Below are 72,089 nucleotides of genomic sequence, written 5' to 3'. Positions count from 1 at the left end.
TTATCTTTGGAAAACTTCAATTTAGGTAAACCAGAAACTAAATCTTTTGAATAAATGTTGTTAATGGTTTTAAAATTAAGATGGTTTAATCTTTTATGCCATAGCCAGTTTTGATCATTCTTGGCTATCATGCATAAAGGATCAGACGTCTTATTTTTCCAGATCATTTTGTAAAAATTTCCTACCCTACTTCCTGTCAGTAGAGTGTTACCCTACTGATCTTTTACAAGACATGCGTGTTTTTGAAAATCAACAGTATATCCGTTATCACACATTTGACTAATACTAATCAAGTTATAGCAAAGATTTTCTACAAGCAGCACGTTGTTAATAGTAAGGTTATCATGGATAATCTTACCCTTACCCAAGTTTTACCTTTGTTTTATCAACAAAGGTGATCTTAGGACCGGTGCATTTGGTTATGTCAGTCAGTAGATGTCTATCGCCTATCATGTGTCTAAAGTAGCCACTATCCAAATACCACACAGACTCCTCCAAGCAACTGACCTGATTTATCTACAAATATACATATTTACAGCTTTTGTACTTATATTCACTTTGATCCATGGTTAATCAGTCCCTTGGGGATCCATATTTGGGTAATTTTGATGATTCTCTCATTTTGAGTTGTTCACAGTGAGTATGATTTAGGCTCGGCAGACGTCTTCCTGCCAGAAGTTGATCCCTTAACTTTAGAGGATAGTTTTTGATGAAAACTTTTAGACTTTCTGTCAAGTTTTTGTTTACCAGACTTGTTGGCTGCCCTCTTCTTGGGTTTCATCCATCTTGAAGTTGGCTTCACATATTTAATCTCATCCTTAGAAGTTAAGTCTTCACAGTTTCGATCAGTTCCACTTTCAGTTAAATGTCCTTTAATAAAGCTTATAGGCTTAAGCTCACATTTTAATGGGTTCAACTTTTTGTTGGACTTGTCTAGGTTGCCATAATCAAATCCTAAACCAGATTTGCATCCGACAGGCCTTAACTAACTGATTTTGTCTAGGAAATGACCATGTAGTTTAAATATTGGTTTTCAAATGAAGGAGTTTGAATCTTTTTCTTGAGCTTCTCATTCTCAGATGAAAGCTCAACCATTTTATTTTCAAAAGCTTCTGGTTCAGATGAAGAAGAGCTATTAGATTAGTTTTTCAAATTTAATTCATTAAAAGAATTAGCTTCATGTACTCAATGACCATGTCATTGAGTGCAGTAGTTAAGTCATCTTTTGTGAACTCGTTAGAGGAGAAGTCAAATACAACATCATCATTAGCCATGAAGCACGTAATGCCTTCATCCTCACTCTCGCTTGAAGAGCTGTCATCTAAATCACTATCATCCCACTTGCTCTTGCTTTCCTCACTGAGGAGAGCTTTTTGATCATTCTTTTTCTTCTTATCTTGAGACTTCTTCTCATCCCTCTTGGCTTTCTACTTTTTTTTTTGAAGTGTCCTAGTTTATCATAGTTAAAACACTTCAAGTTAGCCTTAGAGTCACTCTTATGATTGTTATTATTTGAAGAGTTTGAGTTAGCGTAAGTCTTCTTCATGAATTTACCAAACTTCTTGACAAAAAGTGTCATGGCATCGCTGCTGATCTACTCAGTAGACTTCATAGCATTCGTGGTAGGTGGCTCATCATCAGTCACTAGCGCCTTAGTTGAGATGGATGTGGATGGATCATCTTCGTTCTTTGAGTTTATTTAAAACTCATAGGCTTTCATATCGGCGAACAGGTCGTGCAATTCCATCTTGTTGAGGTCTTTAGACTCCCTCATCGCCATTGTTTTTATGTCCCATTCTTTGGGCAAGGCTCGCATGACTTTAATGACAACCTCACGGTTGTTACATGTGTTCCCCAGAGTTGAGAGCTCGATGACAATGATGTGTAATCTTTCATCAAATTCAGTCATCGTCTCTACAGGACGAATCTTGATACTATCAAACTTTTATGCAACAACCATAAGTTTGTTTTCTTTGGTTTGTTCGTTGCCCTCATAGAGTTGAGTCAGCTTCTCCCAAATTTCTTTGGCAGACGAGCATGACTTGATTTTGCTGAACATATTCTTGTCCAGCGTCTTGTAAAGAATATCTTTTGCCACATTATCAAGGTTAGACTTCTTCTTATCTTCAATAGTCCACTCAAATCTTGGTTTCTCCTTCATCTTAGGAGCACCATTAGTAGAGGAAGTGGTTGTGCTGACCTTCATAATTTTTCATGGACTATCAGTGATAACATACCACATGTCATCATCAAGAGCAGACAAATGAACCTGCATTTTGATTTTCCAATCGTCATAGTCTTCCTTTGAGAACATTGAGATTTTGCTTAGGATAGACATGTTGAGCAATTTGCTTAGTTTGGGAATTCAAAAAGAAGTTCTTCCATCTTTTTTGTGACTGCAAATTGAATAAATAAGGAGATCAGATCCAAAAAAAGATGGAAGAATTTAACGATCGGGGCAAACAAATGCAACAACGAAAGTCGGCTGGATTCACAAAGACTCTATGGATAGAAGATCCTGAAGTAGTTCTGAGAATTCAATAATATTTTGACTCCAATCCAAGTTCTTAGTTACTTCCACTATATGAATCTTAGCAATAGAATAATTACGTTATAATTCATTGGTTGATTGTATCATTAACCATTTCTTTTCTTTCTTTTTTGTGCGAGGAATTTATCATGAATCCACTTATTTTTGTCTCTTATGTTATTGAGAATAGAAAACCTCGCTCTGATACCACTTGTTAGGATCGGGCACAATAATAGCAGGGGGTTGAGTATTGTTGTACTACTTATAACTTACAATTCGATTTTAATCTTGTTAGAGATGAAAATCTGTTTCTACTCATCACAAATTTTCGCAAGCTCTTGAACGAATTCAAGTGCGGAAATGCTTGCTGGATTTGAAGCGACAAATAAACGAATGTAAGGTGCAAGAATGAAATAACACAATGAGTTGTATGGATTTTCAGATATAAAACTTCTACATCACCCATTCTTCTATTTCCAAAAGATTTTCACTGGAAGGCTTTGATTCGTATAGCAACTACACAAACCCAGTCAGAAGCACAGGACTTAATAGTTGTTGTCTCTAAACTCTTAGCTAACACTCTATTGAATAGAGAACTCTATTCAACTTACAATACTGAAATTTTACTTAGAAAGGACAATAAACAATTGCACAACTTAGATTAGTGAATCATACAGTGATCTTAGAGAATGTAAACACGCAGATCTTAGCAATTCAGAATTCGTGCAATTAATTAGTGAAATGTAGCAACGATCGAATCCTTCTCTTGGATACGTGTCAGTTTTCCATTGGACGTACTCCAAGTGTACGAGATCGTACATGAGAATAAATTTGTTAGATCGTGGCGTATTAGATTGTACTACAAAATATTCGTTGAAACGTGGTGTACTGGAAAGTACAAGACGGGCTAGTGGAATATTTGAGTGCTAGGTAGATAAGCATATTAAGCTGACTTAGCAGACAACAGATAATGAACACAGTTGTTCGTAATGCGGATGAGCTGAGTAGATAGACAGATGCTTCTTTAGACGGCTACTGAAGCAAGGCGTTAGACGCTTCTTCATACTAACACGTTTGTAGAAGCTAGATGTTTGCTCGCACTTCTTCTGACTAACACATCTATAGAAGCTAGACGTTTGTTCGCGCACTTTTTCAGACTCACACGTTTGTATAATCTAAACGTCTTCTCGGGCACTTCTTCAGACTAACATGTCGGTAGAAACTAGACGTCTGCTCGCGCACTTCTTTAGACTAACACGTCTGTAGAAGCTAGACGTCTACTCGCACACTTCTCAGACTAACACGTTTGTAAAAGCTAGACGTCAGCTCGCGCATTTCTTCAGATTAACACGTCTATAGAAGCTAGACGTCTGCTCACGTACTTCTTCAGACTAACACGTTTGTAGAAGCTAGATGTCTGCTCGCGCACTTCTTCAGATTAACACGTCTGTAGAAGCTAGACGTCTGTTCGTGTGTCTTGACCTGTACCAGCGTATAAACAATTTACATAACTTAGTTTTGTTCAGACCACATCATTAAAACTATGTTGTATTTATTTAAACTTATTCACCTAAGTTTATTAAAAACATTTTTTTCTTAATTAATTATTTTTCTTTTAATTAATTTTCCTTTATCTTTATTTAACTTAATCTAACAGAATTAATAGATAAGATACCCTAGGTTGGTGTGTGAAGGCCTTCGCAGTTTTCTTGGCGCTTGATCTTTCTTTCTGATCTAAACTAGGTTATCTTCGGTTCTCAAGGACATGGCTGCAAATCTATGTGACAATGTCGATTTGATCATACGCTCAAAAAAGTATTACCTATAATATACCCTAGGTGTGTGAAGGGCGGTCAGAGCAGCGTAGTGTTGATCTGAACGATAGGTCTCAAGTATTAAAGAAATGAATCAAGTACATTTACAAAACCCTAATTACTAACCTTTTTCAGATAGACTCTAATTAACAACCTATACAAAGAACGTGACTATTAAAGAAATTCCCCAAGTTAAAATTGAACATGAATTTTTGTTCGCTCGGTATAAGATTATTTTTGGAACATGATCCGAATTACCGTGCTTCATTTGGTATATCGTGATTAAGTTAGTTCTTGGATATGATAAAAAAATTCATCAAAAGAGATTTCTGAAAATATAACAAATATATAGTTTCTATCTAATATGATAATAGAATTGACAACCAAAGAGCCCAACAGTGAAAACATGCATATTAAGTAGTACATGTGTGTGATAATCATCACTTCAATGCGAAGACCATACTTTGAGAAGTGGACAAAAATATTGTTACCATAGATGGTCTGGTCATTTAAAGGTAGCAGAAAGTGACTAGATTAATGTGCTTTCATAAATGAGGCTAACATCATTTATTTTCATAACTCTTGCATCTCCTATAGATTCTGATGTTAAGGTCAAAGTCTATAAAAATTGGATTTTTTGCTTATATAAATTGGAAAAATACTTGCACTCTCAGAAAAATTTGGTCAAGAAAACATGATATTTGTTTTCCCTCGCAAAAGAAAACTAATGATTACATTGTGCTTTTACTACTATCCAAATACAGAGAATGATCACATGACAAACATACATTTCAGAATTTTATCATCATTCGAATGAAAAAGCATTTCAAGAGCTGGAAGTACCAAACACTTCTGTAAGGAAGAGGTTAGTAGTTACAATTTAATTTTGAGAATAATTTTTTTGTGCTGTCAATATATTTTACGCAAATATAAATAGCAAACCTGTTAAAAAAGAGGTTGTGGCTTGCCCTTCTAGAAGATATTGAGAGTTTGTAATTCTCATTTAACCAAAATGATACTAGTGAAAGCAATTTCCTGAATTGTGAGGTAGATTCCAGCTGTGAATTGTCATTGTTAGACCTAACGTTAGAAACCATAGAAGGAAGGCTCTACAGTTGCAATCCGTAGAGAAATACAATCTTAACACTCAACCAGAAAACAAAAAACAAATGTCCTAAAAAATGTACTATGAAAGCTATTGTCGCACTATTAAATTGTAGTTAGGAATTTAATTAGATAATCCAATGATGACGAAAGATAAAAGTGTGGAATGAATAGATAAGATACTCTAGGAGGTGTGTGAAGGAAGGTCGTAGCGGCATAGTGTTGAGGCTTTCCTCGCGCTGGATCTTTCTGATGTGAACTAGTTTATCTTCTCGGAAATCTTCTTCTTCATCAACAACCACCTTGCAACGGTTATGGAGAACCTCGGTTCTGGCGCCGGATTTCAAAGACATTGGTGCAAATAAAAAAAATGAATCAATTTCAAAATCACGATCAATTAAAAAGGACTATGTGTAACCCCAATTTGATGAGACGCGTATACGAAATTTAAAAGGACTATGCAGTATCCATCAAAATATCATCTACAAGCCACAATTTTTCGAATTCATTTCTACAAGCCACAATTTTTCGAATTCATTTCTACAAGCCTTCTAGAAGCTTCCTCAGATAAATCCACGTTCGAGTAAGTCTTGCAGGCTTAGAGAGTGTCTGCCAGAGAACTATGTCAGATGCTATTGGCATTGAGTTTACTATTTTGAAAGTTTTGTTGAACTGTTCATCCCTGCCTACAAAATCAACTATGCAGCCGTAATGCTTGATGTTAGGTTCAATTACAGTTATTTTCATTGAATTGAACAAATTCAATCCGAATTCTACAAGATCAAAATGATTACAAGTAGATAGAACCGAGAGATAAGTAATGCTATCTCGAATGAATTCTTGATCCATTAACTCATGCTATCAAAGAGCTCAATTGCTTGAAACCCGTTTCCTTGAATGGAAAAAGCCATGATCATTGTGTTCCATGTAATTGAACATTTTATGGAGGGCATGCTTTTGAAGACGTGATAGGATTTATCGATAGAATCGTATTTTGCAAACATGTCGACAACGAAAATACAAACTTGGGTATTTGAATCCAGCTTTTGTTTCTTGATGTATTCATATATCTTTTCGCCTTCTTTTGCTGCACCTAATTGTGGACAAGTAGAGAGAGCGCTGCAAGAATAGTAATATCATTAGCTTTCATATTCAATAATCTCATTCTCTTAAAGAGATTCAGAGCTTCACAGCATTACATCGAACAACTTCGTGCGGAATCAAGATCCCCTATTTTAGCATATACATCAAGCAAAGTTGTTTGCAATTAGAAATCAAGTTCGAATCTAAACTTTAGAACATGAGAATTTATCTGGGTAGCTTCTACACGAGCTAAGGAACTAACGCATGTTTTAAGCGCGAAGGAACAAGTCAATGCGTTTGTGTTTTGGGGGGCGCGAGACAAATGAGAGATTGCATTTGTGGGCTTTTCGCTATGATCCAATCCGCGGATGATGGCGTTAAAATCGCTGGTGGTTGGTAATGGGATCTTACGGAAGATGACGACGGCGTAATGTAGGCTGTCGGAGGCGGATGTGGCACAAGTGTTGAGGAGACAGGATCGGTAGGTGTAGAGATGGAAGAGACGGGAAATTTGAGGAAATGACCCTAAAGAGGGGTCAACTTATGGACGGTGCGGTGGGATAATTTTTATAGCGCTGGTGACCCCAAACTTTTTTCTGCCGAAAATGCCCTTATTGCATCACGCACCCTCCAGTTGCGTGACGCACCCGAGGGCATTGTGAAAAGTCCACAACGCCCTTACTATATAATTAAAAAAATTCCAGTTTTTCCATTTCTTTTCATTTTTTTCTTTTCTTCTTCTCTTTCTTCACTTCCCTTTCTCCTCCTTCTCTCTAAAAAGGACAACCACCGACGACGATCCCCGACGAAGACGGCGGAATCCCAACGAAGGAGATGTCCGCTGCTACTGGTATTCTTCCTCCTTCCTTTATTTCTCTCTTTCCACGCTTTGTTTGTTAGGGTTTAGTGATTAGGGATTGAGTAGGTGAATTCCACTGTTGCGGCGGAATCCGGGTGCGTCATCTAGTTGCGTAACGCAGTTGCGTCACGTACTTGCGTTACGCATCTGCGTAACGCACCCCAGACCATTTATAGCTATTACTTGCATTTCATTGTTATGGTGTCTCTCGATTGATAGTCTCATTTTTTTCAATTGCAGCTGAAATATTTGCTGACGTATTTGTTGTGTACAATGGAGAGTGAAAAATTGCATCTAATGGTACCAGGTCTTTCTCTGCACAATCATGCAAAACTATGGATATATCCCAATGTACTACATTTGCTGAATTAGTTGATATAATCTATGAGACGATTAACGTGCAAAAGTCTGCATATGATTTAGTGATTAAAGTCATGTATGATCTTTCTGCAAAACTTCCCCCTGTTGTTATTGAGGGAGATAAAGATGTAGGCATGTATTTATCACGGTTGATATCGGGTCGAAGTTCGTCATCTTCGTCACCACTTTGTGTCTCATTAGTATAGAAGTACCCAAGTCAAGATAGTACACTACCAATCATTACTCAAAAAACTATACCCGGCGTTGTTTCTCGAGTTGTTTCTCAACAGATTTTATTTGAAAGTGAAAATGAAGGAGGAGGAGAAGAAGATGAACGGGCTCAACATGAACTGATTAATCATGAACGGGTTATTGACTTTAATTATGAACGGGTTAGGGACTTCCAAGCTACTACTAGGCCTGCATCAGCAATTGCACGCACGCTGCACCGGTCAATACCTACACAAATGGGTACACCATCTAGTGCAAGAGGGTCAATGGGTACACCATCTAGTGCAAGAGGGTCAATGGGTACACCATCTAGTGCAAGAGCGTCAATGGGTACACCATCTAGTGCAAGATCATCAATGGGTACACCATCGACAGACCCGACAGACGTATCACCGACAGACCCTTCATTTGCATTGGCGTTAACTAGTGAAACCATATTGGAAGTCGGTACGTTATTTGATACTAAAAAAGAACTTCAACTGACGCTATATAAATATGCGATGACTTATTATTTTGAATTCAAAGTGAAAAAGTCTCAAAAACATCTTTGGTATGTGAAATGTATGGATGAGACATGCAAGTGGAGTTTACGTGCTGTGAAAGGTAAGTTTTCCGAGATGTTTGAGATTCGGAAATTCAATCGACAACACTCATGCTCAGTTTTGTCGAGGCCGGAGAAAAAAATACAAACACCGGTATGGGTTATTGGGCAGTGCATGAAGGGTAAGTACATGGACCATCACCATAACCACTTGCCTAAGGAAATAATTGAAGACATGTAGTCAGCTTATGGGATGTTTTTGACTTATAATAAGGCTTGAGGGCAAGGGAAACGACTTTAACGGCGGTGCGAGGAACGGTAGAGGATTCCTATGGAAAATTGTACGCAACTAACAGAAAATTCGAATGCAATAAGCCGGGAGGAAAATTATAATAAGACAGAAAATTCGAATGCAACTAACCTCTAGATAGGCTCAGGAGAGAATCGCACGAATATCTTCTTTGAAAATCATGGGTCTCCAAAGTCGGGAGGAAATGGTGAAAACCTGACTAACGTGAGAAAGATCAATAATAAGGATTTTGCAGTCAACACGCCATGTATGTTTTCTACCAATCCCAATAACACTCATGAGATGAATGCAGATGATAATAGAACTGTTAATGCAAAAATGAAGTCTCCTAATTAATTAAAACAACCCAATGCTATATTATTCGCCCATAGTTTTTTCCTTGAGAAAAGGCTAAACTTTTATTTGAATTAAGTAAATTATTAGCAGATTTATTATTTGAAAGATTTGGATATGAAGAGAATAAATTTATAAAATGATACAATTGTTGGCTAGGTTGGATAACCAAGCAATTATTCTTAATACAATACAAGACTATTATTATAAAATGAATTACTCCTTGTAACTTTCTATAATGATATTCAAAAACAATACATAAACAAATACATTAACTGTAATCTTGATCTATCATAAAGCAACAAGTAGGATTAAATTCTTAGAAGAGTTACGAGCAACAAACTTGTCGAATTTAACAAAATTTGCATTGGATTAGGGCACAAATACTGCTCATAATAAGTAACAATTATATATCAGATTCTATCATTATTTAGAATTGTAGCAAAACAGTCAAGTTACCTATCATTTATTTAGCCCAACAATTAGGGATGGCAATGGGCCAGTTCGGGGCGGGGAATGCATTTATCATTCTCGCACCGTTTTTGTATCGAAAATTTTTTTAATACCATTCTCGTTCCATCTTCATTCGGTTTCGGGAAAAAACCGTCCCAAACAGGACAATTCGATTCGGTTTTCACGGACGGTTTCAAATTGTCATCCTACCAACAATAACAAAATTAATGTACATATGTTATCTTCAAAAGCAATAGCAGAATCGATTTTTATAAGTCAAATCTATCAAAGAATTATGTCCAACAGATTTGTGGTACAATCATGATAACAAGAAATGTGAATATTTTGATGGCACCTTTACAGATCCTATGCCTATACTTAAACTGTGACGATGGCGCACAAAATTAGTAGTTATGCCTAAAAAATAAAATTTTATAATATGTCCATAAGAAAACATTTATATATGAACATGATAGAACTTAATCAAATCCACCTATAATTTAATTTAAATAAACCCAAAACCATATATATTTTTTTAATCAAAACTAAAGAATGTCTTAAAGATATCTAAAATACAATTAAAATATTTTAAACATATATAAAAAAAAAAAAAAGAGGTAAAGAGAATAATATCTTAAATCATATAAAAATCATTAAGAAGAACAAATGATATTCTTTCATTATATAAAGTGACTTAATAATATATAATTAACATATTTTTCATATTTGTTGATAATATAAAAATAAGACTAATTATGATACATCCTTGTAAAATAAAATTTTGGCTTAAAGTAACTTAAATTTTTGCTTTGGGTTTGTATTGTCAACTTCTAATCAATTATTATTAATTAATATTAATTTGTAGTATCTCTTATTTGAATCACCACTAACCACAACTTTAATCAATGACTTACTAACCACTCTAGCAAATGAATCCTTCTATATTTTCAAATACTGATTTATCTTAGTATCTCAACTATATATTTAATTATACCTAGTTATTCTGAGTTTGTCACTCTGTCTCGATTTGTAAATCCTCAATTGCATGATTTGTAACTTCTCTATTGCTTCATTTTAGTGTTTCGAGATTTTAATTTTGCAATTATCAAAGTTGTTCAGCTAAAAGGTATATTTTCCTTATGTCCAAATTTAATCATTTGACTTTGCTTAATTGACTTGACTTCATTAACCTCTGCAACTCATTTCTCATTTCTAACACTTCATATTTTAAAATCATTATTAAATTTTGTTAATTAAGATGTATGAGTTGGATTAAAGTAGGATAATAATCTATTGTTTAAACTTATTTTTTCGTGTTCTTGATGGAATTATGAAATCACTTGTACAATTATTCACACATCACCACCATCTTTAAATTCGTTATTTGAATACAGATTAATGTTGTTGGTATTTATATGAATGATGTTCATAACTTGAAAGCAAGAATTGAGATAATAATATGAAACTAAACTAAACAAACCATCAATGGGTGAGACTTCATTCTAAATATTGATTGATTTTTTAAAATGAAGTTTTTATGAAAGATTTTACATTTATTAGTTAGTGTCTTGAAATTTTAAGTAGTTAATCAACCGTAGGTACAACTTCTCCCATAAAGAGTTTGTTGAAAGTTTAAATTAAGCGATCAAGACATTAGCGTTAGTCAAGTCGTATTTAATGTCTAATAGACATATTTATCTATTGGGCACTTCTCTAGTATAAAATAAAATTCGACTAAGGAATTGAAAATAAGATAATCATTACCACACAACAATGGTTCTAATTTCCTTCTCTTAATAAATGCATCACAACAAGATAGATTAACAATTTTTTTATTCTACGCAAATTTCTCAAGCTTAAAAAATCTAAAAATTGACCAACAAAAAGAAGTTAGTTTGTCAACCAAATTATAGGTATAATCAAAATATGATATATAATAGAGTTAAATGGTGAATAGTTCCTGAAGGTTTGGATATTAGACTACTTGGTCCCTGAACCAAAATAATAGAACTCGTTAGTCTCTGTCGTCCAAAACTGTCAGTCAAAAGCCTTTTGACTGTTAAATAATGACAATTTTGCTCTTACCTTTTTTTAAATTAAAAACAAATTAAATTAAATTAAAACCTAACCTAACCTAAATCTAATCTAACCTAAATCCACAATCGCCCAGTCGAGATCGCACAAAGAAAGCTACCTTCTTCAATCAATATCCCCTCCGCCGGAGAGGAGCCTTTCAGTCGCCAATGGTTCGTAGGAGCGTCGGATGTCTAATCTGAGATGAAGAAAACCAACTTCATTACTTTCTTCTTCTTCTTTTTCTTCATCACCACCTACGTTCAAGCTAAGAATGTAACACCAGTAGACCCATCTCTCTCCTTCGAAAATCCTCAACTCCGAAATGCATACATTGCTTTGCAAGCTTTGAAGCTCGCCATTCTCTCAGATCCTCTCAATCTCACAGCCAATTGGGTTGGATCTAACGTCTGTACATACACCGATGTATACTGTGCACCGCCTCCAAACAATCCTTCCATAAGAACAGTCGCCAGAATCGATCTCAACCATGGTGACATTGCTGGTTATTTACCGAACGAGCTTGGATTACTTACAGATCTTGCATTCTTTCATATTAACACCAATCGTTCTCTTGCCTCAGTCGCCCAGTCAAGGTCACCCAGGTCGTCGTCAATCGCTTGCACTGTGGATTCGTCTTCAAATCCCGATTTGGGAGAAGGGGTTCGACTGGCTTCGACGGGAGATCTCTTTAGTTTGTTTGATTTTAAATCCCGATCGCTTGCACTGTGGTTAGGTTAGATTATATTTAAGTTAGGTTTTAATTTAATTTAATTTGTTTTAAATTTAAAAAAAAGGTAGGAGCAAAATGGTCATTATTTAACGGTCAAAAGGTTTTGACTAACAGTTTTGGACGGTAGGGACTAATGGGTTCTATTATTTTGGTTCAGGGACCAAGTAGTCTGATATCCAAACCTTCAGGGACTATTCAGCATTTAACTCTATATAATAACATAAATACAATTACAAAATGTATTTAAATAGTTGTTTGGCTATTGACATTAGATACTTACTAACTATTAAGATTTTCAATGATGCATGACATGAAAAATCACTTATTCCAAGCAAAAGACCACTAAATGCCCAATTTGATTCAACAGTTGCAAGAACCCGAGGATCTATGGCAGGCTAAAAAATATTACAAGATAAACTAACAAACAACCCCAATCCGAACCAGCTCTAAAAAAGAATAGTCAACTAATTTTCTATAATTTATTCTTCATTGACAATCAACATTAACATGGAGTTAAGAACTTGCAAATATACAATGATATTACAACTTAGTGCAACAACTATTAACTCTGAATAAATTAATCCCAAACTTTTCTAAACAGTACTTGTCTAGTTAATCATAAAAACTTAACTTCATTTATAAAATTAAAGTTGAAAATATTCCTATAGAATGTTTGAAATGGACATTTAGAAGACTTACAATGCTACTACTATCTACTACAAGTAAAAGTAAAAATGAAAGGACCCAACAGTAAACAACATGACTAAATCATAAAATTCTCACTAAAGAGATAACAACAAATTTCACTTTGTAATGATGTCCTGCATAATAGAGAGTTATGATAGGGGCCGCGAATCTGGGGACGCGAAAGTCCGCGAATATTGGATATTTGGTTTAATCATGGAATATTCTCTTTCCTTCTGTTATATATTAATTTCTTTCATTATTCTCATTAATTAATTAATTAATTAATTTATCTTTGTCCCTTTTATTAATTATTTTTTTTCTCTCCTACTTTCTTTTCTTTTTACTATTAATTAAAATAATTTATTGTCTCATCTAAAGTATATTGAAAGTTTAAAGTTTAGAGTTTAGAATTTAGGGTTTAAGATTTATGGTTTAAAGTTTGGGTATATAGTTTAAAGTTTAAGTTGGAAGAAAGAAAAAGAAATTAATTAATTAATAAATATTTAATCTGAGATTTTATTTTTAATTATTTTTTAATTAATTAGTGGGAGAGAGAAAATAATTAATTAGTCATGAAAAAAGATAAGTTAATTAGTGAGAAAGAGAAAATAATTAGTGAAAGAGACTGACATAAATTAATAAATTAATATAAATTAATAAATTAATGAGGAAAGTGAGAAAAATTAATTAATTAACAAGAAAATGAGAAAAATTAATTAATAGAGGAAAGAATATTCTGTCATTAAATCGAATATCCAATATTCGCGGACTTTTGCGGCCCCAAATTCGCGTCCCCTATCATCACTCGTGCATAATAATAATAACTCATTCAATCTCCCAGAGAAAACTCATTATTTACAAGTTAGCTAAATCAACGAGTTTTACTTTTTAATGATAAAACTTTTTGACAATTATAATGTCAATCTTGTTCCATCTATACCCAATCCAAACAGACAAAAATAAATGGAATATTATAATTTTTTTATTAGCTATTTGATGAGTCAATTAAAAGAAATAATGAATGCAAAGTTATAATGGAGTTTTAAATTTGTATATAATAATTATATTCCTTCAAAAACAATACATTAGAAAATACAGAAGAAACAAATACATTAATTATACCTCTTGAACTATCGTGCAGCAACAAAGTGTAGGATCCAAATCTTAGAAGAGTTACGAGCAACAACCAAGTCCGATAACTGTTTTTTACTCGTACTTCCAATGCAAGTATTTGATAAAAAAAAAAAAAAACTTGACGAATTTAACATAATTTATATGGGATTGGAGCACAAAATCTGCACGATAAAGTACAATTATATACCAGATTCTATCAAGCAATTAGAATTGTAGCAAAACAGTCAAGATACCTACCATAATACCATTTCTTTAGCCCAAGAAGGGCAAAATTTATGGACAACTGTTATCTTCAAAAGCAATAGCTGAATCGATTTTGATAACGTCAAATCTAACCAAGAATTCTGTTCAACAGATTTGTGGTACAATAATGAAAACAAGAAATGATGAATATTTTGATTACATATTTACAGATCATATGTCAATGATCAACTATTCTGCAACCCTATTAATTCCACTTTGTTAGAATCATACAAAACAGATTACATCAAGAGTTTTACCCTTTGAAAGCTTTTCCCATTTCAAAACAACAGTTAGTCTTCTTCTGCTGTTCAGTAAGTAAACTCGATTTAATCAATAAGGCCAGAAAATTTTCCAAATCTGACATAGACAGCATTACCAGTACAGAGACAATTAGAAAACCTAGAACGACAGCAATATTTAGATACATTAGCAAAAGATGATTTTTGAAAAGAACACGGAAGGTAAAGGTGGAAGTACCCTGTCATCACCAGAAGCACCAATACAGAAGAAACAACTGATTATTGAAGAACCATATTCAAGGATGAACTGAACTACCAACTGATCTCATCAACCCAAGCAATTCTAGACGTTTAGAGTACACTTCCAAGTCCAAAATCCTTTGATTCCTCCACTTCTCTTCCATCTTTGTAGAAGACCCAGAATCCAATTTCATTCCAGTCGGAGGATCTGGATCTGAATGTTGTCGATGATGGAATTCAGGAATTGTTTCATTTTCCTCTATGTTGACAGATCTCGATCGTTTTCTAGACGTAGCCGCCGAACTCTTCTTCTCTGCACTGTTGAAATCAATTCCATTATTAGGGGTATGATTCAGATTCGTCTCTTCTTCAAATCCACCTCCTACGGGATATTGAACGCCATCATCGCCTCTCCAGATCCGGCGAGAGATCTCGAAAGTGGCTTCATCTCTTGAATGTATCTACTAGTTGATTCTTCTTATTGAAATCGATTTGCGGATAAGGAGGATTTAAGCGGGATGGATGCCTACATTATGCATATGTAATTTTAAATTTTAAATTTCAAATTAAAATATAAAAATATAACCGTTTGTTTGTTGGTAGAAGAAATTACAATTAAAATTAAACAAACGGTCAAATTTCATTCTTGTTATATATAAATATATATTCTAGCTTCTTTTCTTTCCCTCCTCTAATCATATCTTTCACCAGTCAAAAGAAAGAAAAAAAAGTTATTCAATGATGAAGAAGAAGGATGTAAAACAGCTGAATTTGAAAATGAATAGCATTATGAAAAAGGGTTTGGAGCTTTCAACCCTATGCGGGGTTGACGTTTGCATAGTCTCTTTTGGGGAAGATGGAAAAGTGGAGACATGGCCAGAGAATTCCAATCAATTGAAGCTAATCCTCAATCGCTACAAAGAAGAAAAATCAAGAATCCAGATCAAGAACAACAACAACATGGCTATGGCTGTTCATGATCATGGAGAATCATCTAAAGCAGCAGCAGCACATGTACAACCTTCTCCAACTAGAATAAGAGGTTTGCTCGATGGATTGTCTACAAAATCGTTACAAACATTCTCCAACCAAATTGAAGCCAGATTGAAACTGATTACCGATAGAATCAACATCTTATCAAAGACTAATAATGATCCATCTCATTCTCATTCTCAATCTATCAAACATTCGGAACACTACTCTGCAATCAATTATGGTGGTGAGGATTGTTTTTCAATACAACAAGAATCTCCCAATTTTGAAGACTTCTCTACGATCAAATCTGGTGATGATTTCTTCCGAGATCTCTTATCAAATGAACAATCTATTCTCCCGTCAAATCAAATGCTAGATTTCGAAAATGATTTTAATTCTGGGTTCATCACAAAACAAGGATTTGTTACTGATTGCGAGCTTCCGGCATTGTGGGATCACAATGAAGTACTAGAATATGATCCACTCCAAAAAAACTGGGACCCATCTACTTCAATGGAAAATGAGGGAGTTCTGAAAAGCAAAACAACGTCGTCAACGAACCGGTCCGGAGAAATGTTTCCGGATTTCAGAGCAACCGACTTTACTACACCAGATGTATATCCTCCCCTCGCCGAGTTCCAAGAAGAGGTCCCGTTTAATTACATGAAAGATTTATTGGATTCGCAATCTTGGTATGATATCATGTCTGCAACGCCGCCGCTACCGCCTCAATTTTTACCGTCTAGATATGATCATGCTCAATAAACGATGATGTGGAAGACATCTTTTATATTGAAATTACTTTGGAGAATCAAATCATGTATAGAAGGTAGGGTAGACGTAGATGGTTTCGATTGGAACTTCATTCATTGTTTTTAATTTGATTATATAAACAATGTATTAACATGTGTTTGTTTGTAATTACTTCCTTATAGAATTATGATTTGATAAATGAATAAAATTGATGTTATCACGAGTCTCTAGTTTGTTTCATAAAAGAAAGAATAAGAAGTTTATTAATTGATTAATCGTCTTAAATAAATAACGTTATCTAAAAGTCGTATTTTTTTTTGTTTACAATCAAATTTATTTACAAATTAAAACAATTAAACTTAGAAAAAAGAATGATCGGTGCAAATACAACTTGATCTTCATAGAATGGAAATGGATTCTGAAAGAATCCTTGACAATATTGAATTAACAAGATGAGAGAATGTTGAATTAAGGTTTACAGAGAGAAAAATGAGAAACGAAAATGAGGATTATCAGTTCCCCTTGCCTTTTAATATTAAAATGTAATAATTACAAAACAATCCTTAAATGATTGTTTTGTTTACATTTAGGAATATGAACAACACAATGTATTAAAATATAACCTAACTTAATAAATAGAACAAACTTAACATACTATTTTACATCCCCTCCTCAAGATGGACATCTTGAAGACTAAGTTTGTTCCTTAATTCTGAAAATGGATGGCAGTCTAATGCTTTTGTAAAAATATCAGCAAGCTGAGACTTGGACGGAATATGCTGCAACGAAATAATTCCAACTTTAAATTTGTCTCGTACAACATGACAATCAATTTCGATGTGTTTCGTTCTTTCATGAAAAACTGGATTTTCGGAGATGTGGATCGCCGCTTGATTGTCACACCAAAGTCTGACTGAAAATGTTGTTTTGACTCCCAAGTCATTTAGAATATAACATATCCATTGGATCTCACATATCGTAGTCGCAAGACTACGATATTCGATCTCTGTAGATGATCGTGAGACTGTTGTTTGTTTCTTGGTTTTCCATGAAATTGTTGCATTACCCAATCTAATATAATATTTTGTGACTGATCGACTTGAATCTAGACAAGAAGCCCAATCTGAATCTGAAAAACTCTCAAGAATCAAATCATTATTAGCAGAGTAGTATATCCCAAGAGAAGGACAACTCTTTAAATATCTTACAATTTTAAGATATGTACACAGGTGCAAATCACCAGAAACAGAAAGAAACAAATATCTTGATCTATCAACATTGAAGCAAGAACAAAATAATTATATACACCATGAAAATCTCAAGTCTTATTAGTTTGTATACATATTGTCTTTGGATAATTCAAAGGTCCTGCAACTCAGTTGGTGATGCCAAAGACTCAATCTTTCATGTTGATAAAGAATTGGTGTAACAATAAATTATATGTATGTAAATCAACGAAAGGGTTCTGATTCAGATTTCAGATGAAGATTTAAGATATATAATATTAGAATTGTAGTGCTCAGAACATAACAGAACAATTAAGCATAATAATGATGTATCCACTATCTAGTTCTACCACCATTGAAGAAGTAAGAAAAGCTTGAACAACTAACTAACTGGCTAACTAAGAAATGCAGAAAATGAAAAGCACCACCCACCATTATTGAAGAACCATGTTCAAGGATGAACGAACCGGTCCGGAGAAATGTTTTCGGATTTCAGAACAAGGACTTTACACCAGCTGTATTTCCTCCCCTCCGTTTAATTTCATGATAGATTTATTGGATTCGCAATCTTGGTATGATATCAGGTTTGTTCGAGTAATAATATAAAAATTGAGAAAAAAAAATAGCATTTCCAAATTAATCAGAGTTCTCGATCCGACAATCCGAACAATTTGAAAATTAGGAATTATTATATAATTGTAGGTTATTTTTGATAATTCGATATTTTAATTTTACAATTATCAAAGTTGTTCAGCTAAAATGTAAATTTTCCATAGTTCATATTTAATCATTTGACTTTGCTTAATTGACTTTATTTCTTTAACCTCTATAACTCATTTCTTATTTCTAACCCTACATATGTTAAAATCATTCTTAATTTTTTTTTGTTTGTGCGTGTTCTTGATGGGATCATGAAATCACTTGTACAATTATTCACACATCACCATCTTCTAATTTGTTATTTGAATACAGATTAATGTTGTTGGTATTCATATGAATGATTGTTAAAGATTACTATTTGAATTTTTAGAGTATTCTTTTTTGATATTACATATATATATATATATATATATATATATATATATATATATATATTTGAATTTATTATTTTACTGTATTTATTTGTACATGATCAAGTATTATTTGGTAAGATAATTTGTACTTGAAAAAATTGTATAATCATTGAATTATTTTATTAAAAATTTTAGTTTTGTAAATTATTTATATAATTTTATATCAAAATCATCATATTTATTTTGTAAATGTTATTTTATATTATTTATTAATTTTGTTTATACAACTCTTAAGAATTAAATAATAGTTCTTTTTTATATAAAAAAAAATTATATATTTAAAAGAGCAATGGTGGGTTAACGAAGATGGGACGAAAACAATAATACAAAAAGAGAGAAATAAAAAAAATTCCAAACATTGCAATTTTTATAAATTTTTTTTTGCACATACCCATGTTCGAGTAAAATTTAAAATGTAAATTCGTGGCCTTGATTTCGTTTAACCTTCATTGTATTTATCCTCGTAAAAAGTCTCCTTAAACATCTCAACAAAAAAAAAAAATCTTTCAAACATTGCCATTTTCTGGGATTTTTCTCCTCCTGAACATGATTATTATTTTTGAAATTTTTTATTTTATTTAAGGCAAGAAATTAGGCCACATTGAATTTGGGGTAACCTACTTTACTTTAGTTCTTTAAAATTAAAAATAAGTATAAAGGAAAAGTTACCCTGAGAAAATGAAAAAATTTAGTTGTTAGTGTAGAAATATTGATAGGAGGACGCCAAAAGCAGGGTTTTCTTGTAGAGAGATGGATTCCAAGCATGCGTCTCTTGCCAGGAGAACGGTAACAGATTTGATTATTTCCGTTTTTTCTTTCCTAAGGCATTCCCGCTATTCGTCTTCGTTTCCTTTCCTTGCAGTTGGAAGAAATCCGTCAAAAGAGAGCTGCGGATCGATTGATCAAGGCCTCCTCTGGATCTGATCTAACCAAAGTCTCTATCCCCAATGGTTTTTCTCTTTCTTTATGTGTCAAATTTCAATTCTTTTTCAGAAATTCATTGCATTGCTTAATCTCGTTGTATCTTCACAGATGCTTCCGATATGAAAAAAACGGACAACGGAAGTCGGCTATCGGAGGTATATTTCTGTTTTATACCTTGTGGAATTGGCTGCCCATCTTACTGTAGCTTCAGAATGAAATTGATTTCAATCATTTTATTCTTAATACTCATTCATATTCATATTCATTTTCGTATGATTATCCAGAGCGACGTCAGTGGGCTTGTATCCCAGCTGAAAGATTTGCAGAAAAGAAACGCTCAATTGGAAGAAGGAAATAAGAACTTGACCAGTAAGGTACCATAATTATCTAATGCACATGCTATAAGATTTATCTTTTTGTCGATATTTTCTAATGCTGTATTTCTTCTTTCTTTATTCAGCTTCTGGCTACAGAAACAGAAAATGAGACATTCAAGCGAAGTATTACTGACCTGGTAAAATACCCCTCAATCTTTTGCACAGAATAATTTTCTAGTTTTTTTTTTCTTGTTACAGTTTGTTGTCTATTGAAATGATTGAAGATGACATGAACCAATATTATAACTAGCCATTGATAGGTTGTGGACGGGAAATTAGATCATGTTTATGCTTACTTTTTGTGTTCTTGATGGAGTGATATCGCTATTCTCTTCAGGAAATGCACAAACAAGATTTGTTTTCTTGTGCCTCCTTTTCATTTCCTGTTCATTTGAAATTTTCCAGGAACAGAAGACTGTACCATCCTTGAGGAAAGCTTTGAAAGATGTTGCAATGGAAAAAGATGCTGCAGTTGTTGCAAGGGTACTTGTTTACTTTTCAGTTTGTTTGTTCTGTGTTTGGTTGGACTCGAACCTCCACGCTCTTTAGCACGAGATTTTTGAGTCTATTGTGTTTACCATTTCACCACCAACTTTAATCCTCTTTCAGTTTTTTTATTACTGAAATTGTTATTGTTTGTGTAGGAGGATCTGTCTGCCCAACTTCGCACAATGAAAAAACGTCTCAAGGAAGCGGAAGAAGAGCAATATCGTGTAAGCTCATAACTTTCATATTTAAATTTCCATAGATATTTAAATTCAGCAGTTTGGTTATTTCTTTTAGGCTGAGGAAGATGCTGCAGCTCTGAGAGCAGAACTGAATATGATGCAGCAACAATCGATGAACACTTCAGTTAGTGGAATAACATCCTTTGGGTTTCCACATGACAGCCTGCAATCCACACAGAAGGAGCTTGAAAGTCTGAAATTGCAGTTAGAGGTCAGCATTTACTTTTTAATCTCACTTCGAAAGAGAGATATTTATTGGTTTCAGACGAATGTTTTTCTTTGCAGCAAGAATCAAAACTGAGGCAACAAATGCAGCATCTTCTAGCTGAGGAGCAAACACAGATCTCTTCTTTGACATCGGAAAAGCAGGAACTGGAAGAGAAACTTGCTCTCATCCCAAGGATGGCCTCAGGTATTCCAGTCCGCACAGAGTTAATAGTAATACATTCAGTTTTATCTGTTAATAACTAGGTGTCCAACATATTATATTTAGTTTGCACTGGTTCATGTGATGCCAACATTTAATGATACTTACAATGGTCTTGAGTTAGGTTTGTCAGGGAGATTTAACTAGTCAATGAGCCAATTTGGAAACTAGTATTTTGTCACTCTCAGAATCACGATCACATTGGAAAATCACCAAAAATAAATATAAAAAATTGGAAGTGATATTTTTTCTATTTGGTATGATAAGTGAATTTGAGGCGAATTTCTGGAATTTTAAAGAGTGAGAGATTCTTCATTGACCCATAGTAAATGTGAAAGTCACATTTATTGTGAGAAAAACCAAAAAATAACAATACAAGTCATGACATCATTTGTTATAAGCTAATAAAAAGTGAGGCTACTTCCTGGATTGTGATCCAAATTCTTTCATGGATCAGTTTCCAGTTAGAATTTATGCAAAATATAGATTTTATTGTATTTTGATCAAGTTGACAAAGGCCTAATACCTTTGATATGTATAAGGTCTATTCAGTTTGTCTAAATGATTGTTTGGCACTCCTGTCTCCTTCTATCTGTATCTGAGTTGCCAACATAAGTCAAGAATGGATAATCTCATATGCATGCTCAGTTTTTTATTGATAAATTGATTGCATATTTGTGATGTAGTTTTACCCAAAAATACATTATTATATAATGTTATGCCATTGCGGTTCGAATTGTAAGAGAATCCATAGCTTATTATTTTCCTGAGAACTCTTTGGTTCCTCGATATTTTTTAAGAATTAGAATCGGATATAATTTAAATCCTATTTTTGAAAGAAAAAAAAACAGTAGAATTTTAATTCTAATAAGGAGTGAAGAATGGATTTGGGATTGAAGAAACTGTATTTATTTAAATCCCAATTTCACCATACTCTCAACAAACAACGAAATAGGATTTGGGCCCTCGATTCCTATTCCGCCTCAAACTAAACATAGTCTGTAGAGAACAATACCTCAAATGCTAGCTGTTGTAGTTGGAATGCCAAGGCTATTAAACCCCAAGAATCTCTTGTTTATGTGGGATCTGTCTCATATCTTAACCAATTAAACAATCTCAAAAAAGAAAAATGATGTCATGGAGCAAATAACAAGTTTTGAAGTTTTATTATTTTATTGTTTGTGTAATCTGTTGATTATAGTTTTATTTTTTATCTTAATTTTCACATTCAAGTTCATGTTATAAGGACCTTCCTTTTGATAATTTCTTACTATGTTCGCCTTTTTTATCCTTTGCCTCCTTGAATGATGAATATCTATCTTTGTGAATACAGAGGAGGAGCCTTCAGATAAGGCTGCAAAGAAGCCATTTTCCTTGGTGAGTAAAACAATTTTAATACTAAGGCTTTGTTTGAGTTGAGATTGATTATCTAGATTTTTACATAGTTTCACGATGTTATAATTTAAACAGTAAATGAATATTATGAATAATACGTTACTTTGGATGTAAAAAATGAAATAAATCAAATTAAAACAAACAATAATTTTTTCATGAAGGTAATTTTAGATTAATTCTAGAATCTAGTTTCCAAAACAAGTTAAAAACTAAAGAAAGGATCATCACTACTAAAGAAAGGCTTTGTTTGAGTTGAGATTGATTATCTAGATTTTTACATAGTTTCACGATGTTATAATTTAAACAGTAAATGAATATTATGAATAATACGTTACTTTGGATGTAAAAAATGAAATAAATCAAATTATAACAAACAATAATTTTTTCATGAAGGTAATTTTAGATTAATTCTAGAATCTAGTTTCCAAAACAAGTTAAAAACTAAAGAAAGGATCATCACTACTCTACTCAGGTAAACAATGTGCATAAGTAACTTGACTGAAACTTCTTGAATTCGATGGAACTGATTTCGTAATTATCTCGAGGTCTTATAATGAGTGTTTTGTACTCAGGAAGACAAAGAGAGGCTTGACAAACAGTTGCATGATATGGCTGTAGTGATTGAGAAATTGGAGAGTAGCAGACAGAAGCTTCTAATGGAGGTAAATAAATTCATGTTTCTCAAACTTGTTTAACTTCCATTGAATGCATATAACCTTTTTAGTTCTATTGACAGATTGATTCTCAATCTTCAGAGATAGAGAGACTTTTTGAGGAGAACTCTAGTCTCTCATCTTCATATCAAGAGGCCATGGGAGCTGTAGCACAGTGGGAAAGTCAGGTATTGTTAAGTACTAAGGCCTTGTTTGATATAAGGTCATTTCCAAATAACCTTGTTTGATGTAGGTTATTGAATATCAGGTTATTTAAGGTGATTTGATGTTAGTTGGGTCAAAAGACATTACTATAAATCTAGAATATTTTTTATTTTTTCTTAAAATGAGGCATTTTGGTTGTTGATTTCAATGATGTGATTAATGAGTAGAGTGTTGATTGTCACATAACCCATATGTGCTCGTTTGATTCAGCTTATCCTCCACAAATAATCTGCTACAGTAGCTTGAGCAAATAAGTTGAATCAAACAGTCTTAGCGATCTTTATTCTTTTCTCTCTGTACCACCGGAGTGATTTAGCGAATAAGCTTAGTAGCAAATTAACTACCAAATTGGCTAATTAGTATATTTCTTTTTGGCTAAGATCAGTAGTATGATTTGTGCAGGTAAAAGACTGTCTTGAGCAGAATAAGGAGCTCCGAGGAATGTTAGATAAGTTGAGAACAGAACAAGCAACAAATATGGAAATCAAGAAAGACATGTTAGAAACAGCTAATAAAGGAGGAAACTCAAATGGAACTGATTTTCAATCTTACCCAGATGAAGTTCTTTCTTTGAGGGTCTGTTTGTAATCATCAGATCAGATCATACCATTTATTTTTCTCTTAAGATTTTGTGTTTTAAAATTTATTTATCTGGCGCAGGGTCAACTTGCTAAAGAACAGGGAAGAGCAGATGGTTTAGCTGGTGAAGTATTGCAGCTTTCTGCGCATCTTCGACAAGCGAAACAGGCATACGATGGTCTAGCCCGACTGTAAGTTGACAAAATCTACTTTGTTTGGACAAATGAAAGTCTATATGGTTTCTTTGAATGGTAAATTATTTTTGTATTGCAGATATAAACCAGTACTAAGGAACATTGAGAGCAGTCTCATAAAAATGAAACAAGACCATTCTTTAACTGTGCAATGAAGACCAAATTGACCAAAATATCATTCTGTATAATCAAATTTAGGGTCTTTTATTGAACATCCCACCCTATATTTACATATATTTTTCTTCATTGTTTTTTTTACATTTTGTTATGTCATAAAAAAATTTATTACATAATTTTACAATGTGAATTTTCTAAAAGTATAGAGAATGTTGTTTCATTTTTTTGTTTGTTTGTTATTGGTTTAAGTGTAAAGAATTTTGTAGTAGTGTGTTGTGCTCTCTTCCTCTAGAGACTTCATGTTCGGAATGCAATCTATTATCCGATAGTCGAGCGGATGAGGCGGTCTTTCCCCTTTTCCAGGTCGTAGCTGAGGAAATTTCTTTTCCAAATCATGCTTGTCGTCACGACCGGGTTTATGAAGTGGCTGCGACTGAGGAGGATGCATTCTTTCCGTCGTGATGAATGACTAATTCACGTCTGACTTATTCCGGGGAGTTGGTGCTTCTTCATTGTATGCTTGTCCTCCATTGCAGTTGTAGAGATAACATTTTCACAAAATAGATTATGCCTCCTTAATTTGAGTACAGGATCCAAAAGTAAAATATATATTGTTTGTTAACATTACAATATCTCCCATCATCTAAGGGCTTTACACTCATGTTGATTATGGTAGAGTTTCTTGACCATCATAGATGAGTATATTACAGTTAAGTTCTTAATTCATATATAAATAATGTTAGACTATAAGGTATAAGTTTTGTTCAAATTCAATAAATACTTAAGAGGTTATAAATAGAGAGTTGAAAAATTATAAGGTATAAGTTTTGTTCAATTTCAAGAATACTCAAAGGTTATAGATAGAGAGTTGAAAAATTTAATCTCACATTCGACGAATACATATTCAGAACGGGAATATTTAAGATTAAGTGAAGATCACATCATCTTTTTGAATATCACAATTAATGTTTATCTCAATTTATTGACATAGATTATTACCGATAACATTTTGTGATATTATAGTAGTGATTGGGAGAATATAATAATAATATTAGTTTATACTGATTCAAAATTCATTAATGTCAATCAATAATCTTTTTTTATTATTATTGAGAGACTCATATATATGGTTAGATTATTGGTTTCTTTTTATTTATTTATTATAATTTGTCATGCATCTACTCGTACCAAAGCTTTGTGTTACAATTTGTTGTTGAACTTGGAAAAACAAAAAGGATGTCAGATTGAAAATTTATTGTTGTGCTCACTCTACATTACAACCCTAATTGTAATTTATTTTATTGTGCTCTTTATAGAACTCTCAATTTCTTAACACTTATTTGGATTATAACAAGTTATTCCTTCAATCTTTCAGCTTTCTTTTCATACTAAAATTTCAAAATTCATGAGACACAACAAGTACTCAAATTAGTAAAATCAAACAAGGAGAGTGAAGACATTAATTAAATTTGATAATATATATATATATATATTATAATATTATTTAATCTAAATTAATAAAAATTTTTTATCCAAACACAAATATGTATTTTCATTTCATAAAATAATTTAAACTATTATTAAAAATAATATTTTAAATTTTTAAATGATTGACACAAAATACCTATATAAGCAATTGCCTTTTTTTATAAAAAAAAAAAAAATAGTAATTAATATTTTTACATTTGAGTCATTTGACAAAAATATTGTAATGTTAAAAGAATGATTTTTTTTTAGATTTGAACCCATAACCAATAAAAAATAACTTTTTTTCATCTTAAACCACTATGCTACACATAATATGTTAAAAATAAACTAATAAATTTAAATAAAATCATATTATTTTCTTAATAACTACCTTAGCCCACAGGCTTGTCGGGCTTACCCAGTGCCGACCCTAATCGCATTTGCATATGGAAAATACTATAGGTTTAATTATGTCTTAATTTTTTGAAATAATATATAATTTAAGTCACTGAAAATAACTTACTTTATATATTATAATGATCTTATCCCGATAAAATTGTTTTATATGAAATAAGAAATTTTTATTATTCAAATAATGAATCCAAAATCAAACAAGGCCTTGCAATATAACTAAACCATGCATCTTGAAAATTTACTGGAATGATCTACTAAACAAAACAAAACTGCTTTCAACAAAAACAAAACAGAATTTAAAGATATATAATAGTTTATTGTTCATTCTTTTAATTAATTCATTATTGTGAAATCAAATAAATATTGATAAGCAAGATACAAAAATGGAAGATGTCGATCCTGGTATCCCTAGAAACGAATTATTTGTAGATATCGAACCTGATAACCCTATACAATAATTATTGGCTTTCGTACATCAATTTATTATCTTATCGATCACTTTCATGGCGGGGATTACAGTAGCTCTCACGTCGTTCATCCATTATCTTCCCGAGAATTCTACAAGTATACAGAAAATCGCCTCAATAATCAATGTCATGATGATAATCAAAATGTTTTCTCATTTATTTGCCTATTTCGTCGAGCTTTTCTTTTTTGTGGCCATTAATCCCAACAACAACAATGTGAGAATCAGGATTCATCAAGATGATGCGAACAACGATGATAATCAGAATGGAATCGAGAATCAGAAAAATGGAATCGAGCTAAATGATGATCTCAATTAGCTAGTACTATTGTCGTTTGCAAGATTCATCTTTCATTCGATATCACATTTTCATGTTTTTTTTTCTTATAGAATGTTAGTGTCATTTTGAATTTTACATTTGGGATATTGATATTAGAAATAAACTCAAGTCATTATTATTGTTTTTATTCATGTTGTTATGAAACAAGAATAAGAACTTTAATTACATAGATCAAAATAATGATGAATTTCGTATTATATAATTAATTATAAAAGAAATCTTGTCCAAGTAATTTTGTACGAATAATAAGATAATTATTGTGTAGTGATGATCATGATCAATAAATTATTAAGGTGGTATATACATTTATTTATTTTTATATAATACCATTTAAATTAGAATGAATAAACTTAAAATTGAAATCTACTTTTTGTTAATGATCAGCAAAATGTTAATGATAATGAATAACCACAATTGGGCCAATTTGAAAACAATTTTTTTTTGTAAATTTTTCAAAAAATATTAGACATTAAAGTATAATATTTTATTACAACTTGAATATCCATTTACTTTGAATCTTACTATCAAGACTCCTTTCAAACACAAGCCTAAGCTTTATTATTGTACTAAAGTCTTAAATGAAAAATATTGTTTATCAAAATTTAATATTGACAGAATTTAGTAGACCAAAACCTATTATTTAATAACATTTTTGTATTGTTAATCTAAATACTTTTGTTAAAATGACACAAATAACACTGTTGAAACCTTTTTAAAGGTTATTTTATATGAATTATTTAAACAATGATGATCATTAATAATTTTGAAAAAATGATTTATTTTAATTAAGGAATTAAATGATTTGATTATTGATAAGGGTAAGAGTAATGATATTTGTTTAGGTTAAAATTGTTAAAAAAAAATCTAAACTAGCATCCGTTTATGGTCCTGACATCACCCAACAAATATCGATACTTCACAAGAGACTCACGATACCAACACAACCTGAGAAGGGAAGCCAATTCCACATCGTTACAACACAAACGACATCAACTAGCTAATATCATTCATCATACAAACGCCATTGGTAAGAATCACACCATAATACGAAATTTTAGTCAGGATCTCAAATAAACTCAAGTGTCACATCCTTGTCAAAAAGAGTATAGCAATGACTAATTACTCGAATCCAAATCCCTCCATCTAAACAAATCACAGACAGTTGCATTGATCCCCTTTACCATCAAGAACAACATTCAACAACATCGCTAAAACTACCCATGTCATGATGTTTATACATAATTTCGACCAAAATTGAAAACACAAGTTTCATAAACCGCAAATTAATTAAAGTCTAATAAGCATTTAACAAAACAGAATGAATATATTCATCTGCTGCTGCTGTGGCCGACACACAAATGAGAGTATGAAAAAAAAAGACATAATAAATAGCAGAGCAGTAGTAGGATGGGAAATCATTTTTCCAGCATTTGTGGACATGAATGAAGTTGCTCTTAGCTCCCAAAAGTAAATAAAATACATAAATCCCTTGCACTCCTCCCTTTTAATCAACTAAGGACCAGAAAGACTTACCATTACTTCTTCATAAAAATCTAATCTTTTTGTCAGCTGGTTTCAGAATTTGGAAGGAGCACATCAAGCTTTCATCCACACTCATCAACGCACCCGCATTGTCAAACTCCCCGCAGTAATTGGGGGCCGAGAATATGGTAACCAGCTGCCTGTCAGCAAAAAATTCATACCCATCCTCCACCACCTGACAAACCCGTATATAAAGAAACAAAAAGCTACTAGTTAAGTTCTCCAGAAAATCAAAATCTTTACAAGGGCCGGTCGAGCCCATTTGTTAAAACAAAAGAGAAAAAAAATGTGTTTTCAAATTATAACCTGATGTGCACGACAAACAAGATCCATATCATGTTGCATCAAGAATTCCGCAACCTTATCAGCACCAAAAGTATACGACACACCTCTATCATTCATTCCCCAACCTTTAACCTCTCTACTAGGATCAGACCATAGTAGATCACAAAGCAAACCTGAATCCGGGACATCTGTTGGTCGAGGTAAGTTTCTTATTTGATCTAAATTTGTAATATCAGGTGAAAGACCGCCATGCATACACAATATTTTGTCGTCGATCAGTGCTGCTACAGGTAGACAGTTAAAACATTCTGTGAAGACCTTCCAAAGTCTCACATTGAATCGGCGTTTACATTCGTCGTAAAACCCGTATATCCTGTTAATCGAAGCACATTCGTGATTACCCCTCAAGAGAAAGAAATTTTCAGGATATTTTATTTTATACGCAAGCAGAAGGCATATTGTCTCCAGACTCTGCTTTCCACGGTCAACATAATCGCCTAAGAACAAGTAATTTGCTTCAGGAGGAAAACCGCCATACTCAAAAAGCCTAAGAAGATCGCTATATTGCCCATGAATGTCGCCTACAATTAAGAAAATGGATATACATTGTTTTTATAGCCTTCCCTTTTTCTAAAATTATAAACACAAACAATCTCCAATACATTCTGTGGATCTTAGAAAGCTGAAAACAATTTTTTTATACTAACACAATATGCTCTGGGTACAATCATGAAATAGGACAGACCCCATTTGAAAACATGTGGATACAAAAATTCTATAATACAAACTAGTATTTAGATAACACAACTTATCACTTAATCTAAATAATGAAATGCTAATTATTAAGTTCATTTTACTAAATATCACTTTATGATTCAGATTCAATTCAATTCAAATTAAGCTAAAAAATTAAACTATAAAATCTGGCTTAATTCGATAACTTACTTGACTCGTAATGTAGTAGGAGCACCCCCTTAGAAAAAATTCATTATTCTAAAACTTAATTTTGTCTCTTAGAAAGAGTCATTCGTATACTTAAATCTATTAGTTGTTTCTCATTTCATACAAAAAACAAAATTCTAAATGTTTTCAGAAGGAGACAACAATAAATATCTAACATGTATAAGCAGCAAACTCCAATTAACTTAAGGATCATTTATTCATGTGAAATCCCTTAAGATGTATTTTTTTCTCTTGGTATAATGCTTATGGTTGGATTTCTTCAAATTAACAAGTACACAGCAGTCTATCCACTTAAATGTATTAAGAAGTTTGCCACATGCCATTTCTAAAAAATATCATATTGCTGCTTTTTAAGTTTGAATTTCTGGTACATGGTTATCCTTTCCAAAACATGTAACAAAAAAACTCAGCACAAATGCAATAAAGCATAGTGAATAACGTGATCAAATCAACTATAGAGAGGCTTTAAATACACAAAATTCATTGACAAGAATATCCACCCAAAATAACCATTCTTAATAAAGTAGCAACTCACATAACAATGGAAAAAACAGCCAATTAAACACATTCTATAATGGCCAATTCCATATAAGAGTGTGAGACAAGAATGAGGCCACCTATCCTCTACATTTGGTGGTGACATCTATATGAATAAAGTTAAAAACACAGAACGGTACATAGAAATCTGTAGAAGAATAGAGAAAAAAATGTATTGATATTTTGATATAGTGAATGGGTTTTTATAGGAAAATAAGGATTATGAAAATGACAAAGTTAACTAAATTTAATCATCAATATAATGTAAAATGAAACCTAACTAACGGGATAATTAGTAATTTAATATTCCAACAGTTCCCTCAAATCCAAGTTAGAGATATCCCAAACATCTTGCCCTTGCAACCAAACACTACTTATGAACCCTTGAACAACACAGACAAACCATTGCTGGAAAGAGTGATTCATGGAAAGAAAACAAATGGAGCAAAAATCATCAGAATTGCTAGAAACCATAGGCAAACACCACACTACAATTACTGCCTGTGAACATCGTCAATCCTTGACTACATACTCACACAAGCAAAAGAGAAATCAGAAATAACTGGCACAACACAAAAATCCAAACTCCAAACAAGGAGAGCTAATAGGTGAAAGAAAATTTCCAAAAGAACCACGAAAATGGACAATAAATGTCAAATCTTTGAAAGAAGATAGAGACCAAATAAACAATCACCCAAATTGCTCAATGTGTTTCAAATTTGTGAACAAGGAAAAAAAGAAGATAGCCTGACCATTTATAATAATATAAATGAGGTTGAAAGAAAGGATATTTTATTGAAGAAACAATAAAATATATGGGTAGCTTAGAAATTTAGTATTAAGAAGTTATGAAGCGACTAATGGTGATGCAATAAAATAGAGAAGGAGAAAATACTTGTTTCATTAAAAAAAACTTCAACCAAGACACAGATGCAAGGATCTCATTGGTACACTTTTGCAATCGGAGGATGATTATATCCATCATGATACATAGTGGGGACAATACATCTGGCTTCGGGATCAATGCTGAGGTGAGTGAATTTATGTGTTCACTGATGCAGGTGCCTGGTCTTGTGGCATTGACTTGGGGTAAGTGTTTTTGTTTCTAATTCTGTTTTTTCCTTTAAATTGTCTCCCCTTCTAGCTTATTATCTTGTCTTAGCTGATTCTTCTGTGCCCTATTGGTTAACAAGGACTTCATAAATTGTCTCCATATATGAAGTGAGATATTTTTAGGATACTTTGGAACTCAAAAATGTTATTGTGTTTATGATCTAAGTAACTGTATAAACTAACTCCACAGATGTTACCTTTAGTGTCAAAAACCTTTCTTTAATTCCATTATTCTCTGCTAAATACCTTGCTTATCCTTTTTCTTCTATTGACTTCTCCGCCTTAGTTCACCAGTCAGCTTAATCAACATCCAGTTGATTCTTCTATCATCTTTTTCATCATTATTCACTAGACACAAATTTATCAACGCCTATAGATAAGTTTCCTTCCTCAATCTCCGTTCATCTATCCTACCTAATCCACTGGCCTCCATAACTGACCTGTGTCCACCAATACCACCTGATCCCCTTTTTTATCACTAGGAAAGCAAATTAATGCACAGGAATGGGGAGATAAACTATCGAGCAATTTTTGTGTTCCAGCTATACTAGCGGTTAGTTTGACAGGAGACACGTGACAAGATATTTCCATGTAGTAGTTGATTTCTTCAAAGTAAGCCTTATAATAAAGATCATTAACTTTGTTTAGATGATAACCTAGTCAGAAGATCTGATCCCATGCCTACTACATGACCATATATTGCATCAAAATAGATACAACCTATATAGAAAACTTAAATTTTCCTTATGTGCTTATACAGCAGTAACAGCACAAAGAAAAAACACCATCACAGACATATTTTAAAATCGAGTCGGACAGGTATAATACAGAGAAAAAAGAATTAAAAGTTCGATTGTCTAGAATGATAGAAAGGCATATATATACCACATACAGTCATAACTATATAGAAGTTATATTGCCAGGAATATCAAAAAGACATGCCATATTCCAGTATTCTGGACAGGGAATAATGAAATAGAGAATATGTGCTCTTGATGAAGAAAGTCAATAATGTCATCTGGATTCATCTTCATCAGATAACTGAGAGAGATAAGCCACATTAACAATATATTATCTGGACTCAAGGTTCAATACGACAAATATCTAAGGGTGTATTAGATAAGATTGAAAATTAAGTATTGAATATTTAATTTGAAGTGCCAAATGAATTAAGTCCCTGAAAAATAGATGTTCAATAACCAAAAAAAAATATCTAATTTTAATTACTTGATATGTAATTTGATTTGATAACTTAAAGACTATTTTACCCTTCATGTAATTTAATTATTCTTCAGGGATGTAGTTGTCTTTTGGTAAGTCATTTACAACTTACTGCAAGACTTTTTAGCTTAAATTGAGCGAAATATAAATAATTAAATCATTTTAAATAAGAGCTATCAAATGAACTTAATTCAAATACTTAATAATTTAGATTAAGTGAGAAATTGTGTAACAGGGCTTAAGTAAATCGGAAAGGAAATTGAATAGTAATAACCTAATAGCATGTTGAATGTGTGAGCCAAAGAAATGTTAATGACAACTTATTTAATCACAAAGAGTAAAAGTAATCAGAATCCCATTTATCAATAGCTTTTTGACAATAAGATCAAAACAGACCATGAAATACAACCAGCATCATACTCATTGTGTCCTTATTCTGATAAGTCACTTTTCAAAATTCAAGCTGGCTAGGTGTAAATTCGGAAATTGATTTAGAACAAAGCACGACAATTTAAAAATCAACTATATGAAAACAAAAATGCATACAGGCAGCCCTAAGACCATCTAGCAGGATTGCAAAATAAACCTAGAGTATGTTTTTTGTATTCAACACATTTGTGGCACATAAAATGACCAAACATCTTTTCAAGCACTGATAAGACCTCACCTACTAGAAGGATGTCAAACTAAACCTAGTGTACATTTTCATGTATTCAAAACATTCTTGGCAATTCCTATCTAGATCTTAACATAACATATCAACATGTCAAATCTCGGGACTTTAAAACAGAATACACCCTTTTTTTTCCTAGATTGGCAAATATTTTTCGAAAAGCAACTAGAACACAAGTGTTGAACTTTCAAGTAGACAAAAAGAGGTATTGATCAATACCAACAGAATACAGCAGATCCATCAAGTAAAACCTACCCACGGTCACCTTTCAGAACATAAGTAAAGCTTTCAGCTGAACTTTGAATGTACAAATTTAAAAAAACAGCAGTAACTCTCATTGATACCAAAACTTAACCCTAAGTTCTTCTGCATAGACTATGCCTACTCACTTTCACAAATCAAGTCAAAGAAAAGAAAAGGTTTTGTTTTCAATATCATTCCGCCCCAAAAGAGAAAAGGTAGGAAAAGAAGATCATACCACAGATCTTTATAGGAGCTTCGAGCTCCAAGAGATTAGGTTGTTGGAGAAAGATTTCTCTAGAAGCAGTGCAGAGCTGTCGGATCTCGGCTTCTGAGAGCTGGACCTGACGAACAGTCCTGGCTTGGCGAAACTCCAATAACCTATTGATTATATCGTCAAGAACAGCAGGGTCGATTACCTGCCCATTTTGAGCCATTTGATGTTTTTATCTATTACCCTCTTTCCTTCCAAATGGGTCAGGGTTTGAAGTTTTGGAGAACCCAGAAAAGGAGGAGTTGGAATGACAAGTATGAGAATCTTGGATGAAGATGAGATAGAATTAGGTGGTGAAAGGAAAGAAGATAGATTTAGGGGTAAAGGAAAGAGGGGAGTGTGGTGACTGAGACAGAGAGCATGCAATAATGAATGAATGAAATGGCGGAGGAGGGAGGTCTGTTGAATGTAACTATGTAATGTATGTATGTATGTGTATTTACCCTACAGTGTGGGTGTGGCGGAGCCGCCTAAATCTATGGTAGATATTCGTCGGAGGAGGAGACGATATATCACACTGCCCTCTGTTACTACTCTAGGCCCAATTCCAATGGGCCGCCTTTATAATGTCACAAATTTATTATTCAAATAAATAATTCAATTATTTGGTATTCTTTATTGTTAAAATTATAAAACAATAAGGTTAGTAGTTTTGTTCGGTTTAGATTATTGAATATTTGAATTAATTTAGATGGAAAAAAATATGATTGATGATGATTTTTAGGATGTCAGAATATTTTTTTATAAAAAAGATTAAAAGGGTATTTTAAATAAAATAAAATAAAAAAAATTTAAAATTGATTGTTTTGATGGATGAGAGAGAAGTAATGTTTGATTTTTTTGGGGTTATTTGAATAACCCAAAACCGAACAACGCTTTAACGGTTTTAAACGCTGTTAACTTATTTTTTACGCGACATTTATAAATAATTAAAATATTCATTTCAACGAATTAAGGTTATGACTATCGATTATCTGAATTCCGATAATTCAATTCTCAATTTGCTGAAATTCGGTAGTTAAATTGTTGACATCGATATTTTGTTTATTTATAATGTCACGTAAATAATAAATTAATGACGTTTAATCGTTAAGATAAAACTTCGTTTATAATTTTAACAATGAGAAACTCTGAATTGTGATATTTTAAAAAGACGTCTAAAACTACAATGATTCCCAGTAACAAATAAGATCTTACAGATTTTACATGTTTCATTTGTTCCCCTCAAAAGAGAGATAAAACGATAATAATTAAAAGTAATAATAATAAACTAACATTTAGCCCGTGCATTTGCACGAAGAATAATATAAAAAATCGTGAAAAATTTTACGGATAACATTTTTAATTTTATTTTTAACCGTTTTAAGTTTATGGGTGGGTCAAACCACAATCCGACCCAAGTATCTATTTACTCAACATCATTATATATTAGTTAGTTAAAAAGTTGAACTTATATTAATATTAAAACGTCCCGCGTTTATCAAATTTAGTGTTGAATTTAAAATATAAATTCTTAGTAGCCTAGTTGGTTAAAGATTTATACTTGTTTTGTTAGGTTGCAAGTTCGAAACATACCTCTAACATTTTTTATTTTATTTTTAATTGTCTTAAATTTAAAGGCGGGTCAACCCACAATCCGACCCAAGTATCCAAATTAACCACAGCTCTCGACCCGGCAATCCGGACACTTTAAAAATTAAGCATCATTATATATATATAGATTATCATTTTACCCATTAATTTGAGGGGAACTGAGAAATGGAAGGTTAGTTTTTCCCGTTTTCTTTCGTTTACCTTCCACGCATGCTGAAATGGAAGAATGGTTTAGGGTTTTAGTGTTTATTGTTTAGGTTTATTGGCTGACTGAATCGTTTTGGGTTTAAAATGCATCTGTCGAAGGTTGTTGCAGGCTATCGAAGGCTGTCGTAGGCAACTGTGCATCGTCGCCTTCGTCAGATGTATATTCCACCGTAAAACCAATCAACCAAGTTCTAAAACCATTCATCCACGATCTAACCTACACCCTAGACTTTAAACGACGAAACCCTAAACATTCTTCCATTTCAGTGATGAAACGATGAAACGACGGAAAAGAAAACGGAAACTAACCTGACTGTTGAAGACGTTCCGGCAAGACTTCCCGGTTTCCTTGGTTTTATTGGATCGTTCGCAGCTATGATGAAGGTTGGTGGAGAAAATGGAAAACTGAAACGAGGAGGTTCGGTTGGGAGAGGGAGGGAAAGGGGGGAGACAATAAACTGAAACTTTTTTAATTTAAGGGCAATAAGGTCTTTTTGCATAGGGAAAATGTTATATTTGAAAAAATTATTTAGCCTATGCTAAATTTGGAAATAATCCTCCTACGAGGGTTATTTCGTCAAATTTTCCCACTAAAGAGTTCATTAATTTTGTTTTTTTGTTATAAAATTATTTTTAATTGTTATATGTATTTTGTATATAAATTTTAGTTTTTTAATCATGATGTATAATATTTTTTATATTATTGCAGTTTTTTTTAATATTAGGATATATTATTTATTATATATATATATATTATAATATTAACAAATTGATTTTTTATTTAATAATTTATGTATAAATATGTATAGATAATTCTTGAATTAATATATGAATCCATCTCGGAATCCTATAAATTAATAAATTAGTAAACAAAATTATTAATCAATCATTTTAAGTACTCTAATAATAAAATCTTTAAAAGTAATGAAATATTCAATTTATTTGTCATAAAATATTTGTAATTTTACTATTTTTTTTTTTTATAAAAGTTTATGTTTATGTTCTTATTTATTTTGTATAAAGTATGTTGATTGAATAAAAATCATAATAATTACATATTTTATGTTTAATTATTTTTGTTATTTTATTTAAAATATTATCAGTTTATTTTATTATTTAAATTCAATTGTAAATTATAATATTATATCATTTATTAATTTATATAGTTATCTACTTAGACATAATTTTTAGAATATAACCTAATGATCTTTGTTTTGAATATATCCTATTAACATTTTTTTTGTTATTAGAATTTTATTTATTTAAATATCGTAATTTTAAATGATTTAATTTAGTAAATTATATGATGCCTAAATTTAAAACTGAGCTATTTGTGTAAAATGTAAATCAGTGTTTAATGGACTAAATAAATATTTAGTATTATACTTGCACTAAATTTTGAAAGTGCTCGAGAGCATAATATGAATTACAGTGAGGTATTGTTTATTTTGTTATGCATTCTAAATTTTTTGATTATAAATTATTAAGTTTAATAATTATCAATACATATCAAACAAGTTCTAACATTGTGTAAGGTTTAGCCTAGTTAAGAAAAGGATGCTACTTTCAAATTAAACCAATTCAAATTAAATGGACTTTAAGTGTGGTTTTTTTTCTTTAAATTGTAAATTTGATTTAAAGTGGTGACCACATGTTTGAGTAAAAATTGTTAAAGGATAAAAAAAGTAGGGCATATATGTTGCATGTATTGGTAGAAAACATGGTCATGTGATGTTATTCTTTGATATGAGCATGATGGTCACTATCATGATTGGGCCATGGAGATGATCTTCTTCTTAGCTCATGATTCATACATAGATGAAATCAAATATATCATTCGTGAAACCACCTATATAATTTCGATTTTTTTTATCATCTTTGTTAGTTTGTGCAAAACAAAAATTATTGTCTATATACTTAGATTAGGTTGGCATAAATAAATAACTAATTACAATTTGTTAATAAGAACCAATTGGGATTATCTCTTCCTAATTTCTATAAATTCATCTTTCATTAAAAACAAAATATGATGAAATATGAACATGAATATTATATTTGAAGAGTGATTCTTAAGAGATAAAAATCACGAGTTTATTATCTCTTATAACGCTTTAAATGAAAATGAAAGTCATGAAAATGAGTGTCATGCTAGTTTTCTACGTTGAAAATAAACAAAATTTATCATTTTGATAGTACTAATTATGAGCACATATAGTATAGTAGAGAATAAAATGATGGGGAAACTTGAGGTTGAGATTTGAGAACCTGATTCGTTCAAGTTGTGCAATGGTTGACTTAAAATGGAGATATTTTTGTATTTTCAATGTTACAACTTGTGGATGATCACAAGGAGGATGAATTGGTCCAAGCCAAAAATCACTTTCTTCATGCTGCCTTAAAGAGTGTAAGGCATTTGAATTGACCCATTTTAATATAGAATCACACATGTTTTATATGAAAAATACATTATCACTATTCTAAAGAGAGGCTAATTCATGTTTTGATGTTGAAGAATCTTTGCATTTGAAGATGGACTTTGAGTACAAAGGCAATTATTCTATTCTTCTTGGTGATCTCATATACTTTTACGATATGGGTTACAATTTTAAATGTTCGATCCTAGAATACTGGATGTTATTTGTTTCCTAATTTGTGGTGTTACATGTAAGTTGTAACTCACTAGAAGTTAATTTCCAATTAAAGTGTTAACTTTATATTGGGATAATGAGTATTTTGCAACTTGAACTTGTAACCAAATCAATTTGGATCCTTAAAGTAGTCTAATTAAGATGGTTGCGAATCAAATTTATGGTCTAGTACTTATTTCAGATATCGATAGCGTTTGACCGAAAAAAGATATAATCTCTTTATAATCCCATCAACCTAATTTCTCCTTTAGAATTTTCACCAAATGGTTGGTGATGGAATTCAATTATTGAAAACCAGAAGTCATGTAGTAGGGCCAAGAAATAGTGTGTAAAGTAGAGAATACATGATCCGAAGAAGGGTTTTAAGTGGAGGGACAACCTTATCTAGTTATCTTCTTTTTAGTTCAAGAATAATTATGTCCTTCTAAACTTTGGGACAATGAACCATTTTTTTATTAAGAGATACAACAGTGATTAATTTTCCATATTTAGAAACAACATTAAAAATTCATTTTCAATAAAAAAAACAATTTATCATTGTTGAGGATGAGTCTAAATCAAAATCAAATTAGTACATTTTTTAGAACAATTGGAACAATTTAATTAATTAATCAACGCTCGAAAGACATACATATACCATGAAAAATAATCAGCCAAATCAAAGCAATGAGAATCGAAACTTAAAAAGTATCAACAACAAATATTAAAACTGAGTTCTATATCTCAAAAGGAACAAGAGGATTTTTACACAATTTTTTTCTATCATAGTTATCATCGCTATGAATTTTATAAGTTTCTTATTAACTTTAGATTTTTTGCTCCGCTTGTTTTTCTCTTGAATCCTTTTATAAGGATTTTAATTTGTTTGTGAACGTCATGTATCAAATATAGTGTCGCAAGGAGTTTCCTCACATGGTGATTTATTAGATGTGATTGTCGAGGGAATATATTCACCTATGTCGACTTCCCTTGTCAATGACTGTGGTGAAGGGGGCATGATGTTTTCCTAAACATTCCCAAAATAGGCTAATTCCCCTCAACTCCGTTTTCATGATATTAGAGTCTAAATTGAGTTCTTCTCAGTTAGAATACTGATTACACTTTAGTGTACTCCCAATTGAGTGTGAAAACACTTATCTTGTTTCCCACTAGGTACCCAAAGCGATGATCTATACAAAATCCTCAAAGACACAACTTTTATCATTATATTTTTACATATTCTCATTGAACGAATAATTTAAGTGTCACGACTCAAGGTAGTATATAGTGAAACTACAATAATAACATATTTTCTCCCTATTCTCATAAAAAAAATTATAGTATAAAATTTAATATTTTAATTAATAATTTAAATGATATAATTAATAAGAGATTTTAAAACTAAATAAAAAGTTCTTTTGAATCTCAACCAACCCCAACCAAGCAAAGCACAATTGTGATCAGAGCCAGAGCCGGTCATGACGAGCACACAAGCCCATGGCTAGACAGACCCATCATGAGCAGTCCATTGCAATGACCCTCTCTTAATTTTTTTATAACTTTTATTTATTATGTTTAAATGAAAATCAAACATGTGATCTTTACTCTCTTCGATATGATTTCACTCTAGTTAACATGAGATTTTTTTAATTAGAAACTTTCATTACTATTCACACGAGAAAATAAAACAGAAAATTTAAAGAAAAATAAAAAATCATAATTAAGAGCGATAACATTTACTCTAAAAAATTAATTCAAAAAACTGACCCACAATCAATCAAATAAAAAGGCCAATATCAATAAATTTAGACCTAAATTAAAATATGCCACCAATGAAAACCCAATTACGGTCTTGCAAAAGTGGTCAACTAAAAAGAAACTATTCAAAAATAAATCTGTCTATTATGTTTAGTTAAATATTTCATTTTTTTAGTTAAGGGAACTAAATGAAAAAAAAAGTTTTAAGGATGGATATAAACAACTAAAAATAGTTAAAGAGTTTATTATGAATTTATGATTTTCTATCTATGTTTGACCTTTGCAAATGGCGACTCTTCGAGTAGAAAGGGAGCTGCAAAACTATTGAATCCTTTAAACCAAAGGAGAGGACCATGAATGATATCATCAGCCTATCCCAAAATTTAAGGGCATATATTTATTGGCTTTAGGACCCATTCATTTGCCAGCTACATACATATAAATAATTAACTTAATTAAAATTATTATATTTAACTTTTTTTTTTTGTTTAGTGGTAAAGTAAGAAACTCAAGATTATAAGGAAATTTTTCATGATAATTTGCATAAAAAATATTTATTTAATTTTCTCAGTTACTCTAATTCACATAAAAATTCTGATGATTTTTATGTTAGGAACCATCTTAATTATTTATAATTTTATATACAATGATCTGTTTCAAAATAGGCTCTTGGATATCTCTTTTTCCTATTTTTATTCTTGAAAGATCAACTTTATATAGTAAATGAAAAAAAAAAGGAATTGGCAAGGACAAAGGAGAAACCCAAAGAATACCCAACATGTTTAGTATCACAAACATAAACCAAACAAAAATAAAACTTATTAAAAGTAAAAAAAAATCAAGAATATAATACAAGATATAAGAAATATGTCAACATGTTTTTGTTAGTTTTTAATTGATTTTATTTCATAAGTGCATGTGCTTGACCTATGACAATTTAGTTAGTAGTATTTTAATTTTGTAGTTATTGACTTGACTTGATAAAGACAGTAATTTAGTGGTTTGACTTGGTAAAAACAATAGTTTAGTGGGTACTTAATTTAGCTTTATTAGCAGTTTTGTTATTAGCAGTTATTTAACACTGTTTTTTTAATGAAGATATGAGCTATTTTATTTTACAGTTTTAATTTAGATTCTAAATAAAAGTTCATTTCTCATCCATAGAGATAGATTGTTATATATATATATTATATATATATATATATTATATATATATATATTATATTATATTATAGTTGTTATTATTATATTTATTATATAGTTTACTAATATTAAGATAATAATAATAATAATATTATTATTATTATTAGTGTTATTTTTTTTATTTTTAATTTAGAAAGCTAAAATGATCACACTTAATGCGTTAAAGTGAAAATTGAATCCGTAACCTTGATATTAATTAAGTATCGAAATATTATGTCATTATATTATTATTATTATTATTATTATTATTAGTTAATTGTCAATTTAAACTCAGCCAAGCTTGGTAAAAAAAAAAAGTACTTGTTAGGTTTTTTATGAGTTTGTTTAGTTTTTTCTTACTTCCATATATATGGGAAATTTATGAGAAAAAATTGAATAGAGAATAATGTGTCAGTATATCACTTGTTGAAAAAATGATAAAAGAGAAGAAAGAGAAGAGAGATAATTTTTTAAGTTGATCAGTGTCATGTCATTCTTTTCTCTATTCTCTCTCAATCTTTTTTCTAATATTATATTGTAGGTATTTTGTGAGTAAATTTAGAGTCACAAAATTTGTTTTGAGATGTAATTCATATGAAAAATGATTTATTAAGCTTATTATAATGGTTTATAAAAGATAAAAAGATCAAAGTCACGAATTCAATTATCACATAAAATGGCTTAAATAAAAATGAAAATCATAACACTATTAACTTTCTAGATTAAAAGGATATATATATATATATATATATATATATATATATATATATATATATATATTATAACAACTATTAGGATGGTGAGGAAAGGAACTAGAATTTGGATTTATGCACTTGACAACTCGTCTTCTTAAAGAAAAAATGAAAAAAAATATGATTTTAGAGAGGAAGTTATTTTTTACATTAGTCTCAAGAACTACATACTTCTTCATTTCACTTTCACATGTGATGTGGAACTCAAGACAATTATTTGGTGTATCCTCGAAACTCTCCTATATTTAATTCATTTTTTTTATTAAGGAGAACTAATATAACACTCCACGGTCATAAACTCCGCTTTAATTCAAAATATTTTCAGATGAAATCAAACCCGTGACATTTTGATCTCTTAAGTCGACTATTTTCATTGAAAGTTGAATTATTTGTCATCTACAATTTAAACTTTTTCTCTTTTTCTTGATACTTCTTTGTTATAATTGTCCAAGCTCAAATGAAAGAAATAATATAAGTTTTGAAGGGTTATAATGTAAAGAGAGAACCATAAAACTCTCCTAGCTAGGCATATTCTTCTAGTTTGCAATATAAAACATTGTAAAAAAAAAGTTTAGAGTGAAGAATGAGTAAATGAAAAGTTGGAGTCCCAAAATAAAATTTTATTAATTTATAATAATCAAGGTCAAAAAGCAGGAGCGGTTACCGCATGTAGAGAGGAGAGGAGGTCTCTCTATATAAAGCGAAGAAGTGCGTCTTTTTCTTGTTCAAGCATTTCCTCTGTAACTTCCACCAAAATCTACACTCCCATTTACAACTACGGCTATGGCAACGAAGAGGCAGACTGGTTCATCTTTCTCAATCACCGACGATCTCTTCGGTTCCAAAGACTCTATATCCAACTCTTCATCCTCTGGAATTTTCGATTCATTATTCCCTCCGCCGTCCACGGTAACACTTCTTCAACCCTAGCTCTTTACTTCCGCTAGTTTCTGCTCCCGATTTCCTCAATTTTAGCTTATTTCACGCTCTCAGTAGAATTTATTGAAGTCGTTTCCTGAAAAACGAACTAATTGCCTAAGAATTTACGAATACGAGACAATTATCACAATAATTCTCTGCATTTAATCACGTTCTTCATTTTCGTTTTTGTCAGTTGCCATAAGTATCTGCTTCTCGTTTTGAATTGTGATTCAGGCAGGGCGTAGGAACTTCTCTGGCTCAGAGGTCTTAGGATCTATGCAGAAGCAGTCATGGAGCACTGGATCAGGAATTGCTGGTGAGTGTATTATATTTATAACCTGTTTTCTATTTTCTTTACTGTTGTTGCCTTTAGCAATCATTTTGGGGATTTTTTTTTGTAGATAATGGAAATAAGAATTGGAAAGGTGGAAGCAATAACAGATCTAATGAAACAGTTGTAGAAAGGAATTCAAATTTTCAGCAAAAGGTTGAACCATGTCCTCTCAGTTCATCTTTGTACTATGGTGGGCAAGAAGACATGTATGGAACTTTGAGCAATCAAACTGTCATTGTAAGTTGAAAACTTGGATCATTGCAATTTGCATATATATATATATATTAACCATCATGATTAATTCCATTGCCATTGTTGATATTATCAGATGAAGAAAACCATGACTGAAAATGATCCAAATGAAAACAATTCAAATGATGCATCTAGAGGAAACTGGTGGCAAGGTATATTTTCTTTTAATTATATTGTCTACATGTAGTCGCAATTCGCAAATAGTTATAAGTGTTCTCGATTTCTTTCTGTAGGTTCGTTATATTATTAGGAACTTGGCCCAACCGTGGTGTGCGCTTGGCAAAGATTGCTGCTTGATTTGGCTCGTTTTTATTTCTACTTTTTTTCATAGCAAACTGTAGTTAAGGGTTAATAGAGTTTTACCCACAAGCTCTTTTTAACTCGAAGATGATGAAAGCACACTTATAGACAAGCATCTTATTCATGAGCAAATTCAAATATTCATAACTGAAACAAGCATAGCATAACACCCGTTTTTCATCTTCAAACAAGTCTATTTGATCGGTTCCTTCACTATGAGAACCGGGCAGTTTGCGTTTGTTGTAACATGGTTTGTCACGCTTCCTAGAAGTATTCTGAAAGAAGAAACAAAAAAATATGCTAAGAGCTTGTCCAGATTCAGAACCTAATCGAATAATGTAAAGTGGATTACCGCTGAATTTGGCCTAGGCCTCGGCTTCCCATGACCAAACAATTGAGATCAAACTCGGTTACTGCATCACAAAGCTTCTCTCTTGCATCTCCCCAATAGATCTTCAAAATCACTTTAATCTGCAGTAACAATTCAAGTTTACAACATTGATGATGATGATGAAAAAAGGAGGGTTAGAATAGTAATTACATCTGTTTGCTTGCTACTCTTCTCAAGCACTTCAAGAACCTCATGATCAAAGTTGAGACCATAATTGTGCATAATCTGACTGTCTCTTATTTCATCCAAAGGTATCAAAGCTACAATTTTTCATCAAAAACATAACTAATATGATCGAATACGCTAAAACAAGAAAAAATGGAGTCGTAGAAGATGATATATACGTGAACCAGTGGAGGACCAGAGTTGATTGCGGGACTCGTTGGCCTCGGATTGGTGGATATGAATTATGAAGAGTGTGTCGTCTTTTCTTAGGATGTTTTCGAGAGCCCAATTGAGTGCGTTTTTGCTTCCTGCGGAGAAATCCATTGCTACACCAATCTTTCTGTTACTCATCTCTGTTTCTTGGTGATTTCTATATGAATTTGAAGTCAATATTGCTAGAGCCTAGAGCAATCAAATGTAATTTAAAGGCATTGCCCCTCCTTTATTGACCAATTATTAGATATGATTAATGTAAAAGGTATGGTCATAGACCATAGCAGAATTGTAGTTAAGATGACATGATCTAACATTCCTAACAAGAAGTCTACTCCAACCAGTCATTAGAGTGGGATATGTTACGGAATCTATCCAATGCCTTCAATTATTCTTTTTTTTTTTCTTAAGAAATAATTAAAATTCGTTTATTAAATATTCAAAACAAACAGGAGTTGTGTAGAGAGTTGATTAATACGAATGTTGGGGGCTAAGATGCTCTATCCAAATTTTTATTTTTATAGAAAAACTAGAAATATATAATTTTTTTAACAAAATTTTAAGGGTAGCCATAAAGGGGTGTGTGGTGACACTAAACGGTTGGATAGTGAATATAATGTATATATTTGAAAACTTTTTAAATTATTGATAGGATACTATAATCCGAGATCAATTACGAGGTCAACCAAATCAGAGTAACAAACATTGTGTCTTTGACACTCAAAGTGTGAATGATGGAGCTAGTCGTTACAAACAAAACAACTATGAATAATGGGAACTAAGGCATTCATAAATTCTATAACTGTGATCGAATTTCAATATCATACACTCTATTGGCTTGTGTTCTTGGATTTGTTTCCGCTAAAGAAGGAATAGTGCCAAAATTTGGTGATCTCTATTGCGAATTGTTGGTTCTGATTATTGTTTCTTTTGAGAACAATTATGAAGAAAGAAAACGTTGGAAAAATTGGGCAGGACAATAAGATTTGTTGAAGAGGAATTTTTTAAAGAGTTTTAAGTGTTGTATATCAACATTTACAAACAACCTTTATAACAGAGTAAATTAGCCTAAAAATCATAAATTACTTTTGCATACAAACCCAAACCCATTAATAATTAAATAAGCCATAATTGCATAAAATATAATAAAGACCAACAACTTTCAATTTGTTGACAATCAATGCTTAGACTCATAATCTCCCTCGTAAGCTTGATTTGATTCGAGATTCTTCATGCCGAGCGACAACTTTTGCATTTTTGCGAATTTGACTCTTGCTAGCACCTTGGTGAGAATGTATGCACGTTTTTTTTCTGGTGCTTACAAACTCTACGACGATTTGTCGATTCTCGACTCATTCACGGATGAAGTGGAATCAAGTGTCGATGTGTTTGATGCTCCCATGAAACACTAGGTTCTTCATTAATGCTATTGCGGACTTGTTGTCGACATAGAGGGTTATTGGACTCATCTCGCATTCGAGCACCTTGCTCAATAGTAACTGCCATAAACTCCGCCTCACATGAAGATAAATCAACAGTTCACTACTTCCGAGATTGCCAGGTGATCAAATTCCCATTGAGATAAAACACCATCCCTCTGATGCTTTTTATGTCGTATGTGTCACTAGCTAGATTGCTGTCAGTAAAACCAACGAATTCTTCAGCTTATTGTCCTCTTCTTAACTGAATCCCATAGCTCTTTGTTCCCTTCACATAACGAAAATGTGTTTTACTATCTGTTGGTGTAGAGTGGTAGGCTGCTCCATGTATCAACTCACTATACCAACTGCATAAGAGATATCGGGTTGAGTGTGCGTAAAGTACTTGAGACACCTGATGATACACCTATAATCCTTCTGATCCACTAAGTTTCCTTCCACATCCTTTTTGAGCTACAATTTTTGATTCCATCGGATACTTACTCGAGTTGCAATCCTCCATTGCAAATTGTTTCAACTCCTTCTTCGCATAAGTTGTCTACTTCACCTCAATGCTATATTTCTTCTAGTCCATCTCGATACCAAGGTAGTACAAGAGTAGCCCGCGATCACTCATCTCAAACTCCTTCATCATTTGTTTTTTTGAACTTTTCAACTCCCTTGATGCTTGATCCTGTTACAATCAAATCGTCGACATATATGCCAACAATGAATACTTCTTCTCCATAGTTTCTCGTGTACACAACCTTCTCTTGAGAACATTTCATGAAGCTGAGACTCATCATTCTCTTGTTGAGGCAAGTGTTCCACGCCCTTGGTTCTTGCTATAGTACATATAGAGCCTTAAATAACTTGTACACCTTGTGCTCTTTATTTTTTATGATGAAGCCTTCAGGTTGAGAAACGTAGAGTTCTTCTTCGATGTCACTATTGAGAAATGATGATTTGACATCCAAGTGGTGGATCTCCCATCCACGGTGAGCTGCAATGGCAATAATTAACCTGAATGTGTTAAGTTTTGCCACCGGTGCAAAGGTCTCCTCAAAGTCAACTCCTTGCTTTTGCACGTAGTCTTTCACTACCAATCTATCTTTGTGCTTGAGAATGTTTCCTTCACTGTCTCTTTTCAACTTGTAAACCCACTTTAACCCAATGGTCTTGTGACCGAGTGGTAAGTTAGTGAGCTCCCATGTCTTGTTCTTCCTAATGGACTCGAGCTCTTTCTTTATTGACTCATACCACAACTTTTCGGCTGCCACCTCGTGATATGTTGTTGGATCGTCAGTGGTGAGCACCAACAATTCATCACGATTCATCTCTACTAGTGGTGCCTCCGAATAGACATCTTGTAGGATTCTGAATTCCAGGGAATTTTGTACGAGCTCATTGTTGTCGTTGTACCACTCCCACTTCTTCTCCTCTTCCAACACGGTATCTCTACTCACACGAATTTTCCTATAAGCTGGATTAGGAAACCTATGTTCCTTGCTTCCGTCTTCGAACTTCACATTTTCAGTGATTTTCTCGTTAAACTCATTGAGCTTCTCTCGATGGCTCGTCATATGGTTGTTTGATCCATTGTCAAGGTACCACACGTCAGTGTGTGATTATACTCATCGCCACTTGCGAGGAGTTTCTCTATGACTTTCTCTTCATTGAGCAACGCCACCTCAAATTCCTCCTTGGACGATTCTTGCACAAACTCTTCAAGGTTTGTCTATTCATCTTTAAGAAAAACATTCGTCAATCTCTCAACAAACATTAATGATGTCTCCTCGTCATAGAAGATAGTGAGGTTTGCCTCATCGTCAGGACTTTTGTTGGGGAACTCGGACGCGTAGTGCCTGTACTTTTGACAAGCGTAACACTTCACTGTGCTCTTTCTTTGAGGGGCTTGGTGTCTTCTTGTCTAGATGAGCTTTCTCCATGACCTCGACCTTGTCCCCGTCCTTTGCCACGACCTCAGTTATCTCCACCGTTGCTGTTGTGACTCAACGATTCAGAAGAAAAATTGGCTTCTCCATTTTCTTCATTCGTGATATCCATTCATCATGCGTGAGCAATATGTGCTCCTCCTCTTGGTCTCCGTAGCCGCGAAGTCTCTCGTTGTGGACTTTGAGACGATTGATGTTCTCCTCGATGGTCATATTCTTGAGGTCACCAAATTGCTCGATCGCTGTAACGATTTGCATGTATTTTTGTGGTACAACTCTAAGGAACTTCTTGACGACAAAGATCTCCTCCACCTTCTCTCCGAACGAGCAGATACCAGTCACGATGAATGTCAGTTTCATGGCGAAATCATCCACTGATTCCCCGTTCTTCATGCAAATTGCCTCGAAGTGTGTCTTCAAGGTTTGCACTTTTGCCTCCTTGACTCTCTCCACTCAACCATGCATCGTCTTTAGCGTCTCCCACGCTAGTTTGACAGAATCCTTCTCGACCACCATGAGAAGGACGTCCTCAGGGAGCGCTTGATAGATGACGGCGATAGCCATTCTATCATTCCGTTCGTTGATCTCGTCGAGCATCACGACTTCCCACACTCCTTGTGCTTGTAAGTTTACCCGCATCTTCAACGCCCACACCGAGTAGTTACTCTTCGTGAGTAACGTTCCCTTCATTTCGATCTCCATTGCCTCCGCAACTCTAGTTGATCTTGTCGATGACATGTTCTTCAGATAGGCTCTGATACCAAATGTTGGTTCTGATTATCAGATCTTCTGAAAACAATTATGAAGAAAAAAATATTGGAAAAACTGGGAAGGATAATAAGATTTGTTGAAGAGGGAAATTTTTAAGAGTCTTAAGTATTGTATATCAACCTTTACAAATAACACTTATAAATGAATAAATTAGTCTAGGAACCCTAAATTATTTATACATAAATGACCAAGCCCATTAATAATTAAATAAATCATAATTGCATAAAATACAATAAATATCAACAATTTTTAATTTGTTGACAATCAATGCTTACACCCACCTAAATAACCATATTAATCCACACATCACAAATTGAGATAGTTTGAAAATTCAATTGTTTACGTAAGTGTGAGTTAAAAATGTTTTGTTTAGACTATGTTTTGAGAATAAGATTGAAATATAAATATAACTATCTAAGTCTACTATCATTAAACCAACGATAACAATTTGTTAAAAAGAATTAGCTAACATCAAAAGTTGTATTGAACAAAAATACAAAGACGAAAAATATCAACCTAACAGATGGTGACATCTTATCTTAAGAAATTATTGAATTGGGATAACACCCTTTGCTTCAAAATTAGTTATTATCTTTTTTTTTTTTTTATATATTTAATGTACCCTACATAGAGTACTTTTGAAACTTCCTAACAGCCTTTATAATTCATTTTTTTAATTAGTTAATTTAATAAATTAAGAACTTATTTAAAGTATTATTGATAACACTTATAATCACTTATTTTTATAAATCTAAGTGAAAATATATTAAAAATAAAAAGTTAAAATATCAAGTTTATTTTAAAATTAAAAAAAACTTAATGCAATACTCTAAAAAAATTCACATTTTTTTTTATCTTTCTAAATTTAATATAATTACTATTATATATAAACAATTTTTTTTATTACCTCTCATATAATTAGTCAGTCTCATTTATATATATATATATATATATATATATATATATATATATATATATATATATATATATATAATTTGTATCTCTTTATATATATATATATATATAAATTATAATTTATTAAATATTAATATTACATCTAAATTTAATATAATTTATAATATGTAAAATCTATAATTTTTATTTTTTTAAACAACAATCATTTTTCTTATTTTCTTTTATCATAATTTATCTGATTATTTTTTAAAAATTATTTTTAAACATTATAAAATAAAAATATGATTATATAAATTAATTATAAAATATAAAATAGAGAATATATATATATATTATATATATATATATTATATTGTGATAAGAAAAATTAAGAAAGTTAATTTTTGGAACCGGCCAGAAAAACTAAACAATTGTTAACTTCTATGTGCAGGAGCAGATCAAATCGTATGAACCGGCTGGAGCCTCATGAACCGGCTGTTGAAACACTTCAAAGAAAATCAGTTCCAAGTGATCAAGTCAAAGATCAGAGGAACCGGTTTTTACTCTCTCAAGAGACCGACCAGCAAAGACAAAGTTCACATTCCAGCCGGACTATATTATGTACGAAACAAACCGGCCAATTCAATCTGCAGAGATGACGTATGATGACGAAATAGACGTGTCTCGAAGGGATAAAAGAAGATAAGATCCGATCGGAAGCATGCGAGGAAAGCAATGATGATTTACTGATTCGATGTTGACAACCGGAGGTGCATGCCTAACACGTGTCCGAATCTGCAAACCGGCAACGTCATATTCACTTAAGGAATCCTTGCATGCTTGCCAAGTGTTGAGGAAGGTGAAACGTGCAACTAACCTTCCTGCACCGGCGTGATGCTGGATCAACCAATCCCACGGTGAGAGAAGAATGTGACCGTTGGGATCTCATCTACTATAAAAGGAAGATGAAGCGACCTCATTAAATGCATCTGAGACATACGAACATATACGAAAGCAAGCGATAAGTTACAAAAATCTTAGAGAGATAAAATCTTACGATCAAAAACCGGTGTGTTATAAACCGGAAGCTTTCTGTGTGTATTTGTATTGTGTTATTGTATTACATCAAGAGTGAGTTGGCGTAACCGGCGAGTAGCGAGTTGGGCTCGACCGACATAGTAATTGTTGTAACTTTGAAAGCTAGTGGAGATCCTTCTCATAACCTGAGAAAAGGGGTGACGTAGGAGGGTTTGCTCCGAACATCCATAAAAAATCTTGTCTCGTGTCATTTCCTTCATTTTATTGCTTACTCACTTAACCCAACCAAAATCAATCTTACTCCGTAAACCGGTCCACTCATATCTCTAAAACAAACTCCTTCTAAAAACATCATCTAAGTCGCATACGTTGCTTCAGGCTGAAACAGACATTTCCGCCCTTGAACCCGATTCAAGAGTCTGTGACAGTTTGCAAAGTGCTGAGAACGGTTATAGTCTCTAACCGGACTATCACCAAAGTGTTGTGTGTGTTGTAAGAGGCCACCCTTCCTGAAACCGGAAACACCCCGGTCCTCCAAGGGCGTCCCCGATCCTAACAAGTGGTATCAGAGTGAGGTTTTTAGCACTCAAGCAACCAAAGAAGATGGGAAGCATGACCCACAGCGACAAGCCGCCAATGCTAAACAGTGAAGCGTTTAGTAGCTGGAAGAAACAGATGTATCTACATCTGATCACTCTAGATGATGAAATGAGCCGAGTCCTGAAAGAAAGACCAATCAACATCAACAAGGAGTTAGACCAATGGACAAATGAAGATCGAAGACGGAGTAACCTAGATAACCATTGCATGAGGCACATCTATAAGGCTATAGATGATAACACCTTGAACAAGATCTCAGACTGCGATAATGCAAAGGAAGCCTGGGAAACGATCATTCAGATCCATGAGGGAAACGAAAGAACAAAGGAGAACAAAATCTTGGTAGCTACACAGAAGTATGAAAACATCAGGATGAAACCGGGGGAAAACATGAAGGAATTTAGCAACCGGTTCACTAGTGTGGTCAACGAGCTTCAAACACTCGGAAAGAAGTATGACAACCGAGAAGTAATCATCAAAGCCTTAAGATCACTGCCGAGCACTTGGGATATCAAGACCATGGTGATGAGGGAATCAAGCACCCTCGGGCAGATGAAGTTGCATGATGTGTTTGAGGATCTGAAAGCCTACGAGTTCGAGATTAAGTCACGGATCGAAGATGAAGCATCCACATCAACCGCAACCAGAGCTTTGGTTACATCGGTGGAACCGGCGGTCCAAGTATCAACCGTTCCGGCTCTAGTCAAAAACGTTGATCAGACCAGTGAAGATGTGATGGCAATGCTAGCTCAGAAATTTGGGAGATTCTTGAAGAAGAGCCAGCCACCATCTAACAACGATTTTAATTATAATTATGTAGATAAATTAAATAAAAGATGCTATAACTGTGACGGTTTTGGACATTTCAGGTCAGAATGCAGAAAACCAAGGAGAGACGACAGAAAACCGGAAGGAAACTATCAAGGCAACAACTATCAAGGCAACCAGTACCAGGGTAACAACTACCAAGGGAACAACTACCGGAGAAATGATAACCAACGGAACGACTATCAGAGAAACAATGACCAGCATGCCGACGAAGGGAAGGAAATTCAGAAAGCACTCATCGCATCTGACGGTGGAAGCGAGTGGGCGTACTCCGACAATGAAGACAATGAAGAAAGGGTAACCTGTTTCATGACAAACAACGAAGAGGTATTTGATTTCTCTTCTGACGAGTTTACTAAAGAAGATTTGATTTCTGCACTCAACGAAATGGTCGCTAAGTTCAGAAACATATCTGCATACATACCGACTCCGGTAGAATCTAAAACCGTAGAGACAAATAGTACCACTGTTAAAACATGTGAAACCGCAGTGTATGAACCGGATGAACTATTCTTAGACAATAAGGAGACAGTTCAACCGGTAACTGAAACCGATGAACGAGCACTGTATGTTACGGCTGTGTGGGAGAGATCTCGTCAAGCCGTAAAACAGATGTATAACTATAAAAGACATCCTAAATGTAGATTTGGTATCGGTTACGAACCAAATAAACAAAACGAATCAAAACAACCTAAAGGAATGAAACTCACGAAAGACAATCTTCCATTTATAAGATTTGTCAAGAGTTCAACAACCGAAAATGACTTAAAACCGGAAGAAGAACTTAAGTATGTAAGTCCGACTGAATCGGAAAACTGGCTTCATTCTGAGAGAATGAAAGCCAACCGGAAACAAAACAAAACAAACAGATCTCGGTCTCAAAAAAAATCATCACAACATAAGGCACTCTTAAGCAACAATCAAGAAGTTAAGCCAAATATTATAAGAACAGATACCGGGAAAGTTATCCGACTTATTCAAGTCTGGATCCCAAAGGGACTAATCAACCATGGACCCAACTGAATGTGGGTACCAAAAAGGTGTAAATAATTTTCTTTTGCAGGTTAGGAGAAACAACCGGCTAAAGAACTCGGAATGGTATCTGGACAGCGGATGTTCAAGACATATGACCGGCAACAATGAGCTACTAACCGACATCAAGTATGAAACCGGAGCAATCATAACTTTCGGTGACAACTCGAAAGGTAAAACCGTGGGCAAGGGTAAGATTGTCCATGGTAACCTATCCATAAATAATGTATTACTAGTAGAAGAACTGCGTTTTAATTTGTTGAGTATAAGTCAAATGTGTGATGTGGGATATAAAATTGAATTTTATAAAAACGCATGTTTAGTTAAGAATCAGCAAAATGATATCCTTTTAACCGGTAACCGAATGGGAAACATTTACAATGTTAATTGGAAAATTGATTTTGAAAAACCCGTGTGCATGATAGCCGGAAATGATCCAAACTGGCTTTGGCATAAACGACTAAATCATTTGAATTTCAAAACAATTAACTTCATATGTTCCAAGGAACTAGTTCACGGTTTCCAAGTGTTAAGTTCTCAAAAGACAAAGTATGTGCTGAATGTCAAATGGGCAAACAAATAAAGTCATCTTTCAAAAGGAAAGGAAACTATCAATCCGAACGATGTTTAGAAATTTTGCATATGGATTTGTTTGGTCCGGTTAAAGTAACTAGTTTAGGAGGCATGCATTATATTATGGTAGTTATCGATGACTATTCTAAATTTACTTGGGTAACATTTCTAGCTTCTAAAAACCAAACAACTCCAAACCTGATCAAATTGGTTTTAAGAATACAAAATGAAAAATCTATTCGAGTAAACAAAATCAGAAGTGATAGAAGAAATGAGTTTATAAACAACAATTTAACAACTTTTCTTGATGATTCCGGTATTAGACACGAGTTGTCTAGTGCCAGAACTCCTCAACAAAACGGCCTGGCTGAGAGAAGAAACCGAACTCTCAAGGAAGCCGCTAGGTCAATGATAGCTGATTCGGGTATTGCTCAAAAGTTTTGGGCTGAAGCTATCAACACCGCATGCTATACAAAAAACCGATCTCTAGTAACTAAACGCTTTTCCAAAACCCCTTTTGAAATATACTATGATCGAATTCCAAGCATACGGTATTTTCGAATCTTTGGTAGCAAATGTTTTGTTCACAATAACGGCAAGAATTACTTAACCGCTTTTGATGCTAAATCCGATGAGGGAATAATGTTGGGATATTCAGCTGTAAGTAAAGCCTACAGGATATACAATACTAGGACTTTAACAGTTGAAGAAACCGCCCACGTCATTTTCGATGAATCGGTTGAACGAAACACTGCATTACCCTTCGATCTTCACAACAGAATGGAAAACTTCAATATCTATTCTGATGATGAAGACGAGGTTCCGGTTTTTAGACGATTTGTCAATGACTAAGCGGTTGATGCTGAACCTCAGCCTGTTCAAGCTGCTTTACCGCAGAAAGTTGACTCTTCAGTTTCTACTGAAGAAATCGGTCGGTCTGACTCTGTTCAACCTACCGATCAGTCTAACCTTGATCAGCCAACCGAAAGCTTGATAGACACGTCTCGGATAAACCTCAGAAGGAACAAAAATCATCCTCTTGAACTAGTAATAGGTAACATATCCTCACCCGTCCGAACTAGGCAACAAAATTTGGAACACTATGAAAACTCAGCTTTCATATCACAAATTGAGCCGAAAAAGGTGGATGAAGCACTGTCAGATCCCGATTGGATCCTAGCAATGCAAGAGGAATTAAACGAGTTTGAGAGAAATAAAGTCTGGTACCTAGTCCCTAGACCGAAAAATAAACTGGTTATAGGAACACGATGGGTATTCAGAAATAAACTCAATGAAGACGGTTTAGTTACGAGGAACAAAGCCCGGTTAGTGGCTCAAGGCTATAAACAGGAAAAAGACGTTGATTTTGAAGAATCATTTGCCCCTGTAGCTAGACTTGAGGCCATTAGAATATTCTTAGCATATGCAGCTTTTAAAAATTTTAAAGTTTTTCAAATGGATGTTAAAAGTGCTTTTCTAAACGGTAAAGTAAATGAAGAGGTATATGTTAATCAACCTCCAGGTTTCAAAAATCCAGAACACGAAAACCATGTTTACCGGTTGAACAAAGCCCTTTACGGTTTGAAACAGGCTCCAAGAGCTTGGTACGATACATTAACACAATTCCTATTTGATCACAAGTTCACAATAGGTTCAGTTGACAAAACACTTTTCAAATTTGAAAGAAAGGAACAAATATTACTCGTTCAAATTTATGTCGATGATATTATTTTCGGATCAACCAATCCAAAGTTATGTGATAAGTTTTCAAAGATGATGACTGACAGATTTCAAATGAGTATGATGGGAGAACTGAGCTTCTTCTTAGGACTTCAGGTTAAGAAGATTGAAGCCGGAACCTTCATAAGCCAACCGAAGTATACAACCGAGCTATTGAAGAAATTTGGAATGGATAAATGCGCTGAAGCGGCTACGCCAATGAGTCCCTCCGTAAAACTATTCAAAGATGAGGATGGTCAAGCCGTTGACATCAAAGCATATCGAGGAATGATTGGATCATTGCTTTATCTAACAGCCAGCCGACCTGACATTTTGTTTGCGGTTGGGGTATGCGGAAGATTTCAAGCCAATCCAAAGCAATCACATTATACTGCGGCCAAAAAAATTTTAAAATATCTGAAGGGAACTCAAGAAGTGGGACTTTGGTATCCGAAAGACTCAAGCTTCAACCTCATAAGCTACTCAGACGCTGATTACGCAGGATGCAAGATCGATAGAAAGAGTACAAGTGAAACCTGCCAGTTCCTAGGTGACCGGTTAGTCACCTGGAGCAGCAAGAAACAGACCTCAGTTGCAACATCAACCGCAGAGGCATAGTATATAGCAGCCGGAAGCTGCTGTGCACAACTTCTCTAGATCCAACAACAACTAAGGGACTTCGGTGTAGAAGCCAAGGAATCTCCAATATTCTGTGACAACACCAGCGCAATAGCGATTACATACAATCCCGTGTTGCACTCAAGAACAAAGCATATTGATATAAGACACCATTTCATCCGGGAACACGTTCAGGAGAAACACATCCGGTTGGAATACGTCTCGACCGAGCAACAAGTAGAGGACATCTTCACAAAACCGCTACAGGAAGCTAAGTTCTCTCACTTTAGAAATATTCTAGGAATTACTAATGTTAAGCAACTTATATCATGATTATGCATGCATATTGCTTACATACGTAACACTGAAAAACCGGGATATGTGTTCAGGGAGAAGCTCTCGCTTCTCAAACCATATTCAAATAGGCCATTGAAAATTCAAGAATGCTAACCAGGAGGAAATCTCCGGTTATGCCTGATTACTTCATAACGTCAAAATCACGTGTATACTTACTATACGGTTGAAATAACCTGGTTGAAGTGGATATACTCAATCCAAAGTTGAACAAATGTTGAAGTGACTCAATATTTCTTCACAATCGGAACAAAATATCCAACTACAAACCGGTCATGGAAAACCGCTCAGTACAAATGCACTCTGGTTTTGATGCAATGAACTTTTCCGGTTAACTTGGGATGACTAACTGAGTTTTCATGCATACTTTGAGAAATGAAGCCTGTAATAAATAAAAACAGTCTACCGCAATCGAGATGACGACATGTGTCCATCATCAAGAAAGGGAGACTCACATCTTGTCAACAGATTTTTGTCATCAAGAATATCTTGGTAATAATTAGTTTTGCTTTGGAAATAAACATTATACATTTCAACAAGTTAAAGCCTATTTACTAATTGATGACATCATCGAGCATGCTTAACCTACTAATCTAGCCGAACCCCTGGCTATATAAACCACCCTTAAATCCTCATAAATATTCACAAAATCAATATTCACAAAACTGTTTTAGTTCAAAACTCTCTCAAGAACATGAACTCCAACTCTCTAGCAAAGAAAATTCTATTGGCTGATTTCAACTCAATCTACCAATACGAAGATCATGAGGTTAGAGAAATGTTCTTAGCCGTTGAAAGAAGCGGGCTAAGAGGATTTCTCGAAAACAGATTCATTCTCGACTACCTAGTAGTCGAAGAATTCTTCCAGACCGCAAAGGAGGTGCATCGAGACATAATCGTTGCACAAGTTTACGGTCAGTCATTTCTATTCAGCGAGACGGATTTCGCTGAATACTGCGGTTTTCCCACTGAAGGGGTAACCGATTTAACCTACTCTTCGGTGACCATGGAAGAAATGTGTCATCGGTTCTCCAATTCTGACATCCCGGTTAGACCCTGGGGTGCTAAAAGCCAACTCTCTCACAAGTACCAGCTTCTTTGTGAGATTCTGGGAAAGTCCATCTTGGGCAGAGAGAAAAGCTATTACTAAACCCAAAGGCTTTTCGAGATTATGATCGCTGTTACGGTTGGGACACCGGTTAATTGGTCCTGGATCATCTTCAGCAACCTGAAGAAGATGCTCCTTTCAAGCAAAACCGGTTACGCTCATCAGCTAAGCGGTTTTTGTGCCAGCTTGGAGATCCACTCCGGACCCTTCGTAACTCTCCATCCAAAGCATGTGCTCACTAAGGAGAGAGTACAAGAGCTGATCGACCGATGGAAAGCAGCTAAGGAAAAGAGGAATCAAGCGGCCGAGTCATCAAATGTTTAACTTATCTATCTTTCCTTTCCTTTCCCAAACCGGTAATTTTGCTGTACTACCGATTTGGTACCATGAATTAATGAAGATCATTTCCTTCCACTTTAGTCTAAAATCTAAAATCATAAATGATCAACATTTAATGCGCTGTATCAAACCAAATCAAATCACTCTTGGAAACAGAAATCTCCATTTTTCAAGAAGCACGCCTGATCCGATTTGACCAGACATGCCTTTATCCTCTTGATAACTTACAAAACATTAATGACCAGACATAAACGGTCAGATTTTTCAAAAATATCCTCATTTAATGCATCCTACCGTTCAAGCTATAAAAGGGGATTCAATCCTCCATCTTCAAAACACGTCTCCTTCACCCTTCTCTCTAAAGCTTGAAAGATCAAAAGAAATCCTCTCATTCTCATTCTTCCTTAAAAATGTCTGCTGAACTAAGAAACACTCTCATCGTCAACTTCGAAGACGTAGAAGATAGTCGGTATCAGGACTTTATCTTCCAACCGCTCATAGAATCAGGGCTTAAGGGATTCCTTGAAGGCTCAAACACCATCCTCGTAGAGGAAGTGTGCGAGTTTTTCAACAATGGGCATATTCTAGACGATGGTAGCATTCGGACCATCATCAACGGACAATTTCTTCGGCTTACCGAAGATCAATTTGCCGCCTTCTTTCACCTTCCAACCGAAGGTTTCTCTGACTTTCCAACGCCATTCTTTCCGGATAAGGAAGACTTCACCCATATCTTCTCCTCTTCCATCGTACCGGTCAAAGACCATGGGAAGAAAGAAAGATTTGCTCCTCACTACTAAGTCTTTCACGACTTGGTTCAGCGGTCTATCATGGGCCAGCTGCTTCAACAATCCTACCTGAAGGGCCAGTTCAGGTTAACAAGGGCAAAGAGGTTATAACCGGCTCCCAACCCGAGATCATAACCGAGGACAAGATCGCTTTCTCCACAGAAGAAGAGGAGGAGATGTTTGATGGACTCATTTGGGACATGAACAGAGATGCCAGTGAGCTGATATCACCATACCTTCTATGGGTGCAGCTTCGTTGTGAGACAAAGCTGTCAGATATGATCCCAGAGATGAGCGGTAACAAACACTGGGAGAAACTCTTAGAATTCTCGAATACGCTCGGTTACAAGCAGTAGAAGACGCATTGAAGGAAGCAGAAGCAGCAGCGTTAACTCCGATTGAAGTAAGAATGACTGAACGGTTTCATCCAGTACGGGAAAAGATCCTTAAAAATCTTGACCGGCTCGATGCACAATGGAGAAACAACTGCAGACACCAATTAATCAATGCCGACTTATATCAAAGCAAACCCTTCTTTGCTGCCGGGGAGACATCCAAAACAGCAGAAAACCGGGGACGAGATCCTCCTCAAAATGATAAGTCTCTGGAACTTGAGCAGTTAAAGCAGGTGGTGATCGATACACTTGAGTCGTGTCTTGGGAACTACAGCACCGCAACCGACGAGAAGATTGCAAAAGATGAAACCAATCTGTCGAATACCATCCGGGGATCCGTTCAAACCGAAATGGCCAACACCGTTCAAACCTCGATCAGATCCATGATAGATGAAGCTGTGCAAATCTCCGTCAAATCTTTGATCGCAGAATCCATTCAAACCGCAACCGCTCCCTTAGTCGATATGTTGCAGGCCATGGCTATTCAAATTGGGGAATTGTCCAAACTCCAAGTGAGCAAAACTCAAGAGCAAATCAATTCTGACGCCGAAACCACAAAGAAACTACAAGACGAAGAAAGGGAAAGGGAACGGTCAAGAAAGGAACTTGAAGACAAAGATCTTGAGCTTGCCCAAAAGTGTAATGAGGAAGAACAGGCAGCCATCCAGGAATAAATACCGGCTCAACCCTCGCACGCTATGAAAACAAGGAATAAAAACAAGAGGAAAGCAGTTGCAGAGGTGATGAAGCGGGCAGAACAAAACAGTCAAAGAGTGATCGAACCAGTTGGGCTGAACGTGCAACCTCTTGATGAAGAAGAAGAAGAGGACATCGAAGAACTTAACCGGCGTAAAAAGAGGGCAATCGAAAGTTCAACCGCAACTCCAAGCTCCAGACCGACTGTTGTTCAACCGCCTCGACCACCAAAACCAGTCTGTACCGGTTTTGGATTCGGCAAAAGAACTCCCGGCATCTCAAGTGTGTGGGCCGGATTACAAATTGATGCTGCAAGAAGAGCCAGGGAATAGAAGGCAAGGGAAGAGGAAGAACTAAGGCAAAAGGAGAAAGAAATTGAAAAGGAGGGACCATCCAAGCCTTAGTTTCCTTTTTCTTTCCTTAAGAACAATTTATGTTTGATTTGGTTTCAGAACTCAGTCGTTTTATCATATTTTGAATTTATTAGTCTCTACATATCTTTTGAAAAATCCATACATGTTTTGAAATTTTTCCTAAACAGAAAACAATCAAAAAGGGAATATTGCTAAAACAGATTTTTCAAACCGGCCATACATTACAAGTTTTGAATATTTATTCTAAATAATCAAAAAGGGAAAATTGATGAGAAAAATTAAGAAAGTTAATTTTCAAACCGGCCATACATTACAAGTTTTGAATATTTATTCTAAATAATCAAAAAGGGAAAATTGATGAGAAAAATTAAGAAAGTTAATTTTCAAACCGACCATACATTACAAGTTTTGAATATTTATTCTAAATAATCAAAAAGGGAGAAATTGATAAGAAAAATTAAGAAAGTTAATTTCTGGAACCGGCCAGAAAAACTAAACAATTGTTAACTTCTATGTGCAGGAGCAGATCAAATCGTATGAACCGGCTGGAGCCTCATGAACCGGCTGTTGAAACACTTCAAAGAAAATCAGTTCCAAGTGATCAAGTCAAAGATCAGAGGAACCGTTTTTTACTCTCTCAAGAGACCGGCCAGCAAAGACAAAGTTCACATTCCAGCCGGACTATATTATGTACGAAACAAACCGGCCACTTCAATCTGCAGAGATGACGTATGATGACGAAATAGACGTGTCTCGAAGGGATAAAAGAAGATAAGATCCGATCGGAAGCATGCGAGAAAAGCAATGATGATTTACTGATCCGATGTTGACAACCGGAGGTGCATGCCTGACACGTGTCCGAATCTGCAAACCGGCAACGTCATATTCACTTAAGGAATCCATGCATGCTTGCCAAATGTTGAGGAAGGTGAAACGTGCAAGTAACCTTCCTGCACCGGCGTGATGCTGGATCAACCAATCCCACGGTGAGAGAAGAATGTGACCGTTGGGATCTCATCTACTATAAAAGGAAGATGAAGCGACCTCATTAAATGCATCTGAGACATACGAACATATACGAAAGCAAGCGATAAGTTACAAAAATCTTAGAGAGATAAAATCTTACGATCCAAAACCGGTGTGTTATAAACCGGAAGCTTTCTGTGTGTATTTGTGTTGTGTTATTGTATTACATCAAGAGTGAGTTGGTGTAACCAACGAGTAGCGAGTTGGGCTCGACCGACATAGTAATTGTTGTAACTTTGGAAGCTAGTGGAGATCCTTCTCATAACCTGAGAAGAAGGGGTGACGTAGGAGGGTTTGCTCCGAACATCCATAAAAAATATTGTCTCGTGTCATTTCCTTCATTTTATTGCTTACTCACTTAACCTAACCAAAATTAATCTTACTCCGTAAACCGGTCCACTCATATATCTAAAACAAACTCCTTCTAAAAACATCATCTAAGTCGCATACGTTGCTTCAGGCTGAAACAGACATTTCCGCCCTTGAACCTGGTTCAAGAGTCTGTGACAGTTTGCGAAGTGCTGAGAACGGTTATAGTCTCTAACCGGACTATCACCAAAGTGTTGTGTGTGTTGTAAGAGGCCACCCTTCCTGAAACCGGAAACACCCCGGTCCTCCAAGGGCGTCCCCGATCCTAACATATTGCCTCTCATATATATTCGATTAGTCTCATTTATATTTACATTTTATATATATATATATATATTAAAAAAATATTAATTTTATTAAATATTAATATTATTTCTAAATTTAATAAGATTACTAATGTATATAAAGTAGTGGCGAATTTAGAGCCAAATTTGAACGGGTGCTCCAAAACTTATCAAATATAATTTTTCCATAGGAATACCATCATCATTACTAGAGTTTCTTTCCTTAACATGCTTACCTACTAAGACATCGATGATATTACATCCTCCATTATCAATTTTGATACATTATTAATGTAGTTTAATCGGTTCATACATGTAAAAAAAATAAGCTTATACACTAAACAATATACAAATTTTCATGTAGCAATATTCAATTATAAATTATAAATGAATACAACCATTTCACTAGACATCACTCTTTTCTTATATAAAAAAAATAATTTAGCGTAATTTCATTAAAAATTCCCAAAAAAGAGAAAAACCACATGTCTTAAGGGATCATTCTAGACAGACCTATAACGATTTTGAGTTCATAACAATTTCTAAGTAAAAGCTAAAAAGAAAAAAACGTAAATGTATTATCTCATTACAATTTTTTCAATTCTAGTGATTTCAGTAAAAGGTATATTCCAACTTCTACATATGTTTCAATTCTGCTCCATATTTGGAATTCTCCTCCATGTTCCCGCGAGGGCACTACAATCTGAGACAATATCTCTCCATAACTCTTCAACGCTCATGCATGTTCTTCCATAAACTCTTGCATTCTGTTCCAGCCAGATGTTGTATACCACTGCTCCAAATCCGCACTTAAATACGTTTGTTGCGAATCCGTTTCCTTTGGCTTTTAGCATCGCTACCTCTTTGATTTCTTTCCATTCTTCCAGGAAACTTAACAGCTCTAGGCTCTTTGCGAATATATCCCAAACCTCCAATGCAATACTACATCTCCCAAATAGATGATCAATGATTTCTTTATTTCCGTTACAAAGAAGACAGTTCACATCCGGGATGCTCATATACTTGCTGATGTGGTCTCGAGTGTTGAGTCTTTCCCAAAAGGCGAGCCATATGATGAACTGGTGTCGTGGAATGATCTTGGTTGACCATACAAGAGGAGCCCAATCTAATTTTTATGCTTTTTCTCGGGTTACCTCCCATATTCTTTTTGAAACCAGCTTCCCATTGTCCTCGGCTTTCCATTCATGAACATCGGGTTTGTCATGAAGTTGTATGCTGCTTATGTGATCCAGTATCCTCTAACCTTCTGGAACTCTTCTCAGGAGCGAGTCTCAATTCCCGTCTTTGATATCTCTGATTTTCTCCACTACACAATCCCTTCTGATGCGAGTATTTTTGAAATCCTCCTTGTGAATGATTGGTTGGTTTTCGAACTAGGGGTCGTGCCAGAATAGAGTGCATTTCCTGTCCCTTAGCCGAATGTCATAAAGATCTACAATATCATTTCTCAGTTTAAGAATTTTCTTTAGAGACTAGCTCATACCTTCGTTGCTTTTGCAAGTCCAAATATTAGTTTCCTATTTCATAAACCTTGTGTGTACCCATTTGATCCATAATGATTCTTGTTTGCGTTCCAATGCCCACCGATGCTTGAAGGTTAGAGCTTTATTCCACTATTTTCTTATTTGAACATAAGCCAATTGACAAAGATATTTTTGCCTATACACTATATAGTATAGTACAAATTTTCTTGCAACAACATGCAATTATAAATGAATACAACAATTTTAATGATAAAGTTGAACATCAAAATGTAGTATATTAAGGGTATCTATCACAAAAACATACTTTAATGGTATATTTCAAAATTAGTCTATACTTTTAGGGAATTAGCCTCCAAAAAATATACTAAACCAAACAAAACACATTATTCAATAAAAATGGGGTGAGAGAGGCTCAAACTCTCAACTTTAAGATTACTCGTAGAAGTTATGAGACGCTAGCTAACTACGCCACCACCCCTTTATACCACTTGTCATTTCTAATTATATATATAGAGAAAGATATATAATTCATAATTAGTTTGTATAAATTATACCCAAACTTTTCACAAAAGTTAGGCGGTACTTAAGCCCCTTCTTGCACCCCTTGGATCCGCCACTGGTAACAAGTACAATCATAATTCTTCTTATTTTATTTATCATAATTAATTTAATTATTTTTAATAATTATTTTCAAACATTATAAAAAAAATATAATTATATATAAATTAATTATAAAATAGAAAACAAATATATATATATATGTATATATATATATATATATATATTCGTGATACAAAAGTGATTGAAGATTGATTTAACGATGGTAAGAGATCCACGTGGAAGTACTACATTTGTTTGATTTTAAATGTTTGTCATAATTTCTTTTAGTCCCCGAACTCTTTTATTACTTTGGTCATTGTGTTATTAGGCCACATCATTAGTATTATAATAAAATTAGGGCAATATTCTTGAGAGTATTGTTATTTAATTTATTGAATGTCTGTTCAGGAAGTTTATAGAATGAATGAGCAATATCTCTCTCTTATTTTTATCTCCTCTCTTTGCCAATTTCTAAGTTTATCTTCATCTTCTCAGGCGAATAGTGACTTTCCTCCTCTCAACTTAACTCTTATTTGTATCAATGGATATTAGAGCTGACGATTCTCACGATGGTCAAAACTAGACATCAGTCGGAAGACTTCCTATGTACATCGGCAAATTTGATTTCTCAAATGTTGGAGGAAGTGCAAAAATGGATAAAAAGCAAAGTAGGTCATATTGAAGAACAACTACACATACTAACAAGTAGAAATGGAGTTGATCACCTAGATGAGTCAGCAGGTTCGTCCTAAAATGCACCAGCAATGGATAGGCCTTATGTTCCACCCACTCGCTTGACGAAAGTGGATTTCTCCAAGTTCGATGGAACATATGTGGAAGGCTGGCTGATTTTAGACGTGACGAAGGTAGAGATTACGCCCATTCATTACTCCATGGATGCTTAAACGTGGTACGGATCTTACCTTCAATCAAGAAACCCAACAATACCTCTCACCTAGATAAGTTTTAAGAAATCATTACTCCAACAGTTTGGTCCCTCTATTTACGATACACCAATTTCCAGGACCCCTCACTTAAATCTTTCCTAACTATATCCCAGTTTTTCTTGAAGAAATTAGCATTGTATTCATTTGGTCTTGGACTTTTACCTCCTTTAATCGTAAATAGAGCATTCTTGATCTCTTCTTGACTGACCCTTGCTACTAGCTTATCAGCATCCTCATTGTCGAATCTTCTTGGAACAATCTTTTGCAACACCCCAAGTCTGGAATTGAGTCCTTTGTTACAAAGTTTTATTCCAATTAGACCCTTATAATAACTGATAGCTTCCTTTTGAACTGCTTCCTATCCCTGAAGCATTTCCCCATTACAATATTTCAATTTGAGGATTTTGTTCTTGAAGTTTTGAGCCGCACATTTCTTGTATAAAAGGCAGTATTTTTGTCTCCCAAAGAAAGCCAACTTTCTCTAGACTTCTGGTTGAAGAAACTTTATTCTTTTGAGTAGAGATATCTAAAACTTCTTAGCGCTTCTTTCTCGTCAGCTTGATTGGTAGGTAGGTTCTGCATCCTCAAGCTTTTTCTTTGAATATTATCCAATTTTACTCATGATTCCTCTACCCTTTTTGATATACCACTGTAATTCTTCCTGTCGAACTTGTTGAGCTTACCTTTCAGGAACCTGAGCTTTTCGCAAACTTTAAACATCTTTGTCCCATTGATACTGGTATTCTAGGTTTCCGTCAATACTCCTTTGAATTATTCATCTTTCATCAAAAAATTAAAGAATTTGAAAGGCCTATTTAGTCTTTTTTCCCTTTCCTATAAAAATTTCAACAGGCAATTATCAGAGATTCCTAGTTGTAAAACCTGTATCTGACTTCTCAGGTAGAGATCTGCCCATTTCTCGTTGATCAATCCACGATCAATGCGACTCTTCCTCATTTCCTCTGACCTTCTATTAGGTGACCATGACAATAGATTACCTGAATTAGAAGATTCGATATAGTTGATGTCTCATATGCATTCATTGAAGTCCAGTATGTCTTACTTGATCCCTCTTTTCGGTTCTCTTTCTTGGATGTATCTGGTGACATTGAAGTCGCCCATTAGGATCCAAGGGTCATCATCATTAAATTTACTCTCAAGTTCTCTCCATAAATGCTTTCTTTTTCCTGCTACATTGATTCCATAGATAGTAGCAAAATAGTATTTCGCCTATGTTATCCTACTAATAATCTCCACCATGATGACTTGTTTACTGTCGAATAACTTCTTGACCTCAACTAAGCTATTCTTCCAGCTAACCCATATTATTCTTTTACACCCATCTGAATTGTGAATATAAGACTAGTCGCTACCAAAACAATCTTTACTGACATATCAATTTGATTGTGCCTTACTCTCGTCTCTAGTATACCCATAATAGTGATTTCATGCCTTTCAATCATTCTTCTGACTTCCTTCCTTTTGATGGGGTCGTTGAGCCCCATAATATTCCAAGTCATTATATTCATGAAGAAAGGTTGACAACGTGTTTATTCCTTCCTTTCATTTTCCCTACAATCTTCCTCTATATTTGTGGTTTGTATAGAATTACAAGTCTAGGATGTTGCCTACCTCTCGTCTGCATTGGGGCCTGAACCATTTCGTTAGAAGAGGAGTTGGAAGTTCCTTTGACTATGGGTTCTTTATTTCCTGCCTCTGTTGTGATCTACTCTGTTTCCGGGTTACCCTTCCCTATATTTTCTATTTCCTTTGGTTCTTCGGCTTGCCCTTCCACATTTTCCTTTCCTTTATTACTTCCCTCTTCTTGAGTTTGATTTCCTTTTGTTGATTCACCCGAGTTCTGAACTTCTTTTCCTTTGACATTGCTTTCTTTTGCTGCTTGTTTTTCCACCACTATTTCATTTGTACTAGGAACCTTTCATTGCTTGACTTCTCCCTTCTGCATTTGTTGTTCCTGGTTTTTTTTTTCTGATTGACAATTAATTTAGGGCATCTCACTATAAAATGTTTAAAAGTACAGTTCACACATATGTACGGTCGCCATTCATAGTGTATGCCCATCTTGGTAGCATTACCCTTTCGATCCACCACTATAATTTCGTCAAGGAGAACGCTTCTGGGTTGAACTTCAACGTTCATCCTAGTATATGTGAGATTTTTGCTTTCCTTAGTGATTTTTTCCATGTATAGAGGATTTCTTAAATGGCTAGCAAAATGGCTTAAGGCTTCCGCATTGTACATGTGGGGAGAGATATTTCGCAACTTGAACCAGATTTGTATTGTTTCTTTTAGAATACTGTCATAGCTCGTACCTTCCTTCCATTTATTGAGCTTCATGCATTCTTTCCCCACGTGTGTATGTCCTAGCTCTAAAATTTTCTCAAGATTAGCCTCTTCATTGAATATAGGAAATACATGTCGTGACTGTTAGAGGTGACGTTCATTAGACCTGCTTTTCCCCATTGCTAATGAGTTCTTCCTTGGTGGCTTCAAAAGTGGAAGGTTCTTTCCCGATATAATTACCCACTATCACCTGTTCCCATGATCGAATGCATTTTTCTTTCACGTCTGATGGTAGCCTTAACTCAAAGGGATTTTCGAGTTTTTCCACCTTTATTTTGAACGCACATAGGAAATCTATTCCTTTTCTGGGATTTTGTTTTCACTTTCTTTTGCTAAGTTTTGACCCTACTTTGTCTCTGGATTCTTCTTCCAGACTTGATCAACCTACAGATTTGGGTTCTTCTTCAGAGTGTAAACCTTTGTCTTGGTACATTTTGTCAACTCTTTCATTGTGTTGATGGACCAACTAACAATAACGTCATACTCCTCGTTTTTTAACAGGTTCCAATCTTGGAGGTAGTGCAAGTTTAGCTGAATAATGATTTTCTAAGCCCTTTCTTTGTTGAGAATCATTTCTCCATTCTTAGATTGCATCAACATCCTTAAAATCTAGTTTCTCTGCCTTTTGAGGTTTGCACTCTCATTGAAACCCACCCTCCATTTGCGTTTTGCCTTCTCTTCGGCTTACCCTATTTCCCTTACTTTCTTGTTTTCTGCATTATTTTGACATTTGTTTCCAACCTGATTTCTTCTAGACCAACACTATTTTCCTTTTTATTCTCCCGTGCTTTCATTTTTCTTGAAGGTCATCTCCATTTTATTTTGCTTTCCTTTTTTCCTTTATGACTTACCAATTTTATTGGATTGATTCTGATTCCCAAAAGTGTTAGGATCGGTGTTGACAATAAAGACAGGGGCCTACTATTGTGAACAACTTACAAACTTCAATTCGATTTTAACTCTGTTAGAACTTAAAAATCGGTTTCTATTCCTTGCAAATATTCACAAACTCTTGTACAAGTTCAAGTGCGAAATCATTTGTTGGATTTGAAGCTTTAGATGAATGAACTTCAATGACAGAAAGTAAAGAACACATGGAGTTTTATGGATGTTCGGAGATATAACTTCTACGTCACCCCTTCTTCCTCAATAGGAAGGATGTTCACTAGAAGACTTTAATTGATATAAAACCCACTACACAAACTCAGTCAAAAAACACAGGACTAAACAACTGTCTGTTTCTGAACTTCTAGCTAACTCTTTTAGAATAGAACAACCTCTGTTCAACTTACAACACTGATGTTTCACATAGAATGAACAGTGACTGAATTACAGAATAATCACACAGACAAACAATGAGTAATTAATGCTTAAGCTTGAGAGATTAGATAATCAAAGAGAGAGCTTATGCAACTTGTAAGACCGGTATGTGAAGCATTTTTCCGTTATCCTTGAGTAGCAATTTATACTTGAACTGCACCAACAGTCAAATCTTCTTTGAGGACACGTGTCTTTCTTTTGTTGGATGGCCTCCAATGATAAAGAATAGTACAACATAGAATGATCATTGGGACCGTGGCCGTACTAGACAGGTTGTGCGCTGAATATCCTCTAATATACTATTGTACTGGAACGTACAACGCATCATGGACAATTTGAATATTTGCGTACATGGTAGTTGTTCATTTGTTGTTGGAGATGAGTTGTCAAACTGTTGAAAATGGTAACTATAGATGAACTGATTTACTACGTAGTTAGACGCTCCTTTAGACATCTGATCAAGTTAGACACGTCTTCTCGCGCTCCTTTTTCAGATCGCGTCTAAGAAGATTAGATGACGTTTGAATGCGCTTCATATTTAGACCGCATCTAAGAAGGTTAGACGACGTCTATCAGACTGCGTCTAAAGGAGTTAGACGACGTCTACTCAGACAAAATTCTTCAGATTTATACCTGCACAAAAGTAAGTTACCAAACTTAGTTTTGTTCAAGTTACAGCTTAGTGTTATTTATCCACATCATCAAAATTATGTCATTCTTATCTCTTAAATTAATTAATTATTTTTTTCTTAATTGATTTAATCTTTTCCCTATTTAATTTAATCCAACAATTCCCTCTTTTTGATGATGTTAAAACTAAGTTAAAAATCGAGGTAAAAGCATAATCTCAAAAGTCAATCAATATTTATAATCATACACAGAGTTCATACGATAGAAAAAGAAAAGAAAGTTGAAGATTCTTCCTTTTTCATTCTTGAAGACTTGTTTCTCCGAGTATAAGGTTTTGCAGCTAACTTCCTCTTCGACCACCACCGCCACCGCCTCTACGACCATTTCCACGGCCATCCCGATCTAATTGGAAGCTACCTTGTCCGCCTTGAGCAGGCTTTCTTTTGGAATGAGTGCCACAGACACTTGTTCCCCCCTTTTAAAATTATCAGGGTCGGCATCAACAAGGGTTCTGGCTTTGGCAGCTTCACCCTCAATATCTTCTTCGGCTTGGAAACGCCTGACGATAACCTCTGTTGCTTCTAATCTTTCTACTTCAATACTTCTCAGAGATTTGGCAACCTCTAACACTTGAAGATTTACATATTCAATCAAGGACCTTGACTCATTTTGAAGCTTAAGATTGTATGTCTTAGACTTAGCATGAATATTAGAATTCTGTTTATGCATATTCTCTTAGAACCTTCTATACTAAGTGTGGATGATTTTTACTTCATGAGTGTTCTTCAAAATTTTTTTATCGGTGTTCTTTAGAGCAGAAGTTACAACAGAAACATCTACAGTGGTTGCTGCAGATTTCTTTTCAAGATTTTACAGCTTGGATGACTTATCTTGTAGGCTCTGCTGCATCGTGCCCAGCACATCCATAAGGACCTTGCGGAAGAATGCAACTTCAGGAGAAGCTTCCTTAGAAGAAGGAGGGGGAAGAGGAGACAATTTGTGAACCAACAGGGATAGAGTGAAGAGGATTCGCATGGAAGCTAACCTGAATCGAGTGCTCTAGTTCTTTGTCCTGGGTGGGTGCTTGGGGAGCATTTATCATTGCCTTGGACTTGCTTCCAGTCCCTTAAATTTCAGCGCATAGCTCATTGACATAACCAGAGATGTCTTTTAAGCGAAGAGGATGTTCGGGAAGGGAACTTACGGGTCTCGTAGGAGATAAATGAGTAGTGGTTGGAGGAGCAAGCATCCTCTCTTCAGATTCCTTCTCTTTAGACGAAGAAGAAGATTAAGAAACTACTACTTCAGACACCCCTTGGGAACGGACACGTTCCCCCTTAGTAGACGATGTCTGCTCTTGTTCAGACGGCTTCGTGAGTTTCACCTCGACAGACGGCGTCTGTACTGGATCGGACGAGGGTGGAACTTCAAACGTCTATTTCTGAATGGGCAAGGGTGTCTGTTCAGACATAGGAAATATAGTCTCCTCAACAGATGGCGTCTGCCTTTATTCGAACGTTGGAGGGACTTCAGACGTCCCCTTCTAAATGGACAGAGGCGTCTGCTCAGGAACAATAACCTCCTCCTCCTCAGCGAGAGGAATCTCTTGTTGAACTTCAGACTAGAGGGGCGTCTGTTCAACATAGTGATAGGCCAAGAATCTCCTTTCCTCACCAGACGATTTAGCCTGCTCGATGAGATGAAGAGCCGCCTACTCCTCATCTCCCAAGATCATTTGTTCAGCCCTGAAGATTCGTCGGGACTCACCTTGAGGAGCTGGTATGTCATAAATGCAAAGCATTGGCTCATCATCATCTACGAAGTTTAGCTCTGCACGTGATGGATTGTTTCAAAAACCATTCGATTTAGACAACTCGGTGCTATGAAAAAATCAGCTAGCAATGGAGCAATAAGACTCCATAAGCGAATTAAGGCGATTAAGGACCTTCGCTTCCGTTTGAGCCGATTTTTCAAAGGAATTAAAATTTGCTTTCCTCTAATTGAAGAAAGGAATAAGGGCGCGCCCTTTTGCATTTTCCACGACGAGTTCTCTTCTCAGAAGAGCCTCGTTGACGATTTTCGTTTTTGTCCAAGAGAAGATTTTCTTCTATGTTTCTATCAAATACTTCCACTCCTTCTCTATGCTTTTGCTGGTAATGATTTCTACGTATGGTGAGTGGAGTCTATGGCTCATCCAAGTATCGAATGCTTCGATCCTCTCAACTGCTCTCACCTCGACCTCCTCCAAGATGAGTTCGAGCGTTTGATCTGCTTCAGATGAGAGTTCGAGAACATATTCTGCTACGTCTTTTCCTTTGTCTAGAACTTCAACAGGTTTAGGATCGGGAGCAAATTCTCTGAAAAAGATTCCTAGAGCTCCTTGGGCTGCACTAAGTATAGCAAATGGAGACACTTTCTTTGCAAAGGCATTCTCGGGAAGAGTAGAAGTAGGGACAACAACAGGGTTAACATCCGTCTGAATGGGTGCTTCCTCACTAATAACAGCAGTAGACGAGGGAACAACCTCATGCTCTGTTTCGGGCAAAATATTCTCTTCATTACCAGCAACATTAACCGCCACTGTTTCAGTGAGGAAGACATGCGTATCTTCCCCCTGAATATTCTCAACATTTAAACCAACTGTCTCAGTAGTTGGTCCAATAGTTTGTTCCACCACAGTAACTTCAATAGATGGCATTTC

The 72,089-nt window shown here is 34.3% G+C and overlaps 5 protein-coding genes across 5 annotated transcripts; 3 read left to right on the top strand and 2 right to left on the bottom strand.

Annotated features, from left to right (window-relative positions):
• Positions 1-15,708: 15,708 nt before the first annotated feature.
• Positions 15,709-16,707, top strand: LOC124935019 (agamous-like MADS-box protein AGL75). The gene has a single exon (XM_047475486.1). The coding sequence runs from the start codon at positions 15,709-15,711 to the stop codon at positions 16,705-16,707; it is 999 nt and encodes a 332-aa protein (XP_047331442.1).
• Positions 16,708-19,744: 3,037 nt separating this feature from the next.
• On the top strand, positions 19,745-24,751 carry LOC124934072 (E3 ubiquitin-protein ligase BRE1). Its single transcript, XM_047474542.1, has 15 exons — positions 19,745-19,780; positions 19,857-19,944; positions 20,027-20,073; positions 20,203-20,292; positions 20,379-20,432; positions 20,701-20,778; positions 20,940-21,008; positions 21,079-21,234; positions 21,309-21,435; positions 22,784-22,827; positions 23,418-23,507; positions 23,582-23,686; positions 24,126-24,299; positions 24,384-24,493; positions 24,576-24,751. The coding sequence occupies exons 1-15, from the start codon at positions 19,745-19,747 to the stop codon at positions 24,649-24,651; spliced, it is 1,344 nt and encodes a 447-aa protein (XP_047330498.1). The 3' UTR covers positions 24,652-24,751.
• A 3,806-nt stretch (positions 24,752-28,557) lies between these two features.
• On the bottom strand, positions 28,558-34,575 carry LOC124934277 (serine/threonine-protein phosphatase PP1 isozyme 2). Its single transcript, XM_047474782.1, has 3 exons — positions 34,113-34,575; positions 29,149-29,708; positions 28,558-29,017 (listed from the first exon to the last, which is right to left on the bottom strand). The coding sequence occupies exons 1-3, from the start codon at positions 34,309-34,311 to the stop codon at positions 28,844-28,846; spliced, it is 933 nt and encodes a 310-aa protein (XP_047330738.1). The 5' UTR covers positions 34,312-34,575; the 3' UTR covers positions 28,558-28,843.
• An 8,405-nt stretch (positions 34,576-42,980) lies between these two features.
• LOC124935778 lies at positions 42,981-44,230 on the top strand. Its single transcript, XM_047476202.1, has 5 exons — positions 42,981-43,176; positions 43,423-43,504; positions 43,590-43,759; positions 43,851-43,926; positions 44,008-44,230. Exons 1-5 carry the CDS (start codon positions 43,051-43,053, stop codon positions 44,022-44,024), a joined length of 471 nt encoding a protein of 156 aa, XP_047332158.1. The 5' UTR covers positions 42,981-43,050; the 3' UTR covers positions 44,025-44,230.
• Positions 44,172-45,028, bottom strand: LOC124935777 (universal stress protein PHOS32-like). Its single transcript, XM_047476200.1, has 4 exons — positions 44,810-45,028; positions 44,616-44,725; positions 44,427-44,545; positions 44,172-44,349 (listed from the first exon to the last, which is right to left on the bottom strand). The coding sequence occupies exons 1-4, from the start codon at positions 44,979-44,981 to the stop codon at positions 44,268-44,270; spliced, it is 483 nt and encodes a 160-aa protein (XP_047332156.1). The 5' UTR covers positions 44,982-45,028; the 3' UTR covers positions 44,172-44,267.
• Positions 45,029-72,089: the final 27,061 nt, after the last annotated feature.

This window comes from Impatiens glandulifera, chromosome 4 (assembly GCF_907164915.1).
Source record: "Impatiens glandulifera chromosome 4, dImpGla2.1, whole genome shotgun sequence".
Lineage (NCBI taxonomy): Eukaryota > Viridiplantae > Streptophyta > Magnoliopsida > Ericales > Balsaminaceae > Impatiens > Impatiens glandulifera.
The sequence above is the reverse complement of the archived record's forward strand: the minus strand, read 5'-3'. Positions and strand labels throughout refer to the sequence as shown.

Bases quoted from the DNA above. Each gene is read 5' to 3' on its own strand.
- LOC124935019 (XM_047475486.1), top strand. From the start codon at position 15,709: ATGAAGAAGAAGGATGTAAAACAGCTGAATTTGAAAATGAATAGCATT.
- LOC124934072 (XM_047474542.1), top strand. From the start codon at position 19,745: ATGGATTCCAAGCATGCGTCTCTTGCCAGGAGAACG. The intron at 21,235-21,308 runs GTCAGCATTTAC...TTTTCTTTGCAG, and splicing joins GTCTGAAATTGCAGTTAGAG to CAAGAATCAAAACTGAGGCA. The intron at 24,494-24,575 runs GTAAGTTGACAA...TTTGTATTGCAG, and splicing joins TACGATGGTCTAGCCCGACT to ATATAAACCAGTACTAAGGA.
- LOC124934277 (XM_047474782.1), bottom strand. From the start codon at position 34,311: ATGGCTCAAAATGGGCAGGTAATCGACCCTGCTGTTCTTGACGATATA. The intron at 29,709-34,112 runs GTATGATCTTCT...TCTTAATTGTAG, and splicing joins AGCTCCTATAAAGATCTGTG to GCGACATTCATGGGCAATAT. The intron at 29,018-29,148 runs GTTATAATTTGA...CGGGTTTGTCAG, and splicing joins TTGTTTGTCGTGCACATCAG to GTGGTGGAGGATGGGTATGA.
- LOC124935778 (XM_047476202.1), top strand. From the start codon at position 43,051: ATGGCAACGAAGAGGCAGACTGGTTCATCTTTCTCAATCACCGACGAT. The intron at 43,505-43,589 runs GTGAGTGTATTA...TTTTTTTTGTAG, and splicing joins CACTGGATCAGGAATTGCTG to ATAATGGAAATAAGAATTGG. The intron at 43,760-43,850 runs GTAAGTTGAAAA...TGATATTATCAG, and splicing joins TGAGCAATCAAACTGTCATT to ATGAAGAAAACCATGACTGA.
- LOC124935777 (XM_047476200.1), bottom strand. From the start codon at position 44,981: ATGAGTAACAGAAAGATTGGTGTAGCAATGGATTTCTCCGCAGGAAGC. The intron at 44,726-44,809 runs GTATATATCATC...GAAAAATTGTAG, and splicing joins CTGGTCCTCCACTGGTTCAC to CTTTGATACCTTTGGATGAA. The intron at 44,350-44,426 runs GTAATCCACTTT...TTCTTCTTTCAG, and splicing joins GGCCTAGGCCAAATTCAGCG to AATACTTCTAGGAAGCGTGA.